The 72,089-nt window shown below is 28.4% G+C and overlaps 1 protein-coding gene across 1 annotated transcript; it reads left to right on the top strand.

The window, feature by feature from the left end:
* The first annotated feature begins 14,721 nt into the window (after window positions 1–14,721).
* LOC139425639 (protein FAM200C-like) lies at window positions 14,722–21,961 on the top strand. The gene is made up of 2 exons (XM_071181041.1): window positions 14,722–15,174; window positions 21,908–21,961. Exons 1-2 carry the CDS (start codon window positions 14,722–14,724, stop codon window positions 21,959–21,961), a joined length of 507 nt encoding a protein of 168 aa, XP_071037142.1.
* The last annotated feature ends 50,128 nt before the right edge of the window (window positions 21,962–72,089 follow it).

The following is a 72,089-nucleotide window of genomic DNA, read 5'->3' as shown; positions in this document are numbered from 1 at the left end:
GTCTCAATCTCATAATTTTTAAATTTTCCAAATTTTCGTTTCTTACTTATTTGTGAACATTGCATAATCAAATATATTTGCAATTATATATACTTAAAATATCTTATTTTTCATATTAGTTGATGTAAAATTAGGTTAGGGAAAACCTTTTGTTTTGAAAGAAATACTATTTCTAGACAACGAATTAAATTTTCTAATATGTATATCATTCTCAAAATATTGCAAGCAACAAAATTCAAATAATTAGTGATTTCCTTTTCATAATTAAATGATGATTCAAACTTTAAAGTCTGAATTAAAAATATGAAATTTTGCCGTGCATGTTTTTTTGGAATGGGCTTCTGGTAATATGCCGAGAAACCATAAGATTTTTTTTCGAGGTAAAATTTTATCAAACTGCTTCTTAGTATTGTTTCCATACTGATGCATCGCAAAATGTTTCTCCACTCGATTGTAACACATTACATATATATCTTATTTTCAACGCGAAAATCGACGTATTTTGCACTTCTCGGCAATTTGAAAAACGTAACTTTTCGCCTCAGTGACTTCATACACTTCATACATGATACCACCATAAATTATATAAATGAAACACACGAATTAATAGTTTTGCCAATAAAAATTTTCTGAAATATGCATTGTTGCTTGAAATATAATTTTTCGGTGCATCAAGCAAAACATGGAAAACCTTCAGCAATTTTTTGACCAATGATCAAATTTTCTCGCAGCACGACGCACGGTTATTTCAAATATGCTAATTAATTAATGTCGACGATATTTTAAGTTATGAAATCTGACAATAAAGTGTGATTTGTCTAAAAAACATACCTTTTTTTTGACGGATTCAGATTCTTGACCCCGAAAATATGGAGGGTAACAGTAATTTGGAAAATATTCTCTCAATATTATCTGATTAAAAACTTTATTCGCTTTAAAAGTATATGGGTAGCAAAAAACAGTCAACATGATTCAAGTGCTTCAAAAGCGGAAGACTACTCTCAAGATTTGCCAGACTCAAATGAGAAGAAAAAAAAGTGTTTTGAAATTAAAAAAAAAATATTAAATTGCCAACGAGAAAGAGAAAAATAAAGGTGAGAAACAAAACTAGAAAAACCACAGAAGCCGAGAGAGCAAAATAAATGAAAAACAGTAGAAGGAAAACTACAGTAGCCTTTGATTTGTCCCTCACAATTTTAATATATTTTTCAGACCTTATTTTTTAGATTTTCTCATTTTTTGAGGAATCTAGTTTGAACAAATTCTTGCTTAAATAAGGCCTTTATTTACTTGATTACATGATTCTAAAGTTCAAACTAAACGAAGTTATATTATATGATTTAAGTTATTAAGATGTTTATTAAGATTGAAAGAAATTTAAACTAAACTGTTTTATATATGGTTTAAGGTACCAACAATGCGGTTCAATGTCCTCAATACGAGCCTATTTCAAGTTCTCTGATAACTTTTAATGTTTGGCGTATATTTAAGAATGTATAATATTTCAAAAGTGAGAAAAATAAATAAAAGTTTCTTTCTTTTATTCTGTTACTACTGTCCAAAAGAGCAAAGAAAAAGCAGTTGGTCTTTTCACCTTGATAAATGTGGTTAAAAGACAGGGCAAATTGAAAAAGTTTTTCTCCAGTCAGTTTCAGTTAATCTTTTTGTCCGAGATAAAACCGCTTTGGGACCCTGAACTTACGACTGTAATTGTCTTCCTTCATGTCCCTCTACTTTCTAATATCTTTTTCTTTGAATTAGAAATACATTTTATGAGATCAAGAACTTTTACTTATTTCGCATGCATTGATTTAGAAAAAGAAACTTTTTCTTACGTTTTTGGAAAGTGAAAATTATTACACTGTACTGTACTGTAAAAATTTCTGGATCAAATTACGGTAAAGCAACGGCACATTGGGTGCATAATCCATAAAATATATTTTCACCGTCAAAATCATGTCTTAATTTTTACAATAATATTTATTTAATTAGAGTTATTCGATGATTTTCAGTAATTATAACTGTAAAAATTGCGGTGAGATAGATTTATTATTCTGTAGCATGTTCTGGTAAAAATTGATTTCATGTTAAAAAACACCGACACCGTGAGGGCCGGTCCTTTTTATCATAATTTGATTCAAGTTTTTTTACAGTTTGATATTTATATTATAATTAGTATTTATATTATAAGATAATTGGTATTTATATTATAAGATTTCATCTGGATATAAATTAATATAGCAAAATTTATTCATCTCAAAATATAATCTAAGAATTTTCTTAAAAATTCTCAAGAAAGAGTTTTCGCTAACATTTTACTTATTTTCTGATTTTTAATTAATTAGGATTTTCATTTTGTGACAACAAAACAAATAGAAAAATTGGACAATTCCTTGAAAGTCAGGTTAAAAAAGGAGGCGGCCAAATACCTACAGATTTTTCTGGCGATTATTTTTTAGATGGTTTTAGAAATTATCTCGTACCGTAAGACAAAATTTTTGATTGTTTTTCTCTGAGAGACCATTAATAAGATGGTAGCCATCATGATCATCAATTAAAAAAACATCCTAATTCTTGATGGTACAATCAAGATTGACCATTACCTCATAATAAGAAATGGAGTAACTTTATTTTGGACAAACATAAATGAAACCAACATGATTTGATAGTAAGTTTTCGATGATCTGACAAAAATTTCATCAAGAACCAATATGGTTTGATGAGAACAGCATGAAAAGGCAATATACATTGCCTTTTCATGCTGTTCTCATTGTGGTGAACCACTAAGTACATCGTAACCAAAATTGGCTGGTTACAACTGTAACTTTTCGTCACAATCCACCATGCTTTTTGATGGACAACAAGATAAACCATTACCTCATCGTTGAAATTGGAATATCTTTATATTAGTCCCATTTACATTTGGAAATAATATATATATCTTTCTTTGTATGTCAATATTAGCTATGGTAATGCAGAAGTTTTATTATTATATTATTTTATAATAATTCTCCATAACAAGTTGATTTTCCTCATTTTAATATTGGAAGGTTGTAGCAGTTTCGATCCAAGCAAAATTAAAACTTGAGACTAATTATTTGGCAAACCCTCACTTACATAAAGTTTTATCATAAATTTAAAAATAGATAACATTCCATAATTTATTTTTAAATTTAACATAAAGATTGAAGACCAAGTAATAATATCTCATAATGTATTTGTACACATTATAAAAAAAATAATTTTGATAAATCAAGACAAACCATGTAAATTGAAAACATTTATTTACATAATGCATTACTTTAATAAAATTATCTAGATTATTAAATNAATAATTTAATAATCTAGATAATTTTATTAAAGTAATGCATTATGTAAATAAATGTTTTCAATTATTACAGATATTTATTTAAAAAACTAATTAGAACCTGGTTACGAAATTATTACAAAGCCACAATCAAATTATTGAAATTCAATAAATAAATCATAAATGGTCTAACAATATACTGGGGGGGGGGAATCAAGGCAATTAAGTCATTGTTACAAATGATCTTTGATAAAAATAGGCCTAACTTGTCTGTACACATTTTATTTTGTTCTTTCACATATCCCTATTATTTTTTTTAATAAAGTGAATTAAAATAAAAAATTTTATACGCAGAATTAGTACTGTGCAAATTACTATAAGATATGCTGTTATGTGACAGAAATAGGAACTAAAGCATGAAGTCGAAACTCAAATAGAAGTGCATTCCTACTCATTTATAGCTTGCCTAGAGGACCACAAACAACAATTTTTGATGGCAATAATTCTGATTACAAACAACGATAAATTCAACATGTGCTTAAAAATTGCATGATAAGTGAATCATTTAAATGCTTAAATAAATGGAGCATTATCATCAACATTCTGAATTTGAAAGAAAAGAAATCGTATATATTGTATATTTTAGTTGTAAAGGCTCATTAAAAATCTAGATTTAAATATATATATTTGACGAAAATGTTTCGTTAGAAAAAGTCAAGTTAGTGAAATAATCAGAAAATATTTTTCTATGCATAGTAATATATTTAAATTTTCATGTCTTTAATTCCCTTTTCTCTGACAAATTTTTGTGTTGCTCTTCTTATTTTATTTTTAAATTTTGAAGATAATAATATGTAAATAATTAGAATAATTAGGTTTATTGAAAAGAGTATCGATCATTCGTATCAACTATCTTAATTTATATGTAAATTCAATGTATAATCCAAATAAATTATAATAATTCATTCCAAATAATTATTCATAAGCTGATTTTTAATACAATTAAAACTTTGTAGCAAAAGTTACAAAGTAAATAAATATATTTTTCAACTTTAAGTCATAAATTAAAACCTTCTTAAATTATATTCTCTAAAAGAGTTGTTATAATTTTTTTTATAAAAATCCGTCTTTTATTCTCTGGAGAAGAAAAGAAAACTGAATCAACTTTTACTTTTCACTCATTAAATAAATAAAAAAAAAAGAATTTTCTTCAATGTGAAGCATATTTTGTTACAAAAATAAAGTTTAATTAAAGTCAAAGTAAAGTATGATTCTTCATCTTTTTGCTCCCTTTTAATTAATATTCATTGAATAATATAGATCAATGGCATCTTTTAAAACTATACATATATTTTAACAAAAAGTAAAATTCTTGAATAAAATAATAAGCATAAAATGAATTCTTATTTATTTTATTCACAATTACATTGGGGAACATGAAAATGTTTTTTGTTGCTTGAGATTTTTTTGACAAATCTTGGATACTTTACAGCATCAGTTTCTCTCTCGTTTTCTTAATGACATTTTTGTTCAATTTTGGTCGAAATAAACAACTTTAAAAATTATATACAACAAAGGTCACAATCATAAGTAAAGCGTCCCTTGACGTAAATGACACTTCTGGGTATGATCTTTTTCGTAATTTTATTCTAGAAATTTGACGTAACGATCTATTGATCCTCTATTATATATTACATATTTAAACATTTCGACAAAAAATAGACGTAAAATAGAATGTCATTTAAAAAGAAACTATAGCTTTCGGAGCAAGTCTAATTTTAAATTTGCAATGCTCAAACCTGAATTGCACGAGATCAAGTATTTATATAAATGCAAAAAAAAAGAAAAAATTTCTTTACCCTAGTATTGTGTGTGTGTGTGTGTGGGTGTGTATGTGTGTGCAACTTATTAATGATTTGTTATATTTTCCGAAGCAAATTAAAACTAAACCAAGCGAATCGAAACGAATTAATGAAAAAATGATAAAGCAGTTTAAATTCAAGCTTTTTTGGTGTTATTTTAATAATTATTTTCAAACATGAATATTTAAATAATTTAATAATGTATATATGTATATATAAACTGACTGTTTATTTTAGAATTTGGGCTCCTGATTCTCTCATTGTCCTTTTTGGACGCTTATATTATAGTTTTCCACAAAATACGACAGTTTTTTTAGCAGATTTTACAACGACACTATGAATGACGATTAAGAAATCATTAAATCACGTTTTAACAACTATTTAGATACGCTGAAAGCAAAAAAAGGTAAAAATGAAAACTTATGTAAACTTGGCACAAAACATGGCACTTTAAGAAAACTGTACACAAGGAATGATTTTACTGTTTGTAAAGAAACTTTCATTTCTGTAAATGAAGATCTAGCAAATAAAGTAAGTCTAAGAGAATGACCGGTATACCCTATGCTGATGTTTTTTTAAAAAGTTAAGTGGCACTGCTCGGCATAGTCGGTTCCCAGTATAATCAAACCATGAGCTGCTTCATCAAAGTCTGTTCAGTGTCTTCATATGCTTTTAAAATTTCCTCTCTCATTGCACTGTTAAAATTTTCATTCAAAAATTATGGTAAAATAACTGGCAGCTGTCTGTCCATCCAATTAACCGTAAAAATTACGGTGAAGACTATTTTTTTCCTTTATGGTTTTTAAAACATTTACAAAAAGTAAAGTTATAAAACCATGAATACAAAACTATACAGTTTTTTAACCATTCACAACTAGCATTTTTCATAAAAGTGAAAAATAGGTAATTATTTAACTAGGCATAGAAGCTCGGCATTCCGCAAGCCGTAAGGTAATAGGCATAGGAGAGTGCCGGACACTGGAAATTCTTCATGTGTTGAAGGGAATGGACGAAATATTGTGGTGTCAACACTTGGACTCTAACTCCAGTTCTGCCGGTCATGAGATTGACAGATAAGCCCGCTCGACTATGATATGTACTCAGTTGCAAAGAATTAAGTAGCTTCATCAGGTGGTTCAAGTTGGTGAGATAAGATTCTGGTTGTTTAACCGTATTAGGTGAAAACAGTTAATAGACAGTTTTTCTCAAACTTAACTGTTTGATTTTATTTATTTTTTTATACATTTTATTTATGGCTATTTGACTGTTTTGATTAAATATGGTAAAATAAGCATTCGCTGATATATATATATATATATATATATAAAATAATTTTGAATATTTATAAAAGATTGAAGTATTAAAAATATTAAGATTACTCTAGGAAATTGAAATGTAAGAAACTTATTTTCTCAGAGAAGTGGAGCATTTAAAAAGATTTTTTAATTCTCTAAGTTATAAAGTATTAAGGTCTAAATTACGCATTTAATATCTTATATAAATATCAACATAAAGTATACAAAATATTTTATTTTATATAATAAAAAAAGGGACAAATGAAAAAAAAATTAAATTTTACAATGTTTTAGTAAAAAGCTTTAATATTAAACTTCTCACAACCATTTTAAATTTACTTGGTCATTTCAAACATTACTCTATTTACAAAATTATTTCAAAAATCTCTTTTTTTCCTGAATATATTCCTACTCTGGCAGATTATTTTGATTGGTTAAAACGTTTCAAGATGTTGCTTCTAATTCAGTATTCCTTCTCATGCATTTAAATTAAAACTCTAAGATAAAGCATGAAAGCAAAGAAGAAAATTCATTCATTATGGATTTTTCAGTCTCTATTTAAATTTTATTTCTTTCAACTAAGCCAGTCAGATCTTTAGAGATTAGTTTTAATTTAGTAGCATTTACTTATATGCATACGAAATTATTACTCTTTAGCAAATAAAAAATATTCTTACAGCAGTTTTCAGTTTAGATTCTAATGAATTTGTAAGAAATATATCTCTTTATATTTATTAAAATATAGGAGAGAGCTTAAGAAATGAAACAATTTTAACAGGAAAATAAAGTGGCTATAATTTTATTTACTTTTGAAATTTTAAATATTATCTTTAATTTTAGCATTTTTAGTTTACAAATAATAACTCGAAATTTTTGACACTATCAAATAATGAATTTTATCGTAAATAATAAACTATTAATTTTGTAAATTGACTAAAAAAGTAGGGAAAAAGGGCCCATCCATCATTAATTGAAGGAAGAGGCCGCGTTTCATTTAATTAAGAAGCTTAGTTGCAAAATTGTTCTGGAAAAGCAAAGGTAGTCCTTCATTTATGTGCTAATGAGTAGAACTTCAATTATCCGAAGACCAATAAATCAACATTTTGGTTATATGATATACTTTTTCCGAAGTATTAAAAATATACCAACACCAATTCGCAATCATTACAATGCATGTCTTTTTAACTGTTGATATGAGGATGAATAACTGTAAGTAAACGGCAATTGGACAAAAAATATGTATCAATGACATAATGTAATTCTTGTCGGAAATGTAGAACAGGAGTATTTCCTTTTTAATTCTTCTTATAACCACAACACTGAGTTTAAAACTATCATAATATGGTAAAATATTCCGTCTATGGGAGTACCAAAAATCTCGGTAAGTTTTACCGAAGCACTTTGGTAATGAATCTGGTAAAATTTTACAGATAATTATGATTTGTAATATGTGATAGAAATTGGAAAATGTGGTAAAATCTGGTAATTTTGTCATGATATCTTGTAGTGCATGACATAACCATTTATCCGGTAAAATTTACTCTCCAGATTTGTAGTTTTTACAAAATGTGTGGTATTTGTAACTATAATTTTGAAAACCAGAATTTCCGGTGAACCATTACCATATAAGCGGAAAAATTATTAAATGAATGGTTTAAATACCGTTTATTTTGGGTTTATCAACAAGAATTAGGTTTTTTTCTTCTTTTTTTAAATCAGAAATGTCATTACCATGTCATGTACAATAATTTTACCAGAATTTACTCATTTTATATGCTTAAAAAATCAATTCGAAATTGAACCCCAATCACACAATAATTTCGATTTTTGGGCTAGGTGCCGAAGTGACTAAAAACATTGGTTCTACTATATTGTTTTACGGAGGTACGTAGTTTTGAAAAGTGACTGAATTGCTTCGAACGATTAACGTCCATTATTATGTATTACTACATATCAAAATTTCAACCAAATCGTATGATATATTCATGTTAAATGAGCGAAATCCTTTAGTTTTTTTAGCATTGCAGAAATATTAAATTTTTATTGCATATGAAAAAGTTTTTAGATATAAGTTTGTGACGAAAGTTGTCGTAGAAATTTAATTTTTTTTATAGCTGGAATTTTTACAGTTTATGAAGCATTTTTAAGTCATAGACTTTGGACGAAAGTCGACATGAAAGCACAATTTGTTTTATTATCGTGAATACTTTTATCGTGCATGAAAAATCTTTAAGATATGTGTTTTGGATGAGATTCTTTGTGGAAAAAAAGCTCTTTTGTTGTCATGAAAACATTAAATTTTGAATTTTACACTATGAAAAATTCCGAATTCAATTACAGTAGAAAGAACAAAAATCCATTTTCCGTAAAATATATTTTTACCGCAATTTCTTTTATCGCAATTTTTATAGTAACATTTAATAACATGATTCAGTGATTTACAGTACGTATTGGTGTATAAAAATAAGAATATATGAGATATTCTGTTTCAAAATTTTGCGGTAAACTGTACCTGCACCATTAAGGGCCCGTTCTTTTTACCATAATTTGTTCCGGAATTTGTTATGGTATATGTAATATTTTTAGTTTGTGGGTTTTTGTGGGTTCAATATCATTAAAAATGGCACTGTAACGAAAAAAAGTAATTATTAAAAAACTGTTTATAACTTGTAAATAATGCAATGATTAGAAAATAAAGATTAGAATTAAAATAAATGAACAGTGCAGGAATTACAAAAATAAATTCACTCATTAGGGATTAACGAGCCTTATTCTGTTCAGCAGGGCAAAAATTCATTATCGCTTTTGCACCTAATATTTTTGTCCCTGCTTTCTAATACATTAGTTGCATCTCTAATAAATAGAAGGCGGCACAATCAGTTTGAAGCCTTGCGTTTTTAGAATATATCAACGTATTTTAAATAATTAGAAAGCTTTCAGAAATGCAAATGAATAGTTTTTTGTGGTAGTAAAAATGAATTTTTTAAGTTTCTGTGGTATTAACTGAAAAAGATTTTGCATTTCTTCAATAAAAAATGTTTCTTCACTCATGCAAATGTAACAGCAATTTGAAATGTTACGTCTCTAAGATTTGTACTACGGTAAAATTTCGAGTAAAAGAAAACATCATTGTAATTTAAAAAGAAAGCTTTTCTACATCCTTATCCTTCTTTTCCCTTTCATTGCAACATTTCATTGTTTTCTTTTTTTCAATAGAAACATTTTACTTTCTGGCTACATTTCTTAATAAATTTCATTAGAAAATTTAAAATGTCTTCCAAATATAAGCAAATGTTTCCGTACATTAAAAAAGGAAAGCTGTTGTAAAATGATTGCAAGTATAAAAAGAAATGTCTATTTTTAACTTCACGTGTATTTTATTTTTTTGTCCCCCCCTCTTTATTTCTCTTTTCAATTAATCTCCTTCAACGAAAATTCTCTTGAGAAATGAAACATCTATTTCGCTATTAGCGAAGTCAAAGAAGAACTGCCAAAGAATTAGAGCCACAATTAACAACTGTTTCATTGATGGATCAATCACAATTATTTTTCCTTTAAATTGAAGGAAATAAAATGTTTTGCATGTTGAAACTAGACTGCTTCAAACTTTTCTTTAACATCATCATCAATCAAAATTACACTTCCACGTACGAAATCGAAGGAACTTTCTTAAGTTTCTAGGAATAAGTGCTTTTTTACTATTGATTTTATTTGATGAAGTTAGAATTATTCTACGACAACCACGACAAAAAAATTTCTCACACACGAATCTGTTATTTTTATTTCTCGTAGAAAAAACTATCTGCATTAAGCAATCCTCTGAGTTTATTTTTCAACAAATATTTTTATGAGACAAATATTTTAATACATCACAGAATTGTATTTAGAGTTAAAAGAAGTTTAAAAAAAAGTTATATTGAATGTAAGAACTTATTGGAAGAGGAATGTTAAGGTGTAAAAAATGATAAAATTGACAAATGAAACTATTTACTAAAAATTTTAAAACATATCTGAAAACATGAATAAAAATATTGAAAAATTACAACGAAAACTCATCCTATTTATTTTAATTTTATATTTCTTCTTTTTTTAATGTTGAAAACTATTTGGCATTGTCAATAAACAATGCAAATATTCGTAATATTTGCAAATGTTTGATGTTTAGGAAAGAAAATAATGATTACATTGCAAAATATTGTTAATATAATCATTGCAAACATTTGCAACAGTAAATAAATTCAGATATTGATATGAGATACGTTGCAAGGTAGACGAATAACTGGTTTGTTCCTTGATTGATATGAAGATGCACAATTAAAAGTTATTAGAATGGTTAACCATATTATAGTGCACATTGACCCTACTTTAATTTGGCTACATTTTAGTATATTGCTAATCTAATCATTGCAACAGTAAATAAAATCAGATATTGCTATGAGATACGTTGCACGGTAGACGAATGACTGGTTTGTTGTTTGATTGATATGAAGATGCACAATTAAAAATGATTAGAATAGTTAGCCCTATTATAATTAACATTAACCCTACTTTAACTTGATTACACGACGCTATGTTTTATATAAAAATTTCTCATTCATTGAGTTGCAAATTAGTATATAACATATCATTAATATAATAATTGCAAATATTTGTAATTGTAGTTAATGCCAGATACTGATTTAGGATATATGATAAGGTGCACGAATGGCTTATTTGTTTTAGATTGACACGGAGATACACAGTTAAAGATAATTAGAATGGTGAACCATATTAAAGTGAGCAATAATCCTACTTTAACTTGATTACATGATACTATGCATGCTCTATATAATGACTTCTTATTCATTTTCTCGCAAATTAACATGTAAAATATCATTATCATAATCATTGCAAATGTTTGTAGCTAAAACTAATGTCAGATACTGATTTGAGATGTATGGCAAGGGGAAAGAACTGCTCGTTTGTTACTCTCTCGATATGAAGATACACTGTTAAAAATAATCAGAATAGTAAACCATATATTGTAGTGCCCATTAATCTTTCCCTAGGTATATAATAAGTCTAAATGGTATAAAAATAATTTATTAGGTAAAATTTACTTTACAGTTTTATATTTTTTGCTAAATGTGTGGCAATAAGAATTATAATTTTGAAAGAAAGACTTTCTTACTGCAGCTTTTTTTGTTTTGGTTTAACCTGTATTATATTTTCTTTACCTGAAATGTCATTACCATACAATGCGGTACTTTTGCCTGAATGGTTTTTATCAGTGTAAAAAAGCCATTACCTACTTATATTCTTAGAATTTTTAAAAACATAAAATAATACCGAAATTTATAAGCCAATGACTGTTCTTAATTTCTGTCTAACGTTCATTTAGAATTATTTATCGACAGATATAAAAGTAAAACATTAAAGAATAAAAATAATCCTTAGTACTAAAGAAACCAAGAGCGAATGGGAGTTCTTTTTTTTAAAACTTTATTTCATATAAAGAGAAACTTAAAAAATTTGAAACTCCGACTGCTTATATCAAAATGATAAGAGTTTAATAATATATTTTTAAATTAACTTTTTGTGAAGTAAGAAATTCCCGTCTTCTTAGATAAGAAAAAGACTTTATTCTCTGCATACTTCTTGACTAACTTAACGTTTATCTATTCGCGGAATTTCTTCTGTTAAAGTAAAGATGTTCTCTGAAGAATACTTATTTTTTACGAGAATATACTTTGCATTCTTACTGCCAGATGGTACCTCACAATGTTTGCTTTCTAGAATAGAATCGTTAAAGGTAAATTCGGGATTTTCACTATTGCAAAGATTAATAGTTGCATTTAAATTTGTTGCATTTTTGTCCCTACGAAATGCGTATACAAGAGAGAAATTTTGACTTTTTGAATTCAGTAACATCATCTTTTAAGTTATCTCATTAGTTTTCAGCGTTCTCAAAGAACGTAAAATGTATCTAAACGTAGAATTTGATGTTTTTTCATAGAATCCCACTTTTTTTAAACCCTTAAAAAAGTGAAATAATTACTTTTTTTAATTTTAAATAATTATTTTAATTGAAACATTTACTTTTGCATCGTTAAAAAATTATTTATTTTCTGCTGTAGTACATTTCTATGTTAATGACGATCAGACAAAAATTACAAGTGAAAAATAATAAATCGTATTAGTTTCACTATTTTTTTTATATTTTAAAAAACTTTTTCAAATGAAACATTTACTTTTGCATCGTTAAAAAATTATTTATTTTCTGCTGTAGAATATTTTTATGTTAATGACGATTAGACAAAATATTCAAGCAGAAAATAATAAAGCGTATTAGTTTCACTAATACGTGTTTGAGTTTTTTAATATGTAATGCGTTTTTTGAAATTTAATACTTTTTTGCTTCAGCTTAATACGATATTCATGAACAAAAGTTAAGTATGTACACCGAGAAAGAAATTATGGTCAAAATTATCAGAACATGTGCTATGTTTTTGTCCCTATGGTAAAATCAAACAGCTTAGTAGTTTTTACCAAAGCGCTTTTTTAATGATTTTGATAAAATTAACAGTAAAACATAGTCTTATAATAAGTGTTAAAATTTGGTAAGTGTATAAAAAGGTATTAATTTTATAATAAAACTTAGGGTACCATTGAACCATAAAAACTATTCATTCAATTTAAATATTTTTTTTAATTCTTCTGTAAATGTGTGTTACAGAGAACTATAATTTGAAATTTAACAGAAAAATTACCAAATAAAAGGCTTGAACACTACTTCTTTTACCACAATCATTCATTTTTCACCAGAAATATCATCATCACACAGTACGCTTACCAGAAATAATATGAAAAAATATCATGAGAAAATAAAATTTTATTCACATTTTATAATTTTGCCATTTTTCATTAAATTATTAGTTACAGGTATTAATTTATTGACAAGCTACTTATTTTTGACTCAAATGTTTGCCATCTCTAAGTTAAGGAAAATGAAATCAAATGTTAAAGATTATTTTATGATAAAAATGATCTTCTATGCAAAAGCTATTCATAAATACTTTAAAAAAACTTGACATATTTATTCTTTCGAGATAAGTCTATGATAAATGGCCAACTTAGTTTTTCAATTTATTCTTTTATCTTCTTTTACGGAAGTGAAAGACGAAGTTAAAATTTATTGCGACAGAATCTTCTAGAAGATGCGCAGCGTAATAAAACTTTTCGGTAAATCTATGGTCGATTTTAGTCATGTGAGCTTTAATTTAATTTCTTTAAAAGTATTTATGTAACCAGAAATCAAATTAAGGGATGAAATATAGCATATTTTGAATAGAAAGTTTTCATATTTTAAATTGGAGGTAATCAAGATTTTTAAATAGGAAGTGTTGAAGGTTTTAAAATAGGAGGTTTTTGTTTAAACTATTATATACGTCGGTGAAAAGGAAGCTTCCTCATTAATGGTTAGTCTCTCTGTGCATTTAAACTGTTTCTAAATTCACTTAGAAAAAAGTACGGCTAAAACTACTAGACTATGGTAAAATTTACTGTGTTTCTGGCTCTATGGCAGGGTCTCTTAACCTGTGGTTCATGAACACCTTAGGGGTCCATGGGTCATATTTTGGGGGTCCACCGACTGCTCCTAATTTTTAAAACGTTTGGATCAATAATATTTAAATAACATTGATCTTTTTTTCTTTCTAAAAGGTAAAAATACCTACATATTTGAAACTAGGTGATCGAGATACCCCAAATTCAGTACGGACTGCACACAGCCCTCTAATATCCCTGTCATATTTTTAGCATCCTCCACTAACCGGCTTTCAGTTTGCACCATCAGTGGCAACGCCCTGATGACTTCCGCTGTACTATTTTTATCATCCCCTATCAAACTGCGTACATTTGACACCTTGTTCAGGTTACTAGATCTAGAATATTTTACTAAGAAGAAAGTCCAGTTTTTGAAATCTGGAACATTAGACAAACTTGGATTTGGTATTCCACAAAAATCTCTGGTTGAGGCATTTCTCAAAGTTGCATATCATATTGCTAAAAGCAAGAAACCGCATACTATTGGAGAGACGTTAATTAAGCCATGTGCGCTGGAGATGGTTGAATTAGTTTGCAGATTGGAACAGAGAAAAAAAATCTTGAGGCAATTCCATTTTCAAATGATGTGACACGTTCAAGAATAGTTGAAATTTCTTGCAATATCTTGAAAAAGATCATCGATGAATTGAAAGTATCGTCATTTCCCTTTAGTATGCAACTGGATGAAACTACAGATATCTCGAACTATAGTCAACTTCTTGTTTTTGTTCGTTACGTGTCTCTCGATACTATCAAAGAAGAATTTTTATTTTGTGAGTCTCTTTTGCGAACTACAAAGGCAGTTGATGTTTTAGCAATGTTAAATGCTTTCTTTACCAAACAAGACTTCGACTGGAAAGAAAAACTTCATTCACTTCATACAGATGGAGCACCTGTGATGCTTGGCAATAAATCTGGTTTTGCCCTGTTGGTAAGAAAAAAGTCTCCTAATGTTCTTGTTACTCATTGTTTTTTACATAAACATGCGCTGGCTACAAAAACTCTTCCAACCAGCTTAAAAGAAGCATTATCAAAAGTTATTAAAACTGTACATTTTATTAGACGTAGAACTCTTAATCATCGTCTCTTTAAAACGCTGTGTCAAGAAATGGACGCAGAACATGAGGTACTCCTGTACCACAGAGAATTGCGCTGGCTGCCACTAGGACAGGTTTTGAAACAATTTTTCATGTTGAAGATCGAATTATCACTTGTTCTAGAAGAAAAAGATAACTCATTCTTCGAATATTTAAACAAAAAAGATTTTATCTATAAATTGGCTTACCTGGTAAAATTTTTTTAACAACATGAACAATATAAGTCTTTTAATTCAATGATCCGATATCACCATTATGGATGCAACTAAGAAATTACAAGCATTCCAATTGAAGATGCCACTTAGAAAAAAATAGAATTCAAAATGAGATATATGCAAACTTTTAAATGCTGGACGAAGTGCTTTCTGAAAATGGATTTCGATTCAAAAACACTAGGAGAGTTCTGGTCTTCTGTGAAAGAAGTCTATCCATTGCTTGTAAAGCGAGCTATTTCAGCTATAATTCCGTTAGCTACGATATCTTAACAAAGCCGGACTTTCCACAGTTGTGACAATAAAAACAAAACAGCGTTATCGATTGAATGTTGAACATGTTACGTGCGTTGCTTTGTCGAAAACCATACCTCTATTCAATTTATTAATTAAGGAAAAGCAGCAACAACCTTCAGAATAAAAATTTTAATTTTAAATATTTTGTATACTACTGAAATAATAAAATTAAATGCTAAAATAAATTAAATACTAAAAATTGATGTTTTTTGCAATTTTTTTTCTCAGAGGGGTGGTTCGTGACTTCTTAAAAAATTTTAAAAGGGGTCCATTGTATCAAAAAGGTTAAGAAATACTGTTCTATGGGAACACCAAAAAGTTCTGTGATTTTTAATAGAAAGATTTGGTAATGCTTTCGGTAAATTTTACAATAAATTATGGTTTTATAATGCGTTATGAAGTTTGGTAAATGTGAAAATTATATCATGATACCTTAGAGCATGACATAGAAACTATTTATTCGGTTAAATTAACTTTTCAGTTTCGTATTTTTTACTAAATGTGTCGTAACAAGAACTCTAAGTTTGAAAAATTGGAATTTTTAATTGATTGTTACCATATGAGCAGCAAAATTACCAAATAAATGTTTTAAGTACCGTATATTTTGACTTTATTAGCCAGAACTATATTTTTAAGTCAAAAATAACATTATTATACAGTGAGGTAATTTTACCAGATTTTTTTATATACATGAGTGCAACATATTTAGATTAACTACGAATTAAAAAATATAAATTTCAGTAACAAACCTGCCTCAAAAAATAAAATACTCTTAAAATATTATTTTAGTTATGTTCGATTTCCCAATTTAACTCTTCATTCAAAATTACTAGCATATCAAACCGTTCAACTATTATATTACACATGTATATTTAAACAGAAAAAAAAACATGCGAATATTACCTTTTAATATTAAATAGAAAAGAAAATAAAAAAATATCTCATTTTTTCATTACTCTATTTTATCTTGTTTCAGGGTTCGTATTGATTCGAAAAACATATAATTTCAGTCAGACAGCAGTCAAGACATGAACTGACGATAACTTCAAAGAACATATTTATTAATATTACTGTCCGTTGCAATATATTTTACAAGTCAAATGTACGGGTAGATCTGTATTTTCATATTCATGATAAGTTTATGGCCATAATCGTATTTTTACGGTCAGTGATTAGGACATATTTTGTCTGTCATTAACAGTAATCTAGCGGTGAAATTTTTTTTAAAATTGTACTTTGCGAACGTATGATGCAAAATGATTTTGAAATTAAAATAAAAGCAGAAAAACACAAAATAAATATTTCAATTAACTTTCTGTATATTTTTTGAATAATATATATTCTGTATATTTGAAATATATATAACTGTAATATATATATTCTGTATTTATAATAATAATATATATTATGTAATAACCTCATCACAATCATTGAGCGTATTTTGAGATTCATTGTAAGTGACGTCTTGGAGAGAAAGCATTATATAAATACAATGTTTACTATAACAGCTTTTTTGTTAAGAATGATACTAATAATTGTAATGGATTTTAGGTTGCTTTCTGTTAACAAAAATGATATTTGTAATATAACTAAACAAGTCTTAGTGTGTTCATGTTTGCATTTTATAAAATGAAAAATAGATATATGTTTCTAAAATTTTATCTTCTATTGATGTCTGAAGTTTAAAATATGCCAAACTTTAAACATGCTTAAATGAATTGCACTAAATTTAAATCAAATTTCACCCTACTTCACTTTCATATAAAACAATAGGTACACTAAAATGTACTTATTGTTCGATATGCTATTAAAATTAGATGAAATTTTGTTTAAATTTTGTTAAATTTGTTTGTTTAAATATAACTAAATTTAAACCAAATTTCACTCTACTACTTCATGTAAAACAATAAGCAAACTAAAATGTACATATTGTATTATATAATATTAAAATTGGATGAAACTCTGTTTAAAGTTTGTTATAATTTATTTAAAACATACACCTGATTTCTGCAGCTATTTTTAAAATTTATCTTTTATTGATATCCGAAGTTTAAAATGTGTCAAACTTTAAACATATTTAGACGAATTATAACTAAATTTAAATCAAGTTTCACTCTACCACTTTACCTTCATATAAAACAATAAGCAAACTAAAACGAACTTATTGTTTTATATAACATTAAAATTATATGAAATTTTGTTTAAATTTTGTTATAATTTATTTAAAACTTACAACCGATTTCTGCAACTATTTTTAATATTTTATCTTTTATTGATATCCGAAGTAAAAAAAATATGCCAAACTTTAAACATGCTTAAACGAATTATAACTAAATTTAAAACTAATTTCACCCTACCTTTCTTTCATATAAAACAATAAGTACACTAAAATGTACCTTTTGATCGATATGATATTAAAATGAGATAAAATTTTGCTTAAATTTATTATATCAATTTAAAATTTAATGTCTTATTAAGAATACTGGCATAAAATATTAAAAATGAACTTGTCACTAATTAAATAACGTTTATTTTGAAATAAAACGTTTGTCCTCGCAAATTACTTCTCACATATTTTTTAAACGCCAGGTGAATTAGCACAAAACTAACATTCATAATGAAAGGCAGATTGAAATATTGTCTTGCTTAAACTATACAAGTTTATTTCTTTCCGCCATATATTTCCTCCATTACGTTAACGTTGATGTAATTATTTATCAGAGGAAGCTAAAGAAAAATATAAAAATATTTTCGAGAGTTCTCATTTTAAATTCTCAATCATAGTCAATTCTAAAGAAAAAAAGAATGAAGAGGAATACTTAAAATGTTTATTAATGACATTCAGTTTTCTTTACAATTTAAGATACTTACTCTCCATTTTTTTACTCTTCTCCGAAATCAATAAATCTTCATTTTGCTAACTTATTCGACTCCAATTGTTATTTAATTTTTATTTCCATGTAGACTGTTTTTAAACAGAATGTCAATTAATCAAAAGAGCCAAGATTTTTATTTCAATTTACATTTAAAAAAAATAGTTGATGGAAAAAGAATTTTTATTATTTTTGAATTATTGTTTCTAAACGATGTCTTATGTAAGATACATTAAAAAACAATATTTATGCATTAAAAAATTTCCTAATTGCGCTTAAACTTAGATTTTGTATGCTACGTAGTTAATAAGTAAAAGATTGTTATAATTATATTTTGTTTCATTAGTGATTGTAGTGAAAATTGTAGAAGTTAAATTTTAATGATTGTATTTTATATATTTTGCAAATTTTTTGTGCAATAAGGGTACACTGTTATGATTTTAATTCTGAAATTACTGTAAAATAACATCCAGCAGGAGCAACCAATTAACTCTGAAGTTTACAGAAAACAACGTTTTTTTACCTTTACGGTTTTGAAACCGTTAACCGTAAATACAGAACAATACGGTGTTTTAGCCATTTACAAAGAAGAGAGAGATCGTAAGAGACGGGAAATGCTAGACTTTTTGTGTTAAACAGCTTTATGGTGCTGTAATCTATTCGTTAATAAGAGTATCCTATTCTAATAGGAACTAAGTGGCTTCATAAGGTGGGCCTGGTTGGTGTGATAAAATTCAATTATTGTTGTTTAACCCTATTAGGTGAAAGCAGTTAATAAACGGTTTTGCTCACAGTTAAATGTTTGAAGAAAGTCTGATTTATGGTTATTTTAATGTTTTGTTTTAATATGATAAAATTACAACAAAATTAACTGTTATTTAACCACTTTTTCAAAGAAATTTCTAACAGTGTAACACATATTGAATGCAAAGAATATTGGAAAAGAAACTACAGAAATTAAAAAATTTATCTTCAAAAAAGGAAAGATTTTAGATCAAAAAAATATTCTCAATATTTTTTGCTTTACTGAAATCAATAAATCTTAAATGACACTAACCGTCATTTAAGCTTTCGTGATATATTGATTGTTTTTGAACACCATTATAATAGATTTCTTTACAACAATTTTTTATAGACAAACTAATTGATGGAAAAGTAACTATTTATAATTTTTCAATAGTTGTTTTGAACAAAATTATTCTATGCACAAAGATCCATATAACGTTAGATCCATATAACAAATTTTAACTTTAACCGAAACTATTTTGTTACATTGGAATTTTTGTATAAAAAATTAATAAATACTTCATAGTTATGATATATTTGTATTTTACATTTTGGAAAATGTCAATACAATGATTAAAAACCTCACGAAAACTATAAAATTGAAATAAACGATGAATTTATTAACGCTATTTATCAGACAAATACTTTACAATACACAAACTTTTCTTCTATGCAAATGACTTAGAACAGTATTACAAACTTTTTCGAACTAGATACAGTGCGAAAAATAAAAAAAAGGAATCAACCTAAAGAACTTTTGTTCTAATGATCGGCTTTAACCATTCTAGGTCCCATTCTTGATGATTCAATAGGGTGATATCAAATGTGGTAATTAATTAGTGCATACTATATTTTAAGTTACGAAATCAGACAAAAACCCTTACTTTTTCTGAATAAACATACCTCTTCTTTAGCGGATTCGGATTTCTGACCCTCAAAGCATAGGTGACCCCCAAAGGGTGTATCCGCAATCAGCGAAATATGGTCTTAGTAGCTCGGTCAGAAGAGTGGTCGAAAGTTTGGACCCTTTAATTTTACTTTCGGCGTATTTTGCCATACCTCGAAAACTTTTTGAGCGAATTTAATTTAAGCACATAACTTTAACACTATTTTACAAATTGATAATTCAATGCAAAATATATCCTTTAGTAAAAATTTATGATTTTTTATCATTTTATTTAATAAGAATCGAAAATTTTTGAATTGTAAGTTATACATTTTTCTACATCATTTTTAAAAATATAATTTTAAAAAGTAAAGTAAAAAATTTCCGCTAAATTGATGAATAATTTTTGAGAAATCAAATTTAAAAAATGCGACTTTTTTTCAAAGTTTGATTTTTCAGGAACTTTTCAAAGCGATCTTTAAAATGAAGTAAAAAATTATATACCTTCCAATTCAAACTTTTTTTGACTGTTATTAAATAAAATCATGAAAATAATAAATATTTACTAAAAGTTATATTATGCATGGAATTTGCTTTTGATAAATGAATTTAAAAAATTTTAAGCAAAGATTTTCCAAATCGTTTATAAAGTACTCGATGATCGTTTAGTACGCAAGTGAGTGGTTTATATAGCATATATTTTGGTCATACTAACCAAAATTATGGCAGTTTTTACCAGAAATGTCACTATCTTTCACTACGATAATTTTTCTGGAATATTTTCTCAACGAACTTTTTTTATGGATCATTAAAATTTTATGTGCGTGACTTAACACTTATTCTTTTATTAACTTATAGAAAGTGAATTATGACTAAAAATAATAACAATGGAAAAATAAATCTAGTTCACTATTAAGCAATCTTATGTGCATTTGAAAGAATTTCAGCCATTAACAAACAAATTCTGAATACCATAAACACAAAAAATATGATATTTTCCATCAATTGTCTGATAAGAAATATTATATTATGTTTCATGTAAGCTTTAACTCCCAATAGAAAAGTAAAACTGCAGAACCATCGTATTTGATTAATAACTATCGTGTCATCTAATTTTTTTCGATATAAATTTTCACATTGGATCTCAGAAAAACGAAACACGAAGAAAAATAATTAGATTGGCTTGGGGCCAAAGGGTGATATTATCTGTCGACTGCAGACATGATATTGCGATAAAAACAAGTCCCGTGGCTCCGATGTGATTTAAGGGTAAATATTTCACCAGAATGATATGATCTTTTGATCATCACAGTAAAAATGTTTTGTATGCTGTGAGCACCATATGATTTTTTTTCTGTAAAAGGGATTTTTTCCTTTTAATTTTAAGCTAATTATAAAAATATTTAGTTTAACAAAAAGTTTCCCTTGTATTTTCCATTTTTCAGTTTATTTGTTTATTTATTTATTTTTTTTTTTTACTTTTCTGTGAAAAAAAATTTCTTGTTATAACTAACTGAAACAAAGTTTCCATGATCCCAAGGCTGATGAGGGCAAACATTTAGCTCTTCAAACTAAAAAAATAAATAAATAAATAAATAAAAAATATAAAAAAAATTTAAATTTTTTTAATTGTAACTGACGAAATAAAAATTTATTTCCGTATTTCTTATTTAAAGGGTAGTAATGGTTTTTAAGACATCCTTTTCAGGTGACAAAAGACACAGCACTGGAGTGGGAGTTAGGTCCCAGTCTATTTGGTTGAAATTTTTTATATGCTGTAGGGGAAATCTTTCAGATCAAAACACTTAATGAGAATAAATATAAGCAGAATAAAAATAAGCAGAGTTTGATATGTGGAGTGTTATACGCAAAGCAGGTGTAGCCGACCCCGGGGCAACAGATAATCTGATGTAAGACCAATATATTGGGAAACACAAATGAACGCTACCTGTAAACTAAATAAGCAAAATCGATATTCGTCCAGCACCAATTCATCCCTGTGTGTACGAGCGTTATCGTTCATAAATAGGAAATTCGGACCATAAGCTCCGCTGAAAAGTCTCAAAAATCAAGGATCTCGTCCCTGTATCTCTGAATATCTCTAACGAACACATGAAGGTCGATATGCCCGCTTGCTATGATTCCCACCCAGACCATCAGAACATCTCGACCATAGTGGTTGTTTTTGAGAATATTTCAAGTCTGATATCAACTCTTGAGTTGTCTGCAGATGAGAATCCGCCTTGGGTCTCTGTCCAGACAGAATTGCGAGTCATCACTGAAGGGATCCGCCTGCAATCATTCTTTGTCCATGACAGGCCCAGTCCTCAGTACTCTTACCATAAGCTCCGCGGAAAAGTCTCAAAAATCAAGGATCTCGTACCTGTATCTCTGAATACCTCTAACGAACACATGAAGGTCGATATGCCCGCTTGCTATGATTCCCACTCAGACCATCAGAACACCTCGACCATCGTGGTTGCTTTTGAGAATATTTTAAGCTTGATATCGACTCCTGGGTTGTCTGCAGATGAGAACACGCCTTGTGTCGCTGTCCAGACTGAATTGCGAGTCATCACTGGAGGTATTCACCTACAATCATCCTTTGTTCATGGCAGGCCTAGTCCATCATATGCCAGTTCATATAGTTATCATATGCCAGTCAAAGGAATGCAGACTACAGGATGCATGGTATACAGGCTACCTGCATTAAGTCTCTGGGTGACTGCTATTCATGAAATTAATGTTATTGTTGCATTATACAGGTTGCGAGACGGTCTTGAGCTGGTGCTGTTGCTTAGTTCGGCTTGACCAGGTAGGAAGATCACTGTTCCTGTGTTTGTAAACTGTTTCTGAATAGTTAATATCACATTTCTCGAAACCCTGAGTTCTCTACAACAGGTAACATATAGCCTGTCTCGAGCTTTCCAACTATCCCAGCGCCACTCTGCCTTAAGACTTCCCAGGTCACTATAAAGTAGAGGTGTTTATGAATAGCTTAGCTATCATTTGATACCTTATTTACGTATAGGCGATACTTTTTTTTAAAAAACCAGTTCTTACACTTAATTTTTTATAAGTGTATATAGGACAGTTTAAAATAAAAATTAGAGGTCAAGAGAGTCCTAATCACTAACTTAAGAAGCATGAAATATGACTTAAAGTTAATCCTTGTACAAAAATTAATTCTTAAAATTATATTTAGTTATTATATTAATTATTATTATTCATTATATCCAATCTCAGTTTTGTATTGTGATTTAAAGAAGCAGTTCCACTATAATATGCTTTCGGCCACGGAGGCCGGGGTCGTAAAGGCTCCATAACTTCGAATTAAATAATAATAAAGTTTCCATTGATTCTACAACAATCTTTAAAAACATTTTATTCTCATGATTTAGAAACATTGAAGGAACACTGAAAATGGTATGAAGCGACGTGATGCAAAAATATTTGTACCACATGTCTAAAACAACTCAACAATTGAATATTTTAGGAATCTTTCTCTTCAGTGTATTTTGACAAAAAAAACCGATGCTTCATTTCGATTATAATTATTTCAAATTTTATAACGTTGTTGTTTCATGTTGTAATTCCTTTCATTCATTTTTTGCTTTGGTTGTAACTCATCATCTTTGTTGTAATTTATTTCAATTATAATTATTTAAAATTTGATAACGTTTTTGTTTCTTGTTGAAATTCATTTAATTAATTTTTTTGTTGTAATTCATCACCTTTGTTGTCACTCATTTCGATTATAATTATTTTGAATTGGATAACGTTTTAATTTTTTTTCTGAATATGAATTTGAATCTTCCTAACCGAGAAAAAGTATGGTCAAAACTAGCATACGGAAAAATGTACGATTTTTCAGGCTTAATGTGAACACCAAGCTCGGTAACACGAATGTACGCTTTTTAGCAACTAACTTTCTTTATGAGTGTCCTGCAATTTTTAGTATTTTAGGAAGCATCATTACTCACGGTAAATATTAAAGTAGATACACAAATTATAGAAAAAAAAGTTATTTTATCTCGCAAAAAGTTAAAGTATGATTGACTATGGACCTTGCATAGAAACAAAGCTCTAAATTAAATACCTTTTGAGTTGCAATAATTTTTTTCGAAATAACAGAAAATACAATTACTAACACGCATTATATTGAGAAAAGTGGTTAAAACTACCAGAAAACTTTAAAACATGATGTGTTTTTGTCTCTATATGAACACCAAAATTTTCGATAGTTTTAACTGAAGCACTGTGTAATTAGTTTGGTAAAATTAACATTAAAATATGGTTTTATAATCATTGTTAAAGTTTTGTAAATGCTATAAAATGTAAAAAATTTATCATAATACCTTAGAGCAGGACATATAAGCCATTTATTTGGCTAATTTTTTTTTCTCCATTTTTTTATTTTTTTTTTCTAAATGCGCAGTAATAAAACCTATAATTTTGAAAATCAGAATTTCCAGTAAATTATTACCACATAAGGGGAAAAAATACTAAATGAATAGTTTAAATACCATATATTTTGTTTTTATTAACCAGAATTATCATTATTGTTTTTTACCATAGATACGTTATTACCATACATTACGGTAATTTTGCTGGAATTTTTTCTCCCTCTCATAAGAAGACTCAGAAGAATTTTTACATACAAGCCATTACAAATGAAATTCTCATTGGCCCGTATAATTAATTATAAAATATTAAGCACATAGTTTGATTTTGACCGAGTTGCTAACTTGATTTATTTCCCCTTCTTCTTCTTCTTTCAAATCCCCATTTCCAGCCTATCTAGACAAGGTCCATGAGTTTGTTCACCTTCAAAAAGTCTAAAACAAGTAAGGATCTTTCTGTAAGGTTTTGTTTTAAAAGACCGAGGCAGTCCAGTAGATGTTCAGGGGATGTCTGGGCCGAAGAGCACTTGGTACAGAGGGCAAAACACTTTTCTCCTCCAAAGTACCTTAGTGATTTCTGGTGTCCACAGCGGAGACATGTGATGGCGGTTTGACACTGACGATCTTTGTCAGCTGTCAAACAGCTACCCGGTCTGGTACCCTGTTACCAATTGTGACTGGGTGGAGCGAGCCATGTTGATTTACTTTTGACTTTAGCAATGGAGAAGAGCTCTAAGGAGGTATGAGACACTGGAGGCGCAGTGGCCTCAGCTGCACCTGCCTCGGCAAGACTATCTCAAAGATGCCATTGTGATAATTAGCATTTTTTTATTGTTAGCATGCGTTGTGCTAAACATTTTAATAATAAATTTGCCACGATATCAAACCAACATGTAAGAGATAAAAATTAAATCCCATCTCACTTAAACGATATTAGTTTATTATGCTTACATATTGTCTTGATTTTTGACTGTACAACTTTGAATCTTGAAATACTTGAAGTTCTACTTATTTAAAATGGCGGATTAGCTGGTCGCTAGTGGCAGTTACTAATCAATAAATCAGTACTGTACATCCGACAAAATCCTGCACAAAACTGAAAGATATGCACAAGTAAACTGATAAAATTAAAATAATTTCTATATTTTTTGTTATTATATTTTGTGCTTCGCTGTAGCTTAAGTTTATACGATCAAGAAAAACAAGTTTTTAGTAGTAGTACATCCCATGAAAATAGAGATTAACTGTATTCTGTATCATATACTTAAAACCACCTTATTATAGTCAAAATATACCACAGTGAAGCAATTTAATACGGTAGTCATCCCTTTCGAAGGGCTATAAAGACCTTTTTGAAGTATTAATGGAGTTTTTAAAGATACCTAATACTATTAATATAATACAGTGTACCTATATTAGTATATTTAGTGCCTATCAGTACAAAAGCTAATCAAAGGTCATTGGCGTCAATAATATTATGACGATTTTTTGCATATCCCCTAAGCGAATTGTTATTATTATTTCTCAGCTAATTTTGCTTTATAGTAAATAGTTTATATATTTTTTTAATTTCTGTCAATTATTAGCAAAAATTAACTATGCATCATTGGCGCCAAAAATGGTATGCCATTTTTTAACTTTTTTTCTAAATAAATTACGATTTCCACCGTATTTTTGCTGTTTAGAAGATGCTTTTTTTCTGTTTCATTTAGTACTTATTATCAAAATTAAGCATCAATTGGTGTCAAAAATAGTTTGACGACTTTTTACACTTACCTGAACTTCTCAAAGCATGTATGTCGAACCTGATAGGCTGACCCATGCGTGATGTCTCTTGTAAGTACCCAATTGGGATGTGATTTGCCGTGATTTTTCGTTGATTTAAAAGTTTACAATCAGCAGCGGCAATTGTTTAAAAAAAATCATGAACTGAGAACTGGAACTGGTGGGGAAAATTTATACTTTATCGGTTGAATTCTTTCCAAACCAATTATAAAGCTGTTTTCCAATTATAAAGTTTCGAAAACCATCTGTCAAATTTAAGAAACCCTGTACGGAAAAGGAGCAGGATTTTTTTAACAAACAATAAACAGAGAAAATGTTTTTCCTTTGTTTAAAGCAAAGGGCATAATACACTTTAAAGTGTAGTATGCGTTTGCATTATAAATCCATTCTCAAAGTTGATTGGTAGGGAAAACTCCGTATTCAGTTTTTAGAGCAGCTTACGAACATGTCTTTTAGAAAAGCAAGAACATTTCCCTATTTTCATATCCCTTTGGGGAAAGAACTGTTTTTGACAGCATCTAACTTCATGTCATGTTGTCTGTCCGCTGTTGTTAGTATTTCAAGCAAAAGAGTTGGAATATTTAAATTCGACTATAAACGGGTATAAGGATATTTCAGCTTAAAAAAAGGGATTTTTTAAAAATAAATAAATAAAAAAGTTATTATAAAAAGATAATATAGCAAAATTTTTGAAATGTCTTAAAGGAAAGTTCTGATGAAGGAAAAATTAAATTTATCAAATCGAAAACTGTACTTTTTATTCACGTTTCTTTAACAAAGTTAACTAATTTCTTAATTACGATATTTGATTCTAAATTATATTAAACATTTAATTAATATAGTTTTTTAATTTCCTTGAAATTAATCTTGTATTTATTAAACTAAAAAATACTTATAGTAAAATAGTGTATTAAATTTTTGATTTCTTAAAGAAAAAAAAACTGTTCTGATGAAGAAAAAATAAAACTTATCAAATCGGGAAGAAGTATTTCTTTTTCACTTTTCTTAAAGTAAGTTAACCATTTTCTACATTAATTGTGATGTTCGAATTTAAATTTTATCGAACAATTACTATATAATTTATCTTATTTGTTTGCCCCTAATCTTGTATTTATTTAACTAAAAACAAATTTTTAAGGGGAAATGAAAAATTCACTTTGATTTTGTAGAAAAGAAAAAAAAATTCTTTAAAATATCATGCATGCAAACATGATAAACAAAATAACTAACGTTAATTTTTTTCCTCATGTCCTCAAATTCTGTTTTGTTTATTTTATTTCATCCCGGAAAAACACCGTTCAATTTTCCAGAACTTTACATTCCCGTACAGTACAGGCTATACTTATACTTACATTCAAAGAATATGTAAAAGCATAAATAAAGTAAAGTGAAAAATGCAATTCAAAACGCATTCTTCATAAATAGAACTGCATTAATTGTCTTCTTTCTCTCAGAATTGGTTGCATTCCGTTTTCCTAAGAAATTTATTTTAAAGTAAGATTACATTTGTACAATGCATCTAAAAGAAAAAAAAAACGGACCATCCTGAATAATTTTTGATTCAATTCATGGGATCTTTATGCTCTAGGACTAAATCTGAGCAAAATAGGTAGGGTTGTTCCTGAGGATTCAAATTTTAAGAAAGTCGTATATTTAAAACACGATTTCTCAGAATTTGTTTAACTGATTTCGCTGAAATATTACATTTTACCACATGGTAAAAAACTCATAAAAAAGAAGAAAAATTAACAATTGAGTGTCCAAACTTAGGACCGCTCTCCTGACTATCAGGATCACATTTCCCAGATCATGGTAACTCCCTATATTTTTGGTCCAAGAAATCCGAATCCGTTAAAAAAAGGTATGTTTATGCAGAATTCCGTTTTTATGCCTGATTTAGTAATTTCAAGTACCTTCTGCACTAATTAATAAGCCTATTTGAGGTCAAAAGTCATTTATACATAAGATCAAGAGTTATTCAGGAATGTCCGATTTCTTTGGCGTACTGAACATTTATTTAAGACCTACATATTTTTAAAGTGCTAAAATATTCTAATTTCCATACATCATTCGTTTAAAGAAATAAAAAAAATTGATTCTAATTAAAGATACCTAGATGTCTTATAAATAAAACTGTGTGAATAAAATTTTACATTGAGAAGGAATTCTGATAACTTTGCCGTACTGTATAGCAAAATTTAAACCATTCATTTAGTAATTTTGTTGTTCATATGGTAACGCGGTTTAACGGAAATTATGTTTTTCAAAAATATAGATCTTATTACTGCACATTTAGTAAAAAACAATCAAAACTGAGAAGTAAATTTAATCGAATAAATTGTTTTATGCATGTTCTATTATATCATAATAAAATTACCAAATTTTCTCATATATTATAAAATTATATGTTATCGTTGATTTTACCAAAATCATTACCAAATTACTTCGGTAAATACTACCGAGCATTTAGGTGTCTCCTCTGAGCCAGATGCGACTTTACACATTGTCGACTCCCGGGCACTNTTTGCGAGTGCTGTATTGCGGCGAGCGTAGGGTTGCCTCTGAGTGAGGGTTACTAGATAAGGCGGTGAAACAGTTGACAAATAAAACCGCGGCGAGTGGAGGTGCCCGGGAGTCGACAATGTGTAAAGTCGCGAGCCAGATACTCGGTAAATTTTGACATGTTCTAGTAGTTTTGACCATACTTTTTCTTAGTGCAATAACATTAATTTAATTTTCTCTATATATAGTTTATAACATATAAGATGTGATTAATTTTGTGTGCAATATCTTTAAAGTTAAATTTAAAGTTAAATTTAAAGTTAATTGATCATTCATTGTTATAAATATATTTATGATAGCGTTGATCGCTATTACTAATATTTTAGCGGTTGTTAAAGGTTCATCGTTGACTTTTGGCCGTTATATATACATTTTAATTTGGATGTAAAAATAATAAAGATACGAAATCTCTTAAAGGGATCAAGATAACCTTCTCTACATCGAGAATTTTTGATTGAGAAGCATATTCAACGGTTGGGACTGGGAGGCCCTAAAGGACAACCCCAGTCATCACAAATTTGAAATAGAAATTGAATGAATTTGTTCCCAACGGACATTTAGGAGCATGGAGAAGAGTTCCAAGGTTGGCGAATTGCCAAAAGATAACATAGCCAAAATAAAGTCAATCCCCCATAATAAATATTAGGTTTGGAAATACTTCGGCGATCTCGAATCTCCAAGAAGGCTGTAAGAATTAGTGTAACCATGCAACTGAAACATATTTGTGGTAAGAAATTAATAATAAAGAGTTATAAACCGATTTTTGTTTTCGATTGGTAAAGACAGTGAATTAATGAGTCCACATTAATATTTAAATAAAAAGATAGCCGTTACATTGATCGATAAGAAAAGAATAAAATATTTTACTTTCGCCTTTTATAAAAATTAACTAATTGGTTTAATTTAATCATAGTTAGATTAATAATGATTAAAAAATAAGTTTAAGTAATTAAAAAGATTTTAATAGCTAGGAAATATATGTAATGCCTATTGTGGCATCACAATATTGTTAGAAGTTTACTTATTAATAATTCTGTGTTAGTTGCCATGTCACCAGACCTGTTGTATCTTGTTTCTTAACTATTTATTTTGACACTAAGTAGCATTTACTTTTATAACCGAGTAATATTCTCAATTTATTATGCATCGAAATGAATAAAGTTAAAGAAGTTACAGAAAATTCATAGCTCCCATAGAAGGCTATTTTCTTATAGATGGATCTATCCAATAAATAAAGATCTACGAATGAGTGGATTTCATTCCCGGTCGTAAATATACAGAGGGAAAATTTCTTCCCCACCTACAAATACTCATATTCACTTATTTCTACTTGAGCAAAAGTAATTGCTGTGAAGTGATAAATAATATTTTTTACGACAACGTGACACTAATGAAAGTGTGTTTTTATGAGTTAATTTCGAAGGCAGGCTATTTTCTTTTCAATGCAAGTTATTTTTATTCTCAAGAATAAGTGCTTGCTTTTGGCTAAAGTCATGCACATTCAAGGACCAGGAAATGGAATTGCTTTTCTTTACTTATCTTCTAGAGGTGGCAGGCATTTATTAGGATTCAAGAAGTGCATTCATCAAGAAGTACAAAGTTAACTATTTAACTAATATATATATACACACAGTCTTTGGCCAAATTATTAGACGCACTATAAGATTCTATGTAAAATCTTAATTATCAGGTGATACTATACAGCTTTTGTTTTTACAGGACTGAAATCGGTTTGCTATTGTTAACGTTCGTGCATCAATTGGTTAAATTCAACAATATATAACATAAATTTGACGATTGGATGTTGGATATATTAGGCGATTTATTATATAAATACAGAATATTTATTATATCAGGTATTATATTAGCATATTGTAATAATTAGATCAAATTATTAGACACACTTTAGTGTTTTAATAATTACATATCTTGCACGAGTTTACGGGCAATACTTTTATATTTAAACATACATGTAATGAATATTTATTCAGGAGATTTCTTTATATACTTCCCATAGAAGTGCAAACCAGTTTCCTCGTCTTAAAAACAGTAAGACTGTATAATATCACCTGATAATTAAGATTTTACAATCTTGTAGTGCGTCTAATAATTTGACCAATATATATATTTATATANAGATGTTTGCCAAATTATCATATCTCATGTTTGCCATAGTCCTGTCTTAACCTATAACAACTGCACTAGAATCTTGAAACATAGTATGATGGAAATTAGTTTTAATCTAAGTATACACTATCTACCAATAAGTATTTGGACACCTATGTAAATGACTATATCTGCGGTCCTGAGATACCTCACGCTCTCCGCCGGTATGTATCGCGTAGCGAACATCATCGGCATTAGTCTTATGCAAGATACCTACTACGCTAGTTTGGATGACAATGTACTTCCTACGTTGCAACAGTTTCACGGGGTGGACCCCTGTTACTTCCAAGACGACAATGCCAGCTGTCATGTTTCGAGGGTCACCAAGACTTGGTATGGTGCCAATGGGGTTAATCGAATGGACTGGCCTTCCCAGAATCCAGACCTGAACCCTATCGAGAACCTCTGCGACAAGTTGGATCACCGAATAAAGGGGTGTACTACCCGTCCAAAATCGGTGGAGGAACTTACATGTCTTCAAGCCGAGTGGAAGAAAATACCACTAGCCGTCACATAAGGACTAGTGGAAAGAATGCCCCGGAGGGTTCACGCTGTATATATATATATATGCTGAAACTCTAATATGCCCTTTGAAAATTGTACATTATTTTTACAGAGTTCTTAAAATAAAGCATATTTATTTTGCTGTTACGCTGCTAGTTATTCTTTATCATTTGCAATACATTGACGCATAGAATTTTAATAACCAGTATATTTTGTCTTCATTTTCAGTGTTATAATTATTTATGAATGCAATGCTACAGATAACTATGCAAACAATAATGGTTTCGTTTTATAATTTTTTTTCCTATAATTTCCGTTTCTACCCACAAAAGCAATGCTCAGTGTGAATTATTTAAACATCATCTTCCTTCCGGGAAACAAAGAGACTTTCTATAATATTAATGTCATGTGATCCATTTATTTAAATGTCAAGAAATAAATACTTAAGGGAACTTTTTAAGGTATGAGTAAGTATTAGCTTAAAACCATACCCTTCTATAAATTACTCTTTATTACTATATCAGCTATGTACTATATCCGTTATGTTATGTAATTAATTTATTTAAATGTTAGGAAATAAATATAAATAGTTAAATATTTAAGTGGGCTTTTTAAAGAATGAGTTAATATTAGCTGAAAACCATAGTCATAAATGAATTACGTTTTATCCCTATATCTGTTATTTACTATAACATTTATGTTATTTGATCAATTCATTTAAATGTTCAGAAATTAAAATAAATACTTAAGTGTATTTTTTAAAGTATGAGTTAGCATTAGCTTGAAAACCATACCCGTATATGAATTACTTTTTATCACTATATCAGTTATGTGCTATGTCAATTATGTTAAGTAATCAATTTATTTAAATGGTAAGAAATAGATATAAGTAAGTAAATAAAGATCTAACTAGACTTTTTAAAGTATAAATTAGCATTAGCTGAAAACCATAGTCATTCATGATTTACGTTTTATAGCTTTATTAGACTTTTTAGGTGAAATAGGCGCTACTACTAAATTAAAGTTCTCTATAATCCGCATTTAAAACTTTTGTATCTTATATCTGATTCCAAATGAATGATTTAAATACTTGTATTTTGTTTTTAATACCATGTTTTGTTTTTATTACCTTTATTTTACCCGAAATATCATTTCCATACAGCACGTAAGCTTTACCAGACTTGTTTACCTCCTGCGAAATGAAGTTATGACAAATAATATCAATATAGTCGTATTATTAATATGACGGTTTAAAACGAACAAGTCTTTCTTAAAGCAACTTCATTTGCTTTTTTCTGTAACTGGAACACTATAATTTCAGAGAACATAGTTTTGAAATTATATAAATAATATATAATCTCTTTTCATTAGAAATCAGTGATCACTAAATATTTTATAATAATTTAGTAATGGCTTAATTAATCAGTTAAGCTGAATTGATTAGTTTTACATGAAATTTCTTTTTAAAAATATGTCGTAGAAAGGATGTGATTATTTTTTTTACGTGCTTTTTGTTGTCAGGTGCAAAATATTACAAGCAATACACGTTTTAAAAAGTTCAAAAAGGTTTAAATTGATATTACAGCAAAAAGATTGCTATCCACTCTTTGGTTATTTAATTTATGAACTTTATTAAATAGAAAGTTAGTATTTTGGTTATGCTGTTAAAAGGATTGCTAACTTTATTTTTATATTAGAGTGGAAAGAAAATTTTAACTAAAAGTGAAGAACACTTTTAAGAACAAGAATTGTTAGATAAAATTTAAAAAAAAAATCTCTCGTGTCAAAGATTGATTTATAGAATTTTATTTGGAGCATGGAACACAATTTGCTTTTTTCTTTTCACTGAATGAATAAAGGAAAAGTGTCACTTTAAGTATAAAGAAGCTCTTGATGCATCCATTGAATTTATTTTATTTTATTACATTCTTTTCGGAAAATGCTTTATTTTCTCAGGCTTTCAGATTTTTCTTTTTGACATTTGTCAATATTTTAATTGAAACGCAAATTGAATTTTCAAATATTTGCTTGTGGTTCTACCAAATAAATATTTGCCAAAGAAAATATTGAAAAATATGCATTTAAATGGATATTAATTTGACAGACATTTGTTTTAGCCCATGAAAAGGAAAGATGAAAAAATATTCGATTTAATTTAATTGCAAATTTAATTGTTTTACAGAAATACTGGATAGGAAAGTTAATCGAAAAATGCAACAGACGAACGTCGATACTAGAACAACTGTAAAAAATATAAGTACTCTTATTGCAGGATTATTACAGTTTAAATAGTAAAGTAAAAAAAAAAAACTTTTTATATTTCTCTTAAAGTGCAGAGATTATACAGAAACTATGTGGATCGCGCTTAGACTCGATATATTCGAGCGAATATTTTTCTGATTTCACTGCGTTTTTTATAGTTGTAAGATGGGCATTATTTGTCTTTTTATTGCTGATGTTGCTTTACCTTCCAAAATAAATAGATAAATAAATAAAAATAACAAAAGCCCATAAAAGGGAGGGATAATTGTGAATTATCATATCTCATCTTTGCCGTGGTCATGTCTTAGTATATACCAACTATGTAACTTTTCATAGCAGGATTATTACAGTCTAAACCAGGGATGGGCAAACTTTTTTGATTTAGGGCAAAAAACAAGATTTTTTTTTTGATGGGGCAAGCAAAAACTTATAAAATAAAAAAACGATTTACAAATTTTAATTTAAATATTTAATGAGATGAATGAATTGCGATTTCATTTTAAAAGTTCCTTATATTGTGGTTCAAAGAGAGTTGTACTTATTTTAAGGAACGAGGCTAAATGCTTGTCTGTTAGCCTACTTCTGAATGATTTTTACTAAGGTTCATCGTTGAGGACACTTGTTCACTTATATATGATGAGGCAAACATAGCATTGATTTTCTGGGCACGAGATATTAAATTTGGGAAACTAGCTTTTGGTAATGATTTGAAAAACTCAAGCTTTAGCATACTTAAAAACAACTGCTTCAGATGATTGTTAGATTGCAAACTCAATTAATTCAAGCTGCAAACCCTACCTCACTGTTTCACAATTTACGTTGAAAGGCATGATAAAAATATCCAATTATGTTTGAATGGCACTGAAATCTGCGTTTAAACTCAAAATTGAGTTTTTTCAAGTCATCTTCATAATTCTCAAGCTTTTACTTATTCGCAATGGATCTGCAAGTTAAAATTCTATCCGAGGGCCGGATAAAATCTTTCGGCGGACCACAGTTGGCCCGCGGGCCGTAGTTTGCCCATACTTGGTCTAAACAATAAGGTAAAAAAAGGGCAACTTCTTATGCTCTTCTTCAGATGCAGAGATCATACAGAAACTATATAAATCGTCATTTGGGTCGCTGTATTTGAGCGAATATTTTTTAGATTTCCGAGTGGTAATGGTTTTTGTAGATGTAAGATGGACATCATTTGTATTTTTGTCTTTAATTATTCATCTTGGTTTTTCTTTAAAAATAATAAATAAAAAAAGTAATAAATAAAAAAAAAATAATAAAAAGCCATGAAAAAGAGAGATGTTTGCCAAATTATCATATCTCATGTTTGCCATAGTCCTGTCTTAACCTATAACAACTGCACTAGAATCTTGAAACATAGTATGATGGAAATTAGTTTTAATCTAAGTATACACTATCTACCAATAAGTATTTGGACACCTATGTAAATGACTATATCTGTGGTCCTGAGATACCTCACGCTCTCCGCCGGTATGCATCGCGTAGCGAACATCATCGGCATTAGTCTTATACAAGATACCTACTACTCTAGTTTGGATGACAATGTACTTCCTACGTTGCAGCAGTTTCACGGGGTGGACCCCTGTTACTTCCAAGGCGACAATGCCAGCTGTCATGTTTCGAGGGTCACCAAGACTTGGTATGGTGCCAATGGGGTTAATCGAATGGACTGGCCTTCCCAGAATCCAGACCTGAACCCTATCGAGAACCTCTGCGACAAGTTGGATCACCGAATAAAGGGGTGTACTACCCGTCCAAAATCGGTGGAGGAACTTACATGTCTTCAAGCTGAGTGGAAGAAAATACCACTAGTCGTCACACAAGGACTAGTGGAAAGTATGCCCCGGAGGGTTCACGCTGTAATTGCCTCTCGTGGAGGCTCTACCAACTATTGATTTCGAATAAAGTTTGTTTTACTTTTCAATCACACGTGTTCAAATTCTTATTGGTAGATAGTGTAGTGCCGAGTTGAGTTGTACGATTTAGTTACGCAAATTAAACAGTCATAAATTGGTTGTATAGTATTATGGTTTAACTTAAACGAAAGCATGGTTAATTTTAATACGGAATTAAAGTTTCAAAAGCTTGCTTGATAATATTAGTTAAAATATTTGTATAATTCTTTTGTAAAAATATGATTTCTTCGAAATTGTAGATTAATATGCAATTTCGTGTTGAACTCTAGTATTACATTCATACTTGTTAATTCGAATTTGCAATTATATATCTTTTTATGTAATAAAATTAATAAAAATAATTATTTTATGTTTACTTCAAGGAAAAATAAATTGTAACATGGAGTAAAATTTGAAATAAAAAATTACTAAAATAAATTTTAATATTGCGAAAAAATTATGTTTGAAATTATTGTAAACGATAAGTTTTTCACGTGAAATAAGGTATTGAATTTAATTAAATATTTGAATATCATTCTAAATAAAATTGCTCCTGTTATGTTAATTAGATTAAAAGAGTAAGTTTTTTTTTAAAAAAATTACTTTAGAATAATTTTAATTCTTATTTTAATTTCAAATCTTATTTGTTTTAACATCGGGAAATCATTTAAATATCTGGACTTAGGAAAAATGTTGAAAAATTATAATCAATGCTAAGACAACTAAGTTATTTTATATAGAAGTATTATTTGTTCAAGCATTGACTAACCACAGAATTTAAAATTGATTAAAGAACTTAAAACTCAATTAAATGCAGTTCGCTTTTGTACTCTTTGAATTCCATTTGATGAAATAAAGGGAAACAAGGAAGTTAAACAAACCTTCGTTAACTGGAAAAAATTCTACCGAACTTGAATTTGAATGTTCTGGAATAAAATCATTGACTTGTCTTAATACATCTAATTTCATCTGAACTGTTATCTTCAGTATATCGGCTTCATTTTCTTTTTGTTGAGGCATTCTATTGTCTCTGCTTTGATGTTATCGACTGAAGTTGAGGTTTGAGGCTTTAAGTTCCTTTCAAAATGTTCGTATGAGCTTACAAGAGAACCTATGATCTAGGAGGTTGTTACACTCTGTTAATTCATTGAGTGGAATGAGATGAACCGGAAATTGAATTGATATACCTTTCAAAAGTCGCTTCTAATGAATAATTGAATAGTTGTTTGTAACTAAGGTGTATTAGCTAAAGGTAATCTTTAAGATCTTCAATGAGCGTGAGATGGAATTGGAAAATATTGGAAGTTCGATATTGTTATGTAGAGTTGTCTCTTTGTTCAAAATTTTGGTTTAAAGGGAAACATGCATTTATTTAGTATTTCTGAACAGGTAAGATGCACTTTGTCCCAAGCGTTCCATTTTCAAGAAAACTAGGTAAATACTTGTTTCACCTATTTTAATCCCTTTTCCTGCTAGCTAAATCTGTTATTTTCAGATTTAAGATTTTGCCTTTATAAATGAAATATAAATTTGTAAAATTTCTGTTGAAATGCTACCAAGCTTAATTTTGAAAGCATAGTAGATAATGGCGTAAACTGCAACTGTGGTTCATGGTATAAAATACGACCCTTAAAAATTTCAGCTCACTTAATTATAAAATAAAATAAGAGATTTAAAAAAAGACAGCAAAACGTGTTGTCGCAGCCGAATGGTAAAGATATCTAACCCCAAATTGATAGGGTGCCGGTGTTATCAAAGTTGATGACAGTTTTTAAAATTTTTTTTATTACTGAAAAAATCCTTTTTATTTAAAGTATACAAATTAAAAAAGAAAACTAATCATGAAATTTAATAACTAATTAAAAATGAATAATAGCATTTAATATATTATTATAAATAATTAAAAGTTATTATAATTATAAATATTATTATAAATTACAATTATAAACTATTATAATTATGAATAATTTAATCTATGTTCTTTTCTTCTCTTCAGCTAAATTAGAGCTTTTTTTATAAAAATATTAATTATTAAATTAAAATTTATTAATAACACAACTGTTGATTACAACTCTTAATAACTTAACTATTAGTTTGCTACCATAATATCAATACTTTTGCGCCTTAATTTTAAACTTTAATTCTACAAATGTGTATTACGGTTGGTATTTACGGAAAACTTTAGAAATAGTAAACTTTAACTGCAGTTACTTTTTAAGTTGCCTTACTTTTTTAGAAGGAATAAATGGGGAATAAAATGTGCAACATGTATGTCATGAAAATTGCTCTAGGTATAAGGATTGTATTTTGACTCTTTGGTTTCAAATTCGAACACGAATTCAATCACGTTTCTCCAATTATGTCTCTTATTTTATATTGCTGATTCATTTCTAGTTGCTAAATATATATTCTAAATTTGTTGTCCAACTTGTTCTAAATACACAAAAAAAAAATGATTGCGTCAATCTCTTATCTACTAATCAATGGAACTTAGGAGAGAGAATTGGGTTATCATATTAATCATTTATTTCAAATACGCCATCATGCTTCATATATGTGTAAGTGTAATTATAAAATAATTACACACCAAAAGAATGCTAGACAAATATTCTGTTCCGGAAAACAGAATAAATTTTTACATAAATGCGTTTAAAGTTATTTGTCGAAGAACAATGTTAAAGAAGATTGTCCACTACTCAGTGCTGATTGCGATAGTCACTTAAATCAAATTTAATTATTAAAAAAAAAAACACTTTACGTTAACCTCACAACAAAAACTTAAAATAGAGTTGCAATAATAATTTCATGCTGCATAAAAGTAACGGTAGGCAGATATGGGAAAAGAAAGATACATCATTGAAATCACTGTACTTCTTTTTTTCACCTTTATCATCAGAATATTGCCAGCTCAATCATTGACTCTTCTAAAATTTACCAAACACTTTTCTTCCTCTCTGAGTAGCGCCTCTTCATTTATGATGAAATTATCGTTCCTACTCCATCAAAATTATTTATTGTGAGGATATAGGTCACGTGACAAAGTGGGCGTTTTCATACAAAAAATTCGATATCATTTCATTATAACCGTTACCGAGGAAGCTGATTTTTAACATATATCTTGAGTACATACCTTACATTTATTTCCATTCGATTAAAAGGTATGCTCGCTAGCGGATTATATATTGAAGTTATTTTATTATCATTCCGTCTGACAATATTTTGATTACTATATAATTTTTTCGACTCGATAAATAATTCGCAATCTGAGAATTGCATTGTAGAATGCTAATTATAATTGAATAATTGAAAAATTATTGAGTAATAGAAAAATTATTGAAAATTTTAAAGCGATTTTTAGGCAGAAACAAGTCATAATACTGGAAGAAAGATGCGGACTTATGAAAAATTAAGTGCGTTGAGTTAAAAAAGAATTGTGTTATAAAATTATAAGGAAGGTTTGTTATACTAGAGAACTATCTGATTAAATATTCCATTTTATAAAGATCAAATGCATAACAAGGTATTAAAGCTTATAACTAATAAAACGAGTCATTATAGTAGTTTAAATACGCGAGATTTTAAAGGTTTAAAATAAGTAAAAAATAATTTTTGAACTGAAAGAAAATACATTTGTATTTTTTTGTTAAATTTGGAGAAAAAGAGGAAAATTTATTGAAATTTTCATTTGCTGCATAAGGAAATACAAAATACATTTGATTAAAAATTCTTTAATGTAAGTTTACATATTAAACACAGCCCATTAGTTTAATGAAGTTGGGTCTATTGAAATCTGTCTACTCTGACAAGCAATTATGCTTGTAATTAATTGCAATTTTTAGAACTAAGATTGTTTAAGATAGCATCACAAGATGTTTCAAACTTTGAGTTTTTTTTAGTTAATTTATTTGCTCTAGTTCTTTCTTAATTCGTATGGCGGAAATTAAAAAAAACGGAATTAATCACCCCATTAAACATTTTAATTAACGACCCGAATAAACTTGTATCTCACATACTAGCATCGACCTGTTGTTTTGCGAAATTCCACAAGGTCTTTTCGATGCATTTACTTTAAAAAGATTTGATATATAAAATTAGAGAAACAATTTCATAAAATTATCTAAAATAAAAATAAATCAATCAGAGCGAGTTCAGAGTTTTGCGAGTTCAGAGTTTACAAGAAGTGGGCTAAATTATTCTTTTGTATAAATCTGAAAAATAATCTTAGGAGAATGTTTATAGCGAAGCATATGGCTAGATGTTATGTCACTAATCACACAGCTGAAGGTAGAGAGCAGCAGGAAAATTTTAGCAAGAAAAATGTTTGAAGCGCGATGTATGGCTAGGTTCTGTCACTAATCACTCATCTGAGGGTTGACAAAATCCTGGAAATTTCTGAGAGGAAAATATTTGTAGCAATGTGTGCGGCTAGGTGCTATATCACTAAACACCCAGCTAAAGTTAGGCAGAAGACTGGAAGCTTCAGCTAGGAAAATGCTTGTAGCGGTGTGTATGACTAGATGCTACGTCCCTAATCATACAGCTGTAGGTAGAAAGTAACAGGAAAATTTCTACAAGAAGAATGTTTGTAGCGAAATGTATGGTTAGGTGCTATGACATCTATAACCCAGCTGAAGGTAGACAGATTCTTGGAACTTTCAGTGAGAAGAAAGTTTTCAGACAGCTGTATGGCTAGATACTATATTATTAATCACACAGCTGAAGGTAGACAGAATCCTAGAAGTTTCAGCGAGAAGAATGTTTGTAGCAAGTTGTATGACTAGGTGATATGCAAGTAATAACACAGCTAAAAGTAGACAGAAACACGAAAATTTACGTAACAAGAATGTTTGTAGCGATATGTATGGCTAGGTGATATGTCATTTATCACCCAGTTGAAAGAAAGCAGAATCCTTGAAGCTTCAGTGAAAAGAATGTTTATCGCAACATGTATCACTAGATGCTAAGTCACTAGTCATACAGCTAAAAGTAGACAGAATCCTGGAAACTTCTGCAAGGAGAATGTTTTTTTTGCAGTATGTGAGTTAGGTTCTATGTTATTAATCACCCAGTTGAAGCTAGACAGCAATTGGAAAAATTCTACAAGCAGAATATTTATAGCTAGATATATGACTAAGTGTTATGTCATTAATCATTCAGCTGAAGGTAAAACAGAGTTCTGAATGCTTCAGCAAGAAGTATGTGACTAATCACATTGCTGAATGTTGACAGAATCCAGCAAACTCCTGCGAGGAGAATGTTTGTAGCGGTGTGAATGACTTGGTGCTATGTCACTAACCACCCAGGTGATGATTGACTCATCCTAGAAACTTCAGAAAGGAGAATGTTTCTAGCGAGGTGCATGACTAGGTGCTATTTCTCTAGTCATCCAGCTGAAAGCAGACTGAATGATGTATATTTTTACTAGGAGAGTTTTTGTAGCGGTGTGTATGACTAGGCACTATGTTGCTAATCATTCAGCTAAGGGTAGACAGAACCCAGGAAACTTTTCAAAGGGGAATGTTTGTAACGATGTGAATGGCTAGTTGCTGTGCTAAGTCTCTAATCATACAGTTAAAGAGAAATCCGGAAATTTTTCTAAGGATAATGTTTGTAGTCAATTGTATGGCTAAGTTTTACGTCACAGAAACACGATTTTCTTAGCCAACAATCTCAAATACTCCAAAAAGATATAACATCGTTGGCAAAAACAACTAGTTTTTCTTAACACAAGTCAATAAAAAAGCTGAACTTAAAGTTGGAAATCTTTAATCAAGAAATATATTCAAGAGAAAAAGAATAAAAGTTGCGAAATTTGAAGCACGCATCTGCCCCATCAAGCACGTGCATAACTATCTGTTGCAAAACAAAGTTAAGTGATTTTGTCATTAAGAGTAAATTGAGAAGTTATAGTTTGGTCAGGAAAATTATGCTTCAGGGTCGATAGGATGTGATATCTTCCATAAGATATTGGAGTTGTTAAGCGGTTTGATCTACTACATGCTAAACATTGAAATATAAATTAACGAATTGGTCAGTGCAAACATCAATATAGGAAAGATGTAAAGGAATCATTGGAGTCTAAAAGAATAATTCCTGTTGATTTGATGGTTAAAAAGGTTGTGATTTAATCAGTTTAATATAGTTTATTAACCAAAAAGAGTAAGATTAAAACTCCTTACACTAGCATTAGCTAATAATTTGACCCTTATTGCATTCAGAACCAGCTTTTGCGTGATAGTTTTTCATCTTCTAACACTCACTTTTATTTAAAAAAAAAAAATGCAAGCTTAAAAAAACGTCACAATTCCTCTATTGGTCATTATATTTTACATAATATTTAAGGATTAATAATGGAGTAAGTAAAGTTAAAAGCATAAACCAATAGTTGCACTATTTCCTTTATAAACTTCTCAAACAATTTTTCTTTGATGTTTTTTGTCAACTTTGACAACAACAATACACTTTTTTTCCCCTTTTTTCAATACTGAAGTCCCATATTTCATCTCAAAATATCGACTTCCAGTAAAAGCATAAACATTTCTTCTAAAAGAAAATATAGACTCGTAGTTCTAAGCTGTTTTTCCATTTATGTATATCCCTTGTTTCTCGACCCTTTTGAAGATTTTTCTTCCGATTTCAACAAAAAAGAAAAATTAAAGCAAAAATTTGCATCACAAACATGGAAAAACAAACACGCTTTAAAGGAAAGCTTCAAATTTAAGTAAAAATTTCTTTGAACTTTTGTGTGCGAGGATTGTTGTATTTTAAACAGCTTTGATTTATAGTATTTCGAAGAAAACTTTTAAGTGTTCCTGAAAATGCACTTTTTAATGTTAAAAAATAATACAATAGTTTGTGTTTAGTTAATTATTAGTCAATAAAGTTAAATCGGTGTATAGATATTGTTCTGAAATATTTTCAAAAAACTTTCTAATGTTAATGGTTCTGTAAGTTTTGTTCGTAACAGGTATTCCATTAATTTGTTTTTCGAGTCAAGAAGTGTAAATCAATTAATCGATATTATTCCAAATTATTTTGAAGAAAACTTTTTAGCGCTCACTTTTAAGTGCACTTTCCATTTATAAGTAACAAAATAATTTAGTTTCAGCTAGTTATAAGTGAAGAAACATAAATCAGTTAGTAATTACTATTTTAAAATATTGTCAAGAAAACTTGTCAGTTTTCGTAAAAGTGTACTTTTTAATAAAAACTTGCTTCAGATAGTTGTGAGTCAAGAATTTTAAAATGATTAATTGATACAAGTTTAGAAGATATTCATGAACTCTTTTTAGTGTTTGTAGAAGTCATATAATTTTAAAAATGTTTTAAAAATAATAAAATACGTTATATTTAAAAAATGCACAATAACTAGTTTTTAGTTTATCATAAGTCAAGTTTATAGTATTAAGTCAAGTTGTCATACGTATTAAGTGAGTTATTATATAAAATTTTAAAATATTTTTAAAAACACTTATTATTTTTCTGGAAAGTTCATTTTTAATTTATAATAAACAAATCCTACAATATTTTTTTTCTCAGTAATGAGTCAAGAAAGTTAGATCGATTAATAGACACTATTTGAAAACATTTGCCAGAAAATGTTTCATTCAAATAGTCGATAGTTTAAACTTTTCACATCATACAAAAATTATAATCATTCATTTTTAATTAACTTTCTTAAAATGTTGGGAAAACACTTTTAATGTAGAGGAAAATGAATATTCTTCACATTAAACAAACATCGCAATGCTTGAATCTGTAATACATACATCAGCTAATAGTAAATATTTTTGGCAAATTGATAAAATTTTAATGATTCATTAAAAATTTACCATTGTACAAAACGTCGTATATTATTTTGAATTAAATCACTTTGTTTGCGTTTAAAAATAAATCATTATAATATCAGAATAGTTTAATTCGACGTCATTAGGAATTTTTTTTAAAAAAAAGAACATTTTAAATTTTCTGTACCTTTAAGATTACATTTTAGTCTCTAATTAATTGCTTCATATTTATAAAAGCTATAGATAATAACTAACTTGATATAATATATTTTTTTTCATTCTTAAGAATGTCAGAACATCAAGAGGACACATTCTCATTAAGGAACTCAAAATAGTAGAATTAAAAAATAATGATGACAAAGCACAAAACATTTCATTCTTCACTAATATTTTCTCTGTTTAAGATTTCTTCTCATTTGTCTTAAAGAAAACAAAAAAAAATCAAATGTTTTATTTGCTTTTACCTTTAATAACTGTCCTCTTTCGAAAAAATACAATCTTTATAATCGATAGTTGAAGGAAAGAGAGATGATGCAGTTGACGTCCAGAGACTTATTTTCTTTTGCTTAAAAAATTGTATAGTTCTTATTTTAATGTATTTATTGTTATTAAAGTTAATTACTGTTTCATATTTTTGTAATTGTTTTCGCAGCTCCAATCTCATGCATCTGGGATGCATGTAGGTCAAAGGTCTAGAATCAAGTAATTTTAAAATAAAACCTGTAATAGGGAAATCGCAGTAAATCGGGGTTAATATTATTAAAATTTTTTAAACCTTTTTCATATCTAAATAGTAAATACTATAGTATACTATACTATTTACTACTTAGATACTAAATTGTATATTAATAAATAGTATTACTAAATAGTATAATTATCGTTAATTTTATAAAATAGCGAAGCATATTTAACTAAAATATTATCATAAATAATTATACTTTTAAAGGGAGCAGGGGAATTTAAAATGATTCTATTTTTCATTTTTGATACTAGAAACTTAATTTTGTGTTCGTCAACTAAGCATATAAAAGAATAAATATACCTAGTTTAAAAAGAAATGTTAAAAATTAAAAATAAAATTCACTGTTATTACGAATATTATTGTTAATTAGATTGAATTTTATGATGAATTAACTTAAATTTAATTGCTATTAATTGAATTCAATCTAATACGATTCAATTTAATTATTAAATTCATTATAATTTACTATATTGACCATATAGTAAAAGTTACCACAAACGGCAATTTTTAAAAATTAATTTTATTTATTTTTAATATTTGGTCGCAATATAGCATTTACAATAATACTTGTAATGCATTTAAAATTATATACAGTTACATACATATGAAAGAAATTTAAAAATTTAAACTTCCATTAAAATGTATTGAAATGTCCCCTTTTTTTCAAAAAAAAAATTCGCATTAAGTGTTTTTACCTAAGTTTTCAAACTATTCCAGTAAATGAGGTTTATAACACATGTTGCTAGATTTTTTTTCAAAAATGCATGCTTACAAAATGAATTATTCACAGACAATTCATTTTAAATTAATAAGTGTTAAATAAGTGTTGAAAAATATTTCGAAGAATAATATTTAATGTTATTTGAAACTTTTTCAAAAATATATGTTAATTGAAATATTATTAAAAATATATTTAGTAGTTATAAATTCAAAAATATTTGAGGCACAGTTTAAATAAATAATTTATAAAATTTTTAACTTTAATTAAGGTTAATAAAAAAATCTCTTCTCTCATGATATATGCTCTAATTGAAAAAAAAGACACTGCATTTTATCACGTCGAAATTTTTTCCTGTACTTGCCGCTTTTTTTTTAAAAAACTCATTTAAAACCAAAATTTTTAAAAATCAAAATTATTTGATCAAAACATTTTATAACGAGGAGCATTTTAAATAAAAATTCTGGTTAACAAAATTCCAAATATGCGATATTTAAATCCATTCATATGTTACTATTTCCGTTCAAATGGTAGCAGGCTCCCGCAAATTCTGGTTCTCAAAGTGACATATTCAGTAAAAAAGACAAAACTTAAATGTAAATTCAGCCAAAAAATTATTTTTATGAAATGTTTAAAGTTTCATAAAATTAGTAATATTTAACATATTTAACAAAATTTATCTTATATTATAAAAACATATTTATTGTTTATTTAAAAAAATATTACCAAAGTGCTGTGGTAAAAATTAATGATCTCTTCGGTTTTCCATAGAGTCAGAAACATGGTTAAATTTTTACCAAACTCTGGTAGTTTTGACTATACTTTTTTTTTCTCAGTGGTCGATTTTATTCTAAAATTTTCTTACCCAAAAACTGTTTCAAAGGTCTAGTTCAAATTTTGGATTCGAATCATTCAAAAATGCATACCTTTTCGAGAATAAAAATTTCAATTCTTTCAAAAGTTTAAGTGTAAAGAATATTAAGTAATAGTTTCAGGTTATATCATGTAAAAAATTGTTTTTAGATAAACGAGTTCTTATATTTATGCACTAAATTCTTTGAATTCGCCAAAATAGTTCTAGAGATATAGTGAAATATGAAAAAAGTTAAATCAACAGTAATCGGGCTAAACATTTGAATTATCTCTTGACTAATTTATTCGATTGATTTTATTTTTCATGTATGGCCATATTTTTCATAATTGACATATATGACCTTATTCTTAAGACTGCTGTTGTCTACCATATTTTGAGGGTCAAAATTAATAATCAGTTGGGAAAAATTCACTCGAAAAGAAATTAACAGCTAGATTACGGTCAATGATCAGAAAAAAAGGTGTTCCGGTCTCTAATCGTAAAAATAAATTTATGCTCGCAAAACTATTATGATCATAAAAATACAGGTCTACCCGCAAATTTTTCTCGTGAAAACTGTCACTGACCTCAAATTAACGATATGCTTATGAAAATTAGCTCCAGTTCGAAAGATGATGCTGTTTAAGATTCGGGTTAAGTAGTGCCGGGCTTACATCTATCGAGGAATGAATTAGTTGCATGTTCGTTGTCTGTTGTCTGCAATGTAGAGAGAAAAAGAGCTCGAGAGATGTTCTTTTACGACAGCTGGGATTGAACCCGGGACTTTTGAGTCCATAACATGATGCTGTTACCACCATGGAAAAGGGTACACATCCCAGAAGTGTGTTAGGAAGCTTTATATAGTAATTGAATAAATTAGCAGTCATTTCTCGCTAAAGCTCATTATAACTACGGGCGCTAGTTTTTTTCCTCAAAGAAGGGAGCTGGCAGTAGCGGTGTCTTGGGGTAATAATCCGTTTTTAGATGCACATGGATTTCAGCCCCCACCCCTCTAAGAAGCTGCAGCCATGATGGAGGAGATAATGATATAAGTAATTAAAGAGGGGTGATGCACGTAGGGTTGCACACCCCTTCGTTTTGGCGTACGAAAGGGACACCCCTTCGGGTTGGCGTCCGTAGGGGTGACGCCCCAGCTGCTGATAAAAATATTCTTAAATGTATTTTCGTCAAGCATGAAGTGACTATTAACTAGTTTTCATTATATTTTTAGTTAAGAGATATTTAAATTGACATATTAAATCATTTTAAAATCAAAAGTTTTAACAATAAAGATAAGGTACGATTGCCCGATATTTTTATCATATATAAACTTCAGAGCATGATAACCACATTTTATGTATTTATCTAAATTATTTAAAATCCTTCCTTATCCAAATGCTTCTTTTTATATAAATTCCGGAAAAATATGTTATTAATTGCCAATGAAGATAAATGTTCGAATTTTGATTAAAAGAATACTACAGGAGTTGCACAAAATAATCGAAAGATTTCGATACTAACACATTTTTTGATATTTCTCAGAAAATACATAGAGAATCAAATAATAAATTTAGATCCTGCGATTTCTTATACATATCAATGAAATTTAAAGTTTTTTGAGGGTTGAGGCACTGAGAATGAATGACAAACGGAAAAAATGCTTTTGAACACTCTATGGCAAAAAAATGTAGTAATAAATTTATAACTTATTATTTTGGTTCTTATATACAATAATTGAACTAAACTTCGTAAACGTAGCTTAAATGTAGCAAGGCCAATTCTACTTAAATTTCTACAAGTGGTCTTTTCTACTCAAAGAAATACAATTAATGCATGTATGCATGCACAATTTAATTAATAAATTTAAAGTGAAATCCTTGAACCATTTGAAATTCTGTTTAAGCAAGTAATAATGTGATTTTTTTATTAGACTTTAAACTTTACTTATTTATTTTTTTTAACTCTAAGAGAAAGTTTATACCATGTCACAAAAAACAGAACACACAGCAATTTGAAGATTTTGTAGCCACTTCTTCATTAAATCATTTGTAAATTTATTATTTTGGCTTATAACTTCTTAATTTAAAAATCATCCAAATAGATAACAGATTTAAAGTAAAGTTTTATTTTTGCCATCCAACAAAGTAAAACTTTTCCTTAAGTTTTTTTTTATCCTGAAGAGGATTACGATAAACTTGCCTTTATTTAATGCTTCAAGAATTTCTGCTTTCTTCTAGGATTAGGAATTTGATTCTGTTGAGTTTTCCGCTGAAGTCTAGTAAAGATGATGATTTTTGTCGTTTTAGTACTTGAGCAAAGTGAACAATATAAATAGAAGTTTTTCATGCAGAACAAAAGTTTATTTTCCAATTGGTTAAGCAAAATTTACACAAAGCAAATTCCTCGTGGTTTACTTTTTTAAATAAATATAAACTGCCATAAAAATTGAAGATCTTTCAAATAATATTTTAATTTAGCTCCCGCAGAATTATTTAATTTATGCAATAAGCACACATATAGATAGATACATGTGTCAGTTTAAATATAAATAATATATCTTTAATGAAAGAATGAAGTAGTTTAGTTTCGAAATGTTGAAAATCTGCTGATTAAAATAAATGGGAATACAATAAAGCACAATAATTTTAAAAAAGTTTAAAATCTTCCGTTTGTACAACTTTAAGAAATGGATACTCAAATTTCGCGAAAATTCTTCCTCTGACGTAATCGTTTCCTGGTATATGCTACGAGTGAACATTTCGTCAAAGTAACGAACCTCTTGGAACGCATCGTCCTTTCTTCCACGAAACGAATTTTGTCAACAGTAAAAAATATTTCGTCATTCAAATCCTCCCCCCCCCTAAAAAAACTCCGAAGTGTCTAATGTGTCGAACTTTTCTAATAATTACTTTATTATGGGCACCATTAACAACACAAAAAAGGCAGAAAGAACAGAGAGAGGAATTGCACCAAATCTCGAAGCGGGATTCGAACTTCTGATCTTTCTGGTACGAGGCCATTTCCTTGACCATCACAAAGGCAGGTCAGCCAATTTTGTCACTTTATTTTCGATCGTCAGGTTTCAAAATCATCCTTAGTTCGTCTTTAGAAGCCTTAGATTGCCATAGTTCAGTCACTTTAGTTAAGAATCTCACATAATGCACTACTATGAGGTTTCGAGTAAATATTTGAGAAAATATTTCGGTCACACGTTTTGGAGTTCCCGTTTCGTCACAAAATACACGATTTTATGGCAAAATGATTCTCAAAATTAAAGAAATATAGCTCAACGATTGCTGAATCTTCATGATTGAGAATTTTTATTCGTAATTGAACATCGTACTTAAAATTAATAAGGCCTTGGAAATCTTCAGCGAAAAAAAATTATTAATCAGAATTAATTTACTAAGGTTATTCGAACCATAAACAAGCATAAGAAAATAAAACGTGATTATTTCAAATTATTAAATTTCAGCCAATTTAATTAAGTTTTACGAGATTTTAGATACGATACGCTAACAGAGTATAATAACTCTTTTTAAAAAAATAAATATACAGCATTTATTCTTATTATATAGTCGGAAATTTTTGCGAACTAAACCAGTCTGAAACTAAAATATTTATTTTTTTCCCACTTTCAAAATTCTAAAACTGAATTGCAAAAATTATATTAAAAACATTTCGATATTATATTATATTTGAATTGATCCAATGACATAATTAAGCAACATAACTTCTTTAAAAAAATCTAATAAAATGTAATTAATTTATTAAACAGCCCTTGAATATGGATTTACATTCAATGATAGTTTAGTAAAAAGACATTTATCCTTTCGTTTAATATTCAAATTTTTTTTAAAAAAATAATATAATTTAAATTTTTATCTGATAATAGATTTAATATCTTTCCCTAATTATTTATAAAAATTTAGCGTCATTTAATTTCAATTTCAAATGTTCAAGTAAATGACATTCCGCAATGAAATAATATTGAATTTACTTTTCTTGCCATTCAGAAATTAATTAAACGTTTGTTTGAATAAAAGATAACGACATGGAATTTAATTCATTCGATAATCCTAAATGCTTTACGTTAAAAAAAATAATTTTGTTCCTTGATATTTCAAATTTGTTATGAAGAATAACAAACAGTTGGAATGTCAATCGCAGATACAAGATATGAAACTTGTTTTTGTCTTACTCTTTTAAATGTTTTAAAGAGTTATTTTTTGAAAAGATACTTTTAAAGGATTTTAATTGCAAATTTTTGAAATTCTCATATCTATTCTTTAATACTTGCGTTTATCAAACATACCAGAAAAGATTTCATTATTTTTAGTTCAGAAAACTATTTTCAATTAATATATTTCAATTAAAGATAGAAAATCGTAAAAAAATGAAGAAAAAAAAACTTTTCAATGCGTATTTTTATTATTATTATTTTGAATTTAAAAAAAATTAAATACAGGCAGAAGCGTTTATAACAAGATCAATGTGATTTTCCTGTTAAATCAAAAGCTTCCTTAAATCAAATACAAGATAAAAGCCAATAGCTTATCAAACTTTTAAAACTTCTAGGTGATAGAAGCAAATTTTAATTACCAACGTCTTATGACACGAAAAGATGTCGTAACAGCGTTGTGCTTTGAAATGACATTAATAAAATTTTTTATTTTATGTATCGTGGTTTGAATTATGGTGCGCAACCTAAATGTAAAACAAGTAAAGTAACATGAAGTAAAGTAAAGTAAAGTAAAAGTGATATAAAAGTAAAGAAATTGTTCTTTTTGGAGGTTTAAGTATTGGCATAATTTTTATGAAGTCACCAGGATTCAATAAATTCTTTTAAAAATACTCTTCAAGTGAAGATTGTTGTGTACCTTGAGTTAAATTATTATTAAAAAATATCTATACTGCTACTAGCATTAGGAAAAAACGAAGAATTTGATGAGGTCATTTGAGTTGATAAGAAAGGTATATTTTAAGATGTTGTGTACCGAAATTTTTTTTATCCTAAATTATTCAGTTTCTCAGGTTTTCTTTCATAACAGACGTTTAACAACCAACTCAATTTTAGGTTTTATGTTGTCAATCTTCAAAACCATTGGCTTCTAATTTCGCACCCAATCCTATAGACAAGAAAACTAAAGGATCAAATATCGGGATTAATTTGTGCTCGTGGGAGATTTTTTACTCGAACTAGCCGAGAGTAAAACTCGAATCAAATTAGCCATCGCTAAGATTCGAACTTGGTTCACCATGCGAAAAGGCGAGCGCTATGTCCTGAATCTTCGTGGCTTAGATTTTCCGCTCGAACAAAGATTTAGGTTAAAAAAAAAACAGGTTTTAAATAAATTTCTAGTCAAGAAAACAACTTGAATAATACTAAAACATTGTGGCTCAGCTTCGTTTTTAAGTCACTGTTGCTGGGATTTGTGTTATTGGAATCACGGGATTTATGAACACTTGATAAAAGTTTTATGATTTGAATCTGCGCATTTCAACGTCAGGTGCTTTGCGTACAACACGCATGGAATGAGCCTCGGTGGAATAAAGCCTTTGACTTTAAATGAGGTGAGAACTCCAGCGACGTGTGGAAGATATGAATTTTGCTCTCTACCATAAGTACCGACCTTCTAGTAGGTGTTGTCCCGACTCGCACCGACCATAGTGCTGACGTAAAATATGCTGATTGTTAGACGGATCTTGGTAGCCTTCTATAGCTTGCTCTTTATTTGATCTCGGAGTTCCCTTGTCTTCTGGATTAGATTTAAAACAGCAAAGCTACAGACGTCAAATTCAATAGCCGTAAATCCGAAAATAGATCAGGTTTTTACCGCTAGTTTTAAAAAAAAAAATAAAAAGAATACTGTCATGGTGAGAAGTTCAAGAAATTCATACTTTTGTTCAGGAAAATACACGTTTGCACACCAGGAACAGGAGATTAAAATTATTTTTTTTGTTTTGCTTAGCAACATATTCTGATGGCCATTCTGGTGACCATGATAATGAACACTGTTGCTTATTCATCTGTAGCAGCACTATAACTTCTTAACTCAATTTGCGGCGTGATTCATGACATCACGAATGGAAGATCTCACATTGTAGTTCTTTTTTTTGCTTACGCATTGTAAATTTCTAAACAGTTTTAAATAAGGAGGTTTTAAAATTCTTTTGATGTAAATGAAAGTTTTCATAACCTAAGATTTTGTATTAGGGTATTATTAACTCATGGCTTGCAATAAACAAGTTTGTCAAAACTGGTGTTCAATAAAAATAAAAATATGTGGTTTAAAATGTCATGTAACTAAAAAATGAATGGCTCTTTGAAAATTCAAATATAGAAATATGGAAAGACATGCAAAAAGCAGTTCGCCACATTTTTCTTGGGAAACTGAAAAATTTATTGTTATCAAACTTCAAAAGTTGTTGAAAAGATCATCAATAGAGAGTACTGCTGTCTGAAAAAGAGAGAAGATATTTCTGCTGTATGTATGTCAGACCATTCCAACTGAAACATTTGATGGGAATCTGATAATTTTGACCGATACGGCATTGTGTTGTTATTGCAAAGAGTGTCATTTCAGAAGTATTATCTAAAAAGCTGCGCCATCTGTCGATGAACTTCGTAGCATACTTTGAACCAAGATAAGAAAAAATTCTTGATTTCCTAAGTAAAACGCAGCAAACGTACATTTATGTGTATTAATTTCCCCTTTTAATTAATAGATTTTTCAGTTTTTTGTTTAGTTTGAGAGATTTGGTAAAATATTTGCCTAAAGAAAACAGCAATGACTTTCTATGGCAATATATTTTTAATCAATATATTTCATTGATAATATGTAGTAAGTTAAAAAAAATCTCTTACATACGTTTAAAAAAATCTTATATATGTTTAAATCTAACATAATTAGTTAAGATGAGTTTTTAGGCATAAGCCTTAAACACATTACTGCAGTTCAGAAAAGTCATTAAATATTAATTGTTCCTTATAAGTAAGAATGTAAAGCCATCATTTTTATTGGGGCAGAAAATATGATACTTAATACCTTTTATGATCTAATTATACCAGTAAATCTCGCCATCACCACTTTTTATGACCAGATATAATAAGGCTATATCGTGATTTTTTTCATCGTTTATGTTTGTTATATATTTCAAGTGGAATATGGTCTAAAAACTGTTACATTATCCAGATACTTTGTTATTTAAAATGTATAAATGAAACATTTATGCATATAGGTTTATTTGTAAAATATTGTTTAAAGTATTTGTTTCAATTGAAGAGTTTGTTGTTGTTTAGATATTTTATTTCAAACATGTCAAATGACGATTTCTTTCAAAGACCAGAACACCAGCTTTGATTTCACTTCGAATAACAAAATTTCCGTAATAAACTAAAAGCAAATTTAAATTTGAATATTTTTATAATTTAATGTGGAATATCATTATTATTTTTTTACATATATATTTTGAATGTTACTTTTTATGGCATTAGTTTGAGCAAGTGAAGCATCTATTTAGGTATATTCATTAATATTTCGATAAAACCGTTGCTTTATATTAGTATTTAGTATGTTTTATAGTTCCTCTAGTAGTAATTTTACATACTTCCAATCTTCTATGTTATATATATTGCATAGTGTACATGTTTCTATCTAAATTTTTACCTTATATTAGCCTTTTTTATAATCTAAAATACTTTGTTTATTTAATATTAGGAGGAAAATACTTGGCTGGTATGAGATTAGTTAAGAATTTGTGGAATAATTTGTTATAACTGTATATCTCCCAAATTTCAACTTTTCTGCTGTTATGAAATTACCACACAGTGAAAAAATTTTCTAAAATTACCAAAATGTATGGTAAGGACGTTTCCAGAAGCATAACACTGCTAATAAAATCAAAATATACGATACGGTATCTAAGCAGTTCATCCATCCAATTTAGTAATTTTTCTTTCATACAGTAACGGTTTACCGGAAATTCTGGTTTTTCAAATTATAGCTCGTTTTACCATACAATAAATAAAAAATACAAACGTGAATTTTATCAAATAAAAATGTTTTTATGCCATGCTTTAAGGTATGATGATAAATCATACCATGATTGATCATGATGAACCATGATTGACCAAACTATTTAACCAAAATATAGGCTATGGTTGACCATGCTTTTCTGATGTTAATCATACTTTTCTTCTTAGTGTAGACTGACTCATGTTTAAGTAGGGCTTGTTGTTATTACCCAAATTATTGGAGATTTCCAGGAAATTTAATGTATTACCATTACTTGTCTACCATTACCTGTTTCTTGTGAAAAGTGCCTATAAAATGGATGCTAATATATTTTCTATTCATTCAATCGTGATTATGATTCTGCGATATTTATGTTGATAAATTATGATATAAAGTAAATAAATACTATAATTATGACAAACATGAATTAGCAATTATTCTAAGACAACAGCAAATTCTTGTCTTTGAAAACACGTGATACTTGAATAACCATCATTTTAAAAATAAAAAAAAACACAGTTACATAGGCAAAATGGCTCATTAGTTTATTAAATTATTCATTTTTTAAGGATTATAATTTTTTTCTCCAACAAGACACTATAATTTCATGCAAAATAATTAAATTATTCGTTTATAATTACTGTAAATTAATTTTTCAAGCTAGCCACTATAATATTTAAAATGTATCTTAAAAGAATATTATTACTATGCATTTACTATTATTACTATGCATTTTACTGAATATAATTGTATGCCATTTCTAAATTATGTTGGGTTTTATTAAAACTTTCAATTATCTACCTACTGTCTTTAAAAAATGCTGGTTTACACGTTTTTTGTATGTTTCATAGATTCTTTCTAAAACATAGACATTAATGCATATTTTACAACAAAAAAACATTCACTTTAAATATTCACTTATTAAAAATGATATTATTAAGCGTGTTTCAAAGTAAAAACGAAATTCGAATTTCACGAATACAATTATTTACTTCAGGATTTGTAAAGCTTAGTAAATGCATGTAATTGTCTTATAAAATAATTACTTTTTTGGCATAGTATATAATTCAGTGCTAATCCTCAGCTCCAATACCTTTTAACTTTTCTATATAAGATTGGTAAGGCGGATGTGAATAATAACCATTCAAGGGAAGAACAGGAATGAGAGAGGGAAATATGTCAAGCTTATCCTAGATACCTAGATACCCATAAGCATTATGGCCTCTTAAGAAGATGAACTTCTCTTTATTGTCCGTTACCCAAGAGCAATTGATCCGTGAGCAAACTCGAATATAGAGAAAGTGGGCTTTGATTTTGCTCATAAAAGTGAAATCAGCCGCCAATAAGTTTTATGGATCTTTGGGATGGATAATCAGTTATCTATGACTTTGATCTTAATAAAAATGAATTTCGGCATGTCTTATACATGTCCGTTTCCATTAATGAAATACTCAAAAATATGCCCTTAAATTATTTTATTTTCCGGATATATATAAAGGTTCATTGGGAAAATTTTGTGAAAGAAAGTAAATTAAAGTTTGATTTCGGCTGTTATAACCTAGATTAAAAGTTGACAAGTGCAGTAACGTCAAAAATATAGCCACCACCATTCACTTTAAAGGAAGGTGAGAGGAGTGTATTGTCGATTGCATGTTACTGATTAAACAGTTCACATGAGAGCATTGAAAGTGAGCATAAAATTATCCAGAACAGATGCATAATATTGTTGTCTTTCATGTTAAAAATCATATTTATGGTGAAATGTTGGCTGTATGGGAACATATAAAAAGCTCGGCAATTTTCAGCGAAGAAGTTTGGTAATGGTATTCATAAAATAAACTACAGAAAGTGGTATAATAGTATGTTATAAAATTTGATAAACGTGGTAAAATTTCATAATTTTATCATGATACCTCAGAGTATGGTATAAAATCATTTATTTCGTTAAATTTACTTTTCAATTTTGTATTTTTTACTTCAAAACTTTCATATAATTCGTTTTGAAACTCACACTGTCGATTTTTTAAAGTTCCATCCAGAGATGTCCGACAAATTTTCACAATTTCGTGTTGAAAATTAATAAAATTTCACTCAAGTAATTCTAAAATTTTAATTTATGCAAATAACAGAAACCTTTTATACAATTCGTTTTGAAACTCTCAATATAAATGTTTTTAAATTCCTTTTAGATATGTCGGACAAATTTTCCCAGTTTTGGGCTGAAGATTAGTAAAATTAAACTCAAGGTCTAATAAATTAAAAATAAAATCAATCATTATGAAAGCAATGGGAAATTTCAAATCCAGTTCGATTATCAATTGTAACAGTAAATTAGATTCGTGATAGCTGCTTCCTTTTGATAAGCAAGCTTATTAACACACCGCATTCTGTGATAAAAATCAAAAATGATATACCAGAATTTGATAAATTTAGTTCTACTTATACGTCCATCATATAAATATTAATTAATGACTCCAAGATTTATATTTTTGGCTCCATAAATATCACATAATGTTAAAATATAATAAGTACGTTATAACAAAATAGCCTTTTCATAAAAACTCATTGGAAAAAGAAAAAATTGTTTAGTTTCACCAAATTTTAGAAGGAAAAAAAACCTTTACCATTATTATATTTCGTCCTTATACTTTGCATTCTTTCTGAAACAATATAAAATTGATCGATAATCAAAATTTAAGGTTATATCCAGCAATAATAAAAATATATGATTTCAAAATTAAACTGTTTGCGATCCTGTCATCAACGTAACGATGGTAATATTGTAGGATAAAAAAGTCATTCAAATGTTTCAAATCAGGTTTTCAGACTATAATACAAACAGTTTCAAGAAATGTGTTACAAGAACGAAGAAAAAATTGCTGATCTTTCCTTTTTATGTTTATATTCCTCGTTATCTTCAATTTTTATCGATACCATTTTTGGAAAAACATATTACGATTCATTTTGTTTTTAAAATTCTAAAACTAAATCTCATTTTTGTCTATATATGAAAGAAATTGGTATTAGTTGGATGCTTAGAAATTGAAATCATTCTTTACTTCTGTTGTTTAAATTCAATACTTAATAAATTATTGGCTAAAATTATTATTTGATTCATTTAATTATCTGATTCATTTAATTATTCAATTATAAATTACGGGTCAAATTAAATAAGAATAAAACGAATTAAGTAGAAGTTTAATGATCTGTACTATAATATTTATATATGATAGTTCATTGAATTTTATAGCTATTTCCGTGTTTGCTGACTATTAGTGAGCGACGAATCATAAAAATATTTTAAGTATCTATTGCCTTGATTAGTTTTGTATAATATAAGACAGAAAAATAAACAAGTAGTTTATCTTTACAAACTAAAAAGCATAATACTATTTAGATGCTGGTGCAATTAATTGTATTTCTGAATAATTTTTCGTCAATAAATTTCGAATACATACAAAGACTTACAACAATTAGACGAGTGGAAAAGTGTTACCTTGCAATGACTGATTTTTGTATTGTTTAATAAGCTGATTTTAGATACGGGTTCCATTGCATTCGGTTAAAAATTTCGTAATCTGGACGTGAGTTTATGAAGAAAAATTCGTATTTTGCATATTCTGGGGTGGAAGCGATTTATCGAAAATTCGAGTTTTTTTAGGTGTCAAGTTTTAGTTTAGTTTAGATTTTTGTTGTTGTATAACTTTGTATTCGTGTCTATTAACACGTCTACATATCTATTTAAACAAGTGAGACATTGTTTCTTATACATTTGTTGATGCTAGATTCAATAAAGAGATTAATTCAAAAGGATCAATATTTTAGTAGCTTTAAAGATGCTTTGCGCAAACGAGTATGAATAAGAAATTATAATTTTCATATATAGAACCACAATATCTACTAAGTTATTTGCTCTATCTCCTTAATTTCAATTTTATTGGACTCATAAATCTACCTCATTGCCTCATTTTATTTGCAATCATTTAGAACTAAAATACAGGGTTATTCATAATTCCCTCCTGGGTTTCGAAGCGTTATAGTAAATAAAAGAAGACGAATATGAAAAAAAGAAACATATGAAATTATTCCGAAACTATTCAAGTTTTACTTACATACATTACAGGTGTTCTATGTGTGAACCTTTGGTCCAACGGCATACATCAATGCGATAGTCCAGTTCCCGCCGGAGGGAGTTATGAATAACCCTGTATAAGAGAAAAAAAAATAAAATGAAACAATTTTTATGTAAAAGTTTCCTGTTAACTCATGCCTTGAGAAAAAAAGTATGGTTAAATCTACAAGAATATGGCGAGATTTACCGTGTTTTTGGCTCTATAGGAACAAAAAGGTCGATTAATTTTAACGAAGCGTTTTGATAATTATTTTGGTACAATTAACAATAAAATATTGTTTTATAATATGTGATTAAAATCCGTTTATATGGTAGAATTAAATAATTTCATCACGACACTCAAGTAATATATAAGAGAATAGCATTAGAACCATTATTTCGGTTTAAGCTATTTTTCAGTTTTGTATATTTTATTAAATTTGTGGTAATAATAAACAAATGTGTTGTAGGCAATCAATTATTTGACAAAATTATAAATTGGCGTAATAAAGAATCAAATTATAATAAACAAAAATGCTATATTTTAGACATTTATGTGGAGTTCCAAATTAAAGATTAATCTCTATTTTTAATATAAATACACATTATAAAATTTTAAATTTGTAAAATGACCCGGATTATGCTGCTGCAGGGGTAAGCCCCACAGAACACCTGTGTCCATCATGAAATCAAAAATGTAAGTGTCATTGCATTCGTTAATATAATTTTCTCCAAGGAAAGTTAAGGAATCTACGTATTGGTTATTAATTTATTAGATTCAATGCCGAAGCTCTTTTCATAGCCATACACATTCAAATGTGTTGGTGGAATAGAAAGCGTGACAAATACTAACGAATTTTAATTTTAATGAAATCAAAACATCAGTAACTATAAAATGGTTTTTGAATTCTATGCTTATGTGTTAGGCAGATGTAGAGGGAATCTCTAAAAATAGGTTTTAATCTACACTCAATTCAGGGTTGAGGTATAAAAATACAGTTTATATTAATGATTTTAATTTATTGAAAAAATATTAAATAAGAAAACAATTTGGTTTTTAAATATTAGGAAATATGTTATGCGTATTTCAGCATGACAAAGAACTTCTTTAAAACCCAAATTTTCGATAAGTTGTCACCAAAATTTACCAAATAAATGGTTTAAATATCGTATATTTTAGTTTTATTAACTAGAATTATGGTACTTTTTGTAAAAATGTCATTACAACACAGTACGGTAATTTTACCAGCATTTTTTCCTTCGTGTATTAGTGACTAACCTAAATACCACTTTGAGCTTAATAAGTTTTAGCCTAACCACCAGTTTCAGCTTAATGAGTTTTAGCTTAGATACCAGTTTTAGTTTCATAAGTTTCTGCCTATATACAAGCTTTAACTAGTATGTGAAAGCTTCTTATTACACTCCTAAATGCTTATCCCCTTTTTTAGTAGATTACAAAATAATTGAGTTTGTGGTTCTGAAAACTAAATTTTTCAATTTGTTGGTTTGGTTGGTAGGCTCTAATGCAACTTGCCACGCGGGCAAGTCTGCTTGAAACCGAGCAAATTTAAGGCAGAGTGTGCGATTCTTGTTTTTCAGTGGCGCCATCTATGGCCAAAAATTCGACTTCGCCACACCATACGTCACACCTGTTTATAAGGCAGACCCATTCATACATCCATTCATTCATCCACGGATCGTAATTTTGACCTGAATCAGAGAACAATCGATCTCCAGTCCAGTACCCCCAGAGATTTTGATTTGTTATGGGAACATGGAAGACTTTTGCGACTCGACAGATTTAACGTGCATCAGTCACTTTACGACACGGGAGTCTTCCGCTAGTGGGGTTCGAACCCACGAACTCTCGGACATGGGCCCAGTGCCCTACCGACCAGGCCATCCCAGCCTTTTGTAATTAAGCAATTTGTAAAAAAAAATGGTACCCCATAAAACTTTTTTAATTTCACAATGGAACTTTTTTAATTATTTTTCCTGAAATCAGCCTCAAAAATCTATCAAATCTACTATTTAAATTACACATAAGATTATATTAAATGCACCATCATCTAATATAAAGCAAAAGTCTTACGTATAGAAGAATTCTAATTTTCGACAAAAGCACCAAGGAACAACACAGAACAGTTACTTCTTATATAATTGTCAACTTAACCGAAATGTTTTACTTATTTTTCTCTTCTTTTAAATGCAGAACCATATGTCAAAAGCGGAGAGCAACTGACTTCAAATTAGATTTATGAAGTTTCAAAACGTGTAAGAGGCGTCTCACAGTTCTAAATGCACTTTTCATTTCTTCCTCTTAAACATGATGGATTTCTCAAATAAATTCTCTACTTGAAATTCCAATATCGACTTTTGGATTTGTTCTTCAGAAGTCTCTTTTCAAGGAGATGAATACATCTTTTGCAAAAGCAGTAATGCAAGGAAGGCTTTCTAAAAGAAGATAAAATTGCTATACGCAAGAAAGTCTCACCTGAATTACAGCGATAACTGGAAACAACTTTCGTTTCTTTTTTTATGTTTGTGAAAGTGGTTCGTATCCGCACAAAGGCATGGAATTGATTGATTTAAAAATCGATATGAGTTTCCAGATATTGTCGGTATAGTTATTCTTTTCCCGGAATTCGATTCCCGGAGTGTGAAGTAACATCTTTGGAAGAGTTTCTATACTGTTTTTATCTCAATTGTAATTATTTAAATAAACTAAATACGCGGGGAAAAAATTTGAGTAGTCCATTAGGCTCATTTGCTAATGTAGGGTGTTCCGCAAAATTAGGAAATTTTGCTTCTGGCCACTGATCAGTTATTATAGCATTTTTACTACTTTTGAAACATGAGGTAACTTTTACCCAAGTTTGAAAATTTTTAGCGATTAAAAAACTAATAATGTAATCCATGTCTTTTGAAACCTTTCACAAAATGAGGTAGTCTCTTTCCTGCTTCTACTTCAGATTAATTTGCTACATCAAATGTAAGAAATTTTTAAACCTCTACCTACAAAGGTTTTTTAAATATGTTTTGAGAGTGATCCTTTTGAATTACCTTACATTAAATTCATGGAAATTAAATAGTAGAATAAAAAATACAATCACGCTTTCAAGCATTCAAATTAAATTACTTTGAAACTTTACTACTTAAATGCAAGCAAAATAGAAGCAAAGGAATCTGATACCCTTTTTGTTCCCCACATGGCAAGAGAGTTCGAATTCGTTGTCCGTTTACCATTGCGAATATTTTATCACTGAAATATGATCCACACAATTCAATCTTAAGATACTGTTTATAGTATGACTGGTATGCGTTTAGCACATTGTCTCCCAGGTGGCTTGTCATTTTTGCTATCCGCTTGCCTATCCATTCATTTTGCTTTCCGTTTGTTTAGCGCAACGGGTCATTTTTGAACATTATGACATTAATACATGATTATGATACAATAATTATGACATAATGATCAACATATGTCCAGCAGATTTTACACTTATAGTTGCCCCGTTTAGAATTTGACAAATCAGCTCTAAAAACCAACCATTTGGAAAATACATATAAATAAAACATTCTAAAAACTAAAGGAATTCCATTTCGCACTACAAAATAGGGTGTACAATTAATAAGGTCTTATTAATTTTCTATTTACAATTCCTTTAAAATGTTTTCAATAGTTGTCGTTCTTAATGCGTGTTAGTAATTAAATTTCCGGTTTTTTGTTTCGAAAAATATCACCACAGCTCAAAAAGTATTTCAAAATTTAGACCATTGATTTTATGCAGGGTCCATAGTAGATCAATTTGAGTGATGAAAATGTTTTGTCTTTGTTATACATTTATTCTACCTTAATATTTACTGTGCATAATGATGTTTCATAAAAGTCTAAAAAACGTAGTTATAGTCACATTTTTATAACGTCAATTCCAACAAAAGTTATTTTTGAAGATATAGAAAAAAATATTGAAATGGTGTCGATGATAGATCCGACGTGGTATATACGTGGTATATCTGGTAACATAATATCAATAATGTAAATTTATGTTTACTGTGTCAAGTTGGCTGTTTTGGATAAAAGATCGATTTATTAAAACATTTAAACCCTTATATTACAGAAACAATACCTGTAGTATTTTAATAAAACAAGTCATGTTATAGTAAATTATTTTCAGAGCTAGGATTGCATTACTTATATTAATTTAGAATTGTTGATAAAATAGTCTGCTAAATTATTCAAAGTTTTGAGAGTACATATATAAATATTCTGCATGTAAGGGATTTAATTCTTGCTGACTTTTATTATTCAGATTTAATGCACGATTTAAAAAGTATTCTGTTAGTAAAAAAGTTAGAAACCTTTTATGAATTCATTTAAACTAAGTTTTAGAAAATCCAATTATGAAAATTGTACAAAGAACATATCTTTTGTGTTTCAGTATTAGTTTCTAAACTTAAACTTTGCGAGAAAAGAATTCGTATTATCTTAAGTAGAAGGAAATATCAAATCATTTTAATTCCTCTAAGATAAGTAGCTTCCGTTGCTCAAAATTATTACTAGAAAATATTTGTGCTAAAGAACGAAGTCGAATATATAGAATGTGTCTTTAAAAAAATTCTAACGTAAATGTTTTAGTAAAAGTTTTCTAATTCGAGAAACTGTATTACTGTATTATAGAAATTTCGAGTCTTTTCAAGAAATCCAATCTATGCCAACTAGGAATGACAATTTTCCGAATCTAAATGATGTTTTTGAATATAAAATCGTTCAGAATATTAGCTGTACAATTTAAATTATCACACGACATCTATTTCAACATCGAAAATATCATCTGAAACGGGGAATACTACTTTCCTTTTAAATTTAATTCCCATATATTTCGAAACTTATTGGAATATTGTTGTAGTAAGCATTGCGATACATTGTGTTTCAAAGAAATTAATTTTTATATTTTATAGGAGAGTTTGAAACATACTGAAACATTTCATGAAAGTTCCATTGATAGTTATATTTAAGATATAATTAAAATGCATAGTAGAATTAAATTCAAGAAACGAATTCACAAACATGCTCCCGTATACCTTGTATACTTATAGTGACTTCTTGTAACTTTTTGAGATTTGTTTTTAATCTCTCTTTTAAATTGAAAGTTTTTTTCTCTCCTGAAATAGACCAATATAACTTATTTTTAATGTGATAGGTCTCCATTCTATCTGGCCAAATAAAATTAAAGAAAATTTGTAGCTTGAAGTCACCACTTTCAGTAAGAGATCTTTGTAAAACTTATTTTATTTCATTTTAAAACCAGAGTTCAACAGCCGACCCAATTCAGAGTTTACTGAAATTTGAACCCAATCCAGAAGACAAGGGAACTCCTGGATCAGGTATTAGGAGAAATTTGTCTTCGTGGAGGACTTGTCGACGGATATAACCCGCATTCGGGTTACATAGAGAAGAAAACCACTCAAACCTCCCACGGTTAACCTGACGGTATCACTGAGGATATTTTACGTCAGCGCTGTGGTTGATACGAGCCGGTAACGGAATTCGTTTTGACAAGCCATCGCTGGGAATCAATCCTGGCTCACCTTATTGATAGGTGAGCAATTGTTCTCCTGAGCCACCACGACTCTGTAAAAAATATTAATAATAATAATAGTACTATTATTTATCCTACATCATTATAATTAGAATACAAACTATTTATTTTATTTTATAACTGGTATTGAACAGCCGAATTATTTATTATTTATTTAATTAATTAATTATTTAAGTTATTTAATTAATTATTTAATTAATTATTTAATTAATTATTTAATTAATTATTTATTTAATTAATTAATTATTTATTTATTTAATTATTTATTTATTTAATTAATTATTTATTTAATTTTTAATTTTACTTTTTGCGTATTTCGCTATGTCTGGAAAACTTTTTAAGTGAATTTAAAATTTCCCCCCACAATTGTAAAATTCGCTTTTCCAAAGATAATTCCTTTCAAAAAATGACTTTAGTATTATTTATTATTTGTTTTTAAAATTCGTCGTAATTATTTTTTAATTGTAAGGCATACACTTTTTTGCATCATTCAAAAAATATAATTATGCATTGCAAAGTACAAAATTTGAGCAAAATCAGTTGAAAAATTCATGAGAAATTGAATTTCAAAAAAGTCAGATATTTAAAAAATTCGATTTCTCAGGAATTATTCGTCCGATTTTTCTAAAGTTTTGCACTATGTACAATTATATTCTTTAAAGTCATGCAAAAATAATTCAAAATTGCCTTATAATTCGAAATTGCCTTACATTTCGATTATTATTATGAAAGAAGTAATAAATTATAGTAAATGCTAATAGTTACTTTTTGCTTGAAGTTGTTTTTAGAAAAATAAATTTTGCAATTAGGGGCAAAAATGCTTCGAAATATAGCGCAATTCGCGAAAATGTAAAATTTAAATTAAGGGTTCAAAATTTGGAGAGCTCTCCCGAACAAACTTTTGGGACCATGTTTCTGAAATTGCGGCAATCCTCTTTATTTTTCGGGTCAGAAATCTGAATCCGTTCAACAGAAAAAAAAATTTTTTTGCTTATTTAGAGAAAGTACGTCTTTGTGTCTGATTTCGTATTTCAAAATATCGCCAGCGCTAACTATTTAGCATATTTGTAAGAACCCCTTCGTATAATTAAGATCGAGTCCTAGAACGAGAAGATCCGATTATTAGATCAAAAGCTATTAAGGGTGGTCCTTTTTTTGTTTTTTACATCCTACAAGCATGGGGCAGAATGATTGTTCAGCAGTTGCAACTGGCTGATTGCATTGACGTCTTTTTGGGCATGCAAAAACCAACATCTACAAGTCGAAACGTGAATATTTTTGGTAATTTTATTTCAGCTTTAGACCATATAACGTATATGTTAACGATGAAGCTCAAAAACGTCAATTTGCACATTACCGAGATAATCTGCAGATTTACAAAGGAAATTCGGTAGAGTGCGGTGGAAGCAAAGGTTTATGGCAATTTACTTAGGTAATGTGTGTCTTAGGTAATGTTCCCGTCTTGTTTAAATTTGTTCCCTTAATTGTATTTATTGACCTAATTTTTGAAATTTTATAAACATGAAATCAATGGCAATCATGTTATTTTCTTGAATTGTAATAAGTTAAGCCATTGCTTAAGCCATTTCGTTTTTAAATTATAGTTCTTAAAGTAAATGATAATTGATTCCATCAGTCAATTTGCTAATTTTTTGATGGTATTAATTTGATTAATGAATTGCAGTATAAATAAATTGCAGTATGTTAATTTAAGCGTACAAAAACGTTGTTGTTGTACCAGTAAAAATCTTATTTTCACTTTATCGAGTGTCTAGCAAGAAATGCACCGTGCGCAAAAAAATAAATGACCCACCCTAAATAACTTTTGATATAATAATCGGATCTTAAAGCTCTAAGACTCAATCCTAATGGTTTGACGAGCTTGTTCCAAACAAGTTTATTAATTAGTGCTGATGATATTTTAAGTTAAGACATCAGAGACAAAAATGTACTTTCTCGGAATAAAAATACTATGTTTTCGGAGGATGCGGATTTCTGACGCTCAAAGTATAAATGATAGTAGTCTCAATAGTTTGGTCAGGAGAACTGTTCAAAGTTTGGATCCCTTAATGATAACTTTACTATTTGCATATTTAGCCATATTGAGAAAACTTTTTAAGAGAATTAAACAAATTTTGAACACAGTTTTAAAACTCGTTTATCCGAAGATAACTTCATGCAAAAAATAAGCTTTAGTAATTGTTTATTATTTCTTATGATTTATTTTTAATACTTGAGAAACTTTTAATTGTAAGATTCACTATTTTTTATATCATTTTAAAGAATGCAATTTTACATGGCAATTTTACATGCAATTTCAAGCGAAATCGGTTCGGTTTTTAGAAATTGTAAAACACTACACTACTTGCATATTTGAGGCCACCCCTTCGAACCTTTACGATTGAGTTCTATAATGTCTAGGTCTCATCCTTAGATGAAAAGTTATTCAGGCTAGCCTGTTTTTATTTATTTATTTACTTATTTTGAGCATTATTATCTAGGTAGTTTTCAGATTACTCAAGTTATTTCAGAAATAAAAAAAATTTTTAGCACCTTAATGGATCATTATAGTTAAACTGCACATTAGCTAAATAATATATAGAATAACTGATTTCTGCGCTTTAACCGTTATCAATATAGCACTAACCATCAATTTTTCCCCAAGTGTGTCGACTATGTTGGTATAATCATGCACTTTATACATCGAAGACCTAATTCCATATAGTTGTTGAATTCTCATAACTGTATAAAACAAAAGTCAGATTTTATATTCATTAAAAAAGTCATTTCACGAATAAAAATATTATTATAAAGACATCAAATTCAAAGCAATATAAAATAAATATTGAGGAATAAATTAGATTAAAACTAATAGAAAAATCTTAGGTTATTTTCTTAAACCTGAGTAAAAGTGAAAAAGAAATTTTTTCTTTCTTTCTATTTCATCATGCTTCTCCTAGTCAATGTTTTCTAAAGCAAATATTTTTCTTGCAGATTATAATCGATCTATTTTCTTAATACTTTTTCTTATATTTTTTATTGATAGAAACTAGGATTTCGAAAAATCATTGAAATATATATTCGAATTTTTTTTTTACTTAATTTTACTTCTTTTTGTAGTATTGGAATATTTTTTTCCCACAAATGATTTTTTATACATATTTGAGATTCAAAATATATATTCAATGGAAATGTATTACGAAAACTTATATAGCTAAAAACTTTGACTTTTTATTACAATTTGAATTATCATTATTATATCAAACTATTAAAATTATCGTCGAATCTTCAAATTTACATTCGCAATACTGTTTATATTTGAATATATTTGAATATATTTGTGCATATTTGAATTACATTAGCAAAATAGGCATATCTCATTGACAAAATTTTGAAATAGGGATCATTAAACACCATTCCATATTTATTTAACTCAGATTGATAAAACTAAATAGCTCTTATTAATTAATGCTAATAATTATACAACATCAGTAATTAGAAATAATATTGCACTTTCTCTAAATCAGATTACCATATGCTCTACAACCTCGGATTCTTGATTCTCAAAATGAAGGAAGGTTAAATAAAATGTGGAAAATATGGCCGCAATAAATTCAAATGTTCGAGAGTCACAGAATTATATAAAATTTCCGTTTTCTCCTGCTATTTGGTTTTCGTTCTTTATCTAGAACTAATTGCAGTTATCAAAAACTTTCCCACCAAATTGCAAACATAATCAACGCAAAAATTAATTTACGAAAAGATGATTAAAATATTTTTTGTATGCTACAAAAGTATTTGCATTTTGTTTATCTAGGTAATTTCACTCGTCAACAAAATTGATTTCATAATTTTTAAGAAATAATAGTGTATCATGTAAATTGAAGTAAATATATGAGATAAATATTTAAGGAACAAACCTTTTGTTATAAGAATTTTATGGATGATAATTCTTCATGTATATGGAGAAAATCATTGAAAATGAAAGACACCTTATTAGAATGTATAAATACTTAGCATCTGTATTATACAATTATAAATATTATATAAGTATATTATTATAATTAAAAAAACGAGATTTATCAGGGGGAGTTCTTATTTAAGTCCCACTTTTATCAAATTTTAACTAATTATTTACTTTACAACTAATTATAATTAGAACTAATTTATACTTTACTAACTAACTATTTAATTAACTTTAATTACTTTGCTTGATGTTTCAGTTTTATAGAGCTAAGAGGAGGAAACATAAAATTGAATTTTTAAAGTGAAATACGATCGAAGTGTTTAATGGCAATTAACATACGACGAGTGTCCATAAAAAACCTGTCTTTTGGCATCAAATGAAAAAGCAATAACCGCGAATGCCATGTAGAAAACAGTTTAAATGATTGTCAAGGATTCTCTGTCAATAATTCTAAGGCTACTTCGTCAATAGAAATATAGGCAAGGCAAAGACATCACATCCTAACTCTAAAACCTGATAGCTAAGATGTACTCATATGGGGAAAAACCATTAGACACTGCCAACCTTCATATATCAAGAAGTAACTCTGCATTGAATCAAGTTAACATGCTTTATATACTAATGAATTGATGTTTAATAATCCTAGTGGTAGTTACGCCACACTCATTTACTGATAATTACAAAAATTTTACTAGGATCATTAATACTGACAGCTGTTCAAGCAATTGACTATTAAATTTTAATAATGGAGAAACTAACTATTTTTTTCATGAAAAGAAAATTGTAATTATTATTGCCCACTGTAGCAAATTAAGGGTCAAATAACTGTAAAAATTATCATCACTCAGTATGCTTGTGCATTTTGTAAACTCCATTTTCGATGGAACCTGTTACGGAACAAAATATCTGGTATACCGTAATTTTTTCAGTAGTAGTTACTGTAATATCACTGAATCACTCAAATTAAATAAATATTACTGTACAGATTACAGTTTAATAGCAGTAAATGTTATTTAAATTCAATTTCGAAAACCTCCTCCATGCTTTAAATTATATTCCCATTACAAAAATTATTGAATATTTTTAGAAACAATTTTGAATTCAACTATTGTCTAGAGAATACTTGTTTACATCTAATTTTATTTTAAAAAGTCAACCTTATATTTCAGTGGCATTTAATAGTAAGAGGAAGATTTTTTTTCATTAATATTTAAGAATCATATTTATTTCAAATATAGCAAATGAACTCATAAATTTCGTAGCGATATTAATTTAGTTAGAATTCCTAAAGTGTTCTGACTCGAAGTTGATTAATTCTATGATATATTAATTTTTCATACACTCATAAAGTCACTAAGATGAAATTCTCGTTAGTCAGAGGGAAAAAAAAGAAATTGTCTGAAATCCTAACGTTTGAATAATATTTCCTCACAAAATGATTTTTTGGTGAAATTAAACTGAGTTTAGATGATAAAGACAGGAAATGAACTACCAAGGGGAAAAAACGGAGAAATTAATAATTTTATTCCAAGCAAAACACAAATCTTTGTTTATGTATTAAATTATAAAAAATTACAGGAACATGTCTGTGTTTGTGCAATGAATAGAAATGTCATTAGTGAAATAGTTAAATATCTAGGATTTGATTTAAAACTTAATTCAAATTTAAAATTTCAATATATTCTTGTTTATTTTTAAATATACGGAGAAAAAAAATTCGCTTGAAATTACCGTATTGTAATAAAAATTCCGGATCAAATCCCACTAAAAACTACCGGCACTAAGGGTGCCGGTTCTTTTCAGTGTGAAATCTATTCCTATCGGCTACTGTTACGGAACAAAAAATCTGATATACCATAATTTTTACTGTCATGATTGCCGTCAATTCGCGGAATCACTTTGAATTTTCACTTCTCATTTAAAAATCACTTTGTATTTTCACTACTAATATGGATTTCTTGTTAGTCAGAGAGAAAAATTAGAAATTCTTTGAAAATATACCGTTTGTGTATTATTTCTTCTCAAAATGTCTGATAAAATTTAATGAAGTTAAAATGATAAAGACAGGAAATGAACTGACAAGTCATACAAAACTAAGAAATTCATAATTTTATACCAACTAAAATCCAAATCTTTGTGAGTGAATTGAATTATACAATTTTATAAGGAAATATTGATAAATATACAATAAAAATTGATTTTATTAATTTAAAAGTTAACAAAATGCAATTTTAAGTAAAAAATCTATTCTAACTTAAAATTTCAATATGTTATTTAATTATTTAATGTATTTTCATGCACGAAAAAAATTCTGGTAAAATGTCCGTACTGTATGGTAATACCATTTCTTTTAAAAAGAAGCAATAATTTCTGGTAAAGGAATTCTAGCAATCAAAACTAGAACATACGGTATTTTAAACATTTCATATGGCAATTTTTCTGTTCATATGACATCGGTTATTCGAAAATTCTGGTTTTAAAATTATAGCTCTCTTTAGCACACATTTATTAAAATATACAAAACTGAAAGGAACATTTAACCGAATAAATAGATTTTATGTTATGCTTTATGGTATCATGATGAAATAATCAAATTTTATCTCATTTATTAAATTTTATTACACATTATAAAACCATTATATATTGTTAATTTCACCAAATTTATTTACAAAGTTTTTCGGTAAAAATTAAGGAGTATTTTGGAGTTTCCATAGAACGAGATATAAAATAAATTTTACCATATTCTGACAGTTTTTACCATATTTTTTCTCATTTATTATTAGTTGTAATTTAAGTACTAAAATTATTTATCTGAATAAATTTGATTTAATTATAATGATGTAAAAATTCAAAAATTTTGAAATTCTGTTACTAAAAAAGCAATGTATGTATTATATTTATTTCAGCTCTCATTAAAAAGTAACAATTAAACGGTATTCCAACGGTACACTTCGGTATTCCAAAATATGGTAATTTTAAATGTCAAATTAAGTCTTACAATTTGGAACTGGCTATAACCCTGATTATCACTCTTCCTTAAATTGACAGCTTAAAATGAATAATTACTCATGAATTTTTCAAACATTTGGAATTTTAATTAAAAAGTTGTTTAAATTATACTTCAGTTTATTTTCAATTCTTTTACGACCATTTATTTCAGATATCTTTTGGCCTTTAATTCATTTGTCAAAACTTACAAAACTTTTGATTCCAAATGAGATCGATAAGGGTTCGGAACATATAAGAGGCGGAACACATTTCTGCTGCATCGTTAATTCTTTATTACTCACTTGATGGGTTTTGATCTTTAATATGGATTTATTATGCACCAAGGGTTAAGAATGCACTTCTTCAAGATATATTTGTTTTTAGATGAGATAACACTCGTAAAATATTTGTGGAATGCTTAACAATAATACTTAAGAATATGTTATGATTTGGTGTTATCCTAGTTATAATACAAGCATTGTTTCTGAAGCCAAACTTTCGTCATTAAAATCATATTCAGATCGCCAACCATTTTCTAATTGGTCTAAGTAATCTTTAATGTCCCTCTCTTCTAAATTTTTCTACAAAAATAACGTAAAATAAACAAATAGTAAAAAACATTTTCGTCATACATTAGATGTGAAACAACTGCATAGTGATGTAAATTTCTGTCACATAGTTCACTTAGGAAGATTATTTTGTCACATAGGATTATTTGGGGTATTCGATACAAATTGTACACAAAATAACAAAAACAGAAAAACAAGCATTCCCCCCTCTCATTATTGCTTTTATTAGCAAAAAAATATCTGAGATTGTTAATACAAAATATTCAAGAAATTGCGCGTTTCTTTCAACCACAAATAACAGCGGGATGATAAGTTTAAAATGGCTATAATGATTGTCACGTTAGATTTCTTTTGACACCTACGTGCCTTCGTATAAAATAGTCGCGGAAAAAGTTGAGTACAGTTTTTTGTTCATTAAATATTATGATGGAAATTTCAATCATCATGCAAAGAAGGGTTAATTTGAATTGCAACATGATTCAATTGGACACCATATGGATGAGACAGCAAATTCGATGGTTCAACGCTCTACAAAATTTCTAAAAACGTAGATAGACTTGAAAACTAGGATTTTTAGAAATTAATTTTCAGAAAACCTTTATTTATCAGTGATAAATAGTCCAGATTGAATTATTATTTCGAAGAAAAATGTTCTCGGAAAATGTTATCGAATTGTTAAGACACTTTTCCCCTTAAGCAAAAGAACTGACCATCCGACAATAAAGCTTGTGAGAAAAGTAGATGGTAGATGGTTTTTAAAGTAAAGTATATTTTAGTGTTGTGAGAAAATGATTGAAAGTGATGGATTGCCTGTTAGGATAAGGAAAGCTTTTATGTCCATTGCAAAATATGGCCGCCAGTGCAGCAAGCACTTAAGTGAAGCTTTTCATTTCACTGAAAATTTTGAAAATAAATATTTTCGAATGTTTTATAAATTTCTAT

The sequence above is a fragment of the Parasteatoda tepidariorum genome, chromosome 5 (genome assembly GCF_043381705.1).
Source record: "Parasteatoda tepidariorum isolate YZ-2023 chromosome 5, CAS_Ptep_4.0, whole genome shotgun sequence".
NCBI lineage: Eukaryota > Metazoa > Arthropoda > Arachnida > Araneae > Theridiidae > Parasteatoda > Parasteatoda tepidariorum.
Note: the sequence above shows the minus strand (reverse complement) of the source record. Positions and strands in the feature narration are given on the sequence as shown.

Excerpts from the sequence above, each read along its gene's own strand:
- LOC139425639 (XM_071181041.1), top strand. The coding sequence starts at position 14,722 with ATGCAACTGGATGAAACTACAGATATCTCGAACTATAGTCAACTTCTT. Across the intron at positions 15,175-21,907 it reads AAATGGACGCAGAACATGAG|GTGACAAAAGACACAGCACT; the intron begins GTACTCCTGTAC and ends CATCCTTTTCAG.